We start from the raw sequence: 72,089 nt of genomic DNA, 5'->3' as shown, positions 1-72,089 counted from the left end.
GTTTAAGTTTATTATTCTTTAAAATCATAAAAACGAGTATAAACTACTTTAGATAGTTAAGGTGAACATTTGATTACTCACAATAGCGGGAGTTTGGAGTACTCCTATTCTTGGTCCTCGAGTACGATATCTTTACCCTTATCAGAAGGCTCACCACCTATACATAATACACGACATGTAATTCAATATATTTGTGCCAAACTGTTATAAAACTATTTCAAGCTTTATATGAATGCATGAAATTGAATGAGAATTGTTCGAATAATCACTTAAAGACGGTGTTCTACATGGGTTCAATTATGATCGGACTGAATTTGTATTCGACCTAACTCTAACTATACATTGTTGAATTAACCAAAACATCTGATTCAACTTCAAATATATTCATTACACTTCCAATATTCCAAATACACCAAAGTACCTCAATGAGCTTGATTGTGACTTAATTCATCATAACTGAAATTCATTCCAATTTCGAACTAACGTGCTAATCAGTGTTAACACAGTCCAATAAATCCATCTAAATCATTAGGAATCAAATCTATCATCAACATGTCATGTATAAAATTCGACCAAAGAGGGTTGTTGAAGGGCATGTGATTTTTTTGCTTGTTTTTCATGCCAAACATCATTAAACAACTAACAACACTAAGATATCATGAAATCTAGCAAAATCCATCATCAAAACCTCTCTCCCTATGTTCGGCCAGCAAGTATTCCCTCATGGAAACTTGTGTTTCATCCATAGAAAATGAAAAAGAAAGCATGGGAAAGGCAGATCTGAAGCTAAAATTGAAAAATCTTACCTTTGATTGCTTTGTTCTTTGAAATTCAACAAATTTCTCTTGAATTTTCCTCTCTAGGGTTTGTTTCTATTCTTTTCTCTTTGTTCTTTGTTTTGGCCGGCCATGAAGAGTGAAATGGGAGAGTTTATAAAGGAAATTATAAAAATATTAAAGCTTGACATGTGTCACCATGTGATTGGTCCATGTTTAAAACTTAACAATTAAGCATTTTCTCACCACCACATGTAATCTTTTAATTATCCAAAGTATAAAATAATAATAGGTGAAATTCATGGGCTTGACAAGTGTTATGGTGGTGTAAAATTTCAAAAATTCCAATTATGTCCTCGTGGACACATAAAATGACTGTTTTGCCCTTATGTTCGAAAAAATGTCGAAATTAAAATTTTTCATTTCTTAAATTCAAATCATGCTCCAATTAGTCAAATTTGGTCAAAAAAATTTCATCCAACATTCCCATTTTGCCCTCAAGTTTCAAAATGACCATTTTGCCCCTACGTTATGAAAATTCCTAATTTAACTCCAAATTAATCCTCGAACTCTGAATCACCATATTAAGACATTCTAAGGTTTAATAATTCTCAAATATATCCTAAAATCTCTATTCAAACTAGTTCGAGGTTTTATTCGACTTAATTGTACCACTAGATACGATACCGACTTTTAACGATTCTCCGAGGCATCTTAGTATGTGGACATGCTATTAAGTACATGAATGACATGGCAAATATATCATAGAGCTGAGCTTGACAAGTGTAATAGGGTTAGGTACCTGCGGGTATCCTATAATAGGGTACCCGTTGACATCCCTAGGTCAACTTTATCTCGAATAGTAGTAGTGGTAATAACAATATTTATTTAACTAAATTTGATTTTCGTAAGTTAGGTTCTTTTTTATGTTTTACACCAGGACTAGCAAAATCTTAAGTTTGGGGGTGTGATAACTCTATGATATAGAGTTATTTGAGCTTAATTTTGATAATAATTTGGCTTAGCTTTTGTAGTAATGCATATAAATTAGTAAATTTTATTTAATTATTTAAAATTAGTTATTTTAGGTGAGTCAATCTAATTTTGGTTAATTTTATGCTTAATTTGGTGTTAATATGATTAAGATAGGTTGTTATTAATTTATTTGTACTTTTGTAGGTGTTTGAAAGAAGAATTTTAGTAAAAGAAGGAGAGCAATTTTGAGGTGCAGACTACCAATACATATGTTTTGGTATTTTCGCCATAACTTTCTTTACAAAGCTTCAAATAAAATGATTCTTAAACCATTGGAAAGATAAAAGAAAGATATACAACTTTTATGTTTACCACTTTGCCCAGTTGAGCATGTAAGATGGTCAAAAATCTTGTCAAAGACCAAGGAAATCAAGTTGAAGAAAACCATAGTCGACTATAAAAGAGATATAGTCGACCCTGATAAGTCAAAGGTTAGAAAATATCAAGCCTAACTCGACAATATATTTATTATGCCATTCCTACATAAGAATGCATGTTTGCTTACTTGAGTACCTTAGAAATCGTTAAAGAACGGTATTGTACAAAATGGTACAATTAAGTTGAATTAAGCCTCCTCGAACTAGTCCACATAGAGATTTCAAGATGAAATTGAGAATTTTAAAACCCCAGAATGACTTAAAATGATGATTCGGAGTTCGATGACCGATTTGGAGTCAAATTGGAATTTTTATGACTTAGGGGCAAAATGGTCATTTTGCCACCCAAGGTTAAAATTGGAATGTTGGAAGAACTTTTTGATCAAGATTGACTATTTAGAACATAATTTGAGTTTGAGAAGTGAAAAATTTTAATTCTGACATTTTTTTGAGCATAGGGGTAAAATAGTCATTTTGCCACCCAAAGGTAAAATTGTAATTTTACATCACCCAACACTTGTCCAGCACATGGATTTTACCCAATATTATCATGGATAATTGAGGAAATTTCAGTGGTGGAGAGAGATTGCTTAATGGGTAAGAATGACACATGGACCAATGGAATGGTGACATGTGCCAAATTTTCATCCATTTATTATTGGGCTTAAAACTCAGCACAAAATCAGCCTATTTCTCTTCATATGGCTAGCCAAACCAAGAACAAAGGAAGAAAAGAAAGACCAAGAACCCTAGGGTGAAAATTCAAGAGAAAAATTGATGGATTTCAAGTAATCAAGCAATCAAAGATAAAATTTCTTGATTTTGACTTGTGATCTACCTTTCCCATACATTCTTTTGCATTTTCCATGGTTGAATCACATGATTTCATGATGGGTATCTTGCTGGCTGAACACTTAGAGAGAGATTTTGATGCTTGATTTGGTTAGATTTTAATGTATTTTAGTGTTTTTAGTTGATTGGTGATGTGTAGCATAAAAATCAAGCAAGAAAAATTTATTTTCTCCCATCACCCATCATTGGCCGAATTCTCCATGTGGAATATTGATGATGATTTTGATTTTGTTTCAAGTGATTTGGTTAGGAATTAGTGATTTATGGTGTGAGAATCAAGTAGGAAAAATCATAGTACTGATGCACCCAACATGGCCGAATTTTTCAAGAGAAAATGTGACGATGATTGTCACGACCTGGTACTCTCCTCGAGCCCGTGACAACCGCCGCGATGTTCCGATAGACATTCATTACCCAAAATACCAACCGAAACCCCGCAAGGATTTAATATCAGTTTTCGCACCTCCCCTGTGAGCAACAGTTGTTAAGTATCATGTTTTGAGAGATTATAAACTATTTCCAAATCAAAACAATAGAAAAATAATTTTTCATGTGGAATATTGATGATGATTTTGATTTTATTTCAAGTGATTTGGTTAGGAATTAGTGATTTATGGTGTGAGAATCAAGTAGAAAAAATCATAGTATTGATGCAACCACCATGGCCAAATTTTTCAAGAGAAAATGTGAGGATGATTGTCACGACCTAGTACTCTCCTTGAGCCCATGACAACCGCCGCGATGTTCCGATAGACATTCATTACCCAAAATACCAACCGAAACCCCACAAGGCTTTAATATCAGTTTTCGCACCTCCCTTGTGAGCAACAGTTGTTAAGTATCATGTTTTGAGAGATTATAAACTATTTCCAAATCAAAACAATAGAAAAATAATTTTTCGCTCACAGGGGCATTTTGATAATTTTTCCTCGAAGGTCTCGAAACCGGCTAAAAATGTAGTATGCGAGTGGAAAACACATATTTCATAATCAAAAATAAGTTTAGATATCTAAAACATTCATTTAAAGTGAAATTATAACTATGTGAATATAACATAAATATTCAATAAAATATTCTATTTTCTTATAAAATAATATTTATAGAGTTACTGGTAAATAATTTTTGTAGCGTAAAAGCTAAATAAATTCATACATACTGTAACACAGATAACCAAAGTATAAAATTTAATTTACAGTGACACATAGGCCCACGAACGACCAAAAGTATCAAAAGCGGTAAACTTACAGTTTTTGAGGATGCAAGTCCAACTGTAGCCCTCAACAAAGTAAGCTATCTACCGACTATCCTGAGCCTGAAAGGAGTGGAAAGGAGGGTGGTGAGATTATATAATCCCAGTGAGTAAACAAATACCATCTAAAATATCTAAAGCTGAGTAAATGGAGACAGATTAAAATAGATCATCATATTGTAATTCATCACCTTTCAACTTATTTCAACCAAATAAAATCAATTCATATAAATCAAGTAATCAACATGGCTTATGAATTTCTTAAAACTTTGGCTCGTGCCAAAATCATTCTCATACTCAATTATCAAGGATACCTTGACCGAGGGTTATCCCAACCGAGTCCGCCAAGGCTATTAAAAAGTTATGTACGCATAAATCATGTTTTTATTTTGAAAACATAGCCGTTCCTTGGCATTGGCTGAGTTCACCTTCACGTGGTGGTTTGGCGTGAAGTGAACTCTAAAGTGTTAACCTCGGGAGTTATCCATCCGCGCCTCTCATATTGAGGTAAGAATATAATAGGGTTACCGTGCCGTCTCTAATAGGCTAGTCCACGGAACCCGTCCACTGCAATGACTAATCAATAACCCACCAAATAAATAAAATTCAATAGTATGATATGGCAATTTTATCATTATCCAGCCTATCAAGGCAAACAAAAGTTTATACATTTTCAATACAAATACCAATTCAACCATTCATGCCAACATTATCATAAGCCAATCAATTCAAACCATGATTTATAACACAGCAATTAGTCTCCAATTACTCCATTTTCAAAACCATCTTTCAATTTCAAGACAATTTTATAAAATCATTTTATTTAAACACATTTTGTTTATAAAACATAAAGATTTACTATTTAAACTCGTTTTCCATAAAATCACAAAATCAGATAAAAACCACTTTAGATAATGAAGACGATAGTAAGGTCACTCACTATTTCAGGGTCGAATTCCGAGTACTCCGATTCTTGATCCTCGGGTACTATCTCTTTACTTTTGCCAAAATGCTCACCACCTAGACATAATGCACAATAAGCCATTTCTATATTTGTGCTAAATTGTTATAAAACCAATTCAGGCTTTATACTAATGCATGAAATGGGATGTGAAATACTCGGGTAACTATCTAAATACGGTGTTCAATATAAATTCAATTATGTACCTAAATAAAACGGTATTGGCCTAATTCGATCTATCACCCGATTAATTGGCTAATACGTCCAATTCAACTCTAAATAATTCCATTTTGCTCCCAATACTCCAAATCATCAAACACAAATTACATAACTTGAAATATGGCAAAATCATCCTAACATTTTCTCTTAGAAAATTTGGCCATGGTGGGTGCATCAACACTATAATTTTTCAAGCTTGATTCTCACACCATAAATCACTAACTCCTAACCAAATAACTTGAAATAAAATCAAAATCATCATCAATATTCCACATGGAGAATTCGGCCAATGATGGGTGATGGGAGAACATTAATTTTTCTTGCTTGATTTTCATGCTACACATCACTAACTATCTAAAAACACTAAAATACATTAAAATCTAACCAAATCAAGTATCAAAACCTCTCTCTAAGTGTTCAGCCAGCAAGATACCCATCATGAAATCATGTGATTCAACCATGGAAAATGCAAAAAAAATGTATGGGAAAGGTAGATCACAAGTAAAAATCAAGATATTTTACCTTTGATTGCTTGATTACTTGAAATCTATCAATTTTCTCTTGAATTTTCACCCTAGGGTTCTTGTTCTTTCTTTTCTTCCCTTGTTCTTGCTTTGGCCGACCATATGAAGAGAAATGGGCTGATTTTGTGCTGATTTTTAAGCCAAATAATATATGGATGAAAATTTGACACATGTCACCATTCCATTTATCCATGTGTCATACTAACCCATTAAGCAATCTCTCTCCACCACTTAAAATTCCTCAATTATCCATGATAATATTGGGTAAAATCCATGTGCTGGACAAGTGTGGGTGGTGTAAAATTACAATTTTGCCCCGAGGTGGTAAAATGACTATTTTACCCCTATGCTCAAAAAAATGCCGAAATTAAAAATTTTCACTTCTCAAACTCAAATTATACTCCAAATGATCAATCTTAGTCAAAAATGCATCCAACACTCACATCTTAACCTCAGGTAGCAAAATGACCATTTTGCCCTTAGGTCATGAAAATTTCAATTTGACTCCAAATTGGTCCTCGAACTCCGAATCACCATTTTAAGTCATTCTAGGGTTTTAAAATTCTCAATTTCATCTTAAAATCTCTATTTGGACTAGTTCGAGGCTTAATTCAACTTAATTGTACCGTTTGGTACAATACCGTCCTTTAACGATTTCCAAGGTACCCAAGTAAGCAAACATGCATTCTTATGTAGGAATGGCATAATAAACATATTGTAGAGCCGGGCTTGACAATGATTTTTCCATATTTCAAGTTATTTAATTTGTGTTTGATGATTTGGAGTTTTGGGAGAAAAATGAAATTATTTAGAGTTAAATTGAACGTATTGGCCAATTAATCGGGTGATAGATCGAATTAGGTCAATACTATTTTATTTAGGTACATAATTGAATTTATATTGAACACCGTATTTAGATAGTTACCCGAGTATTTCACATCCCATTTCATGCATTAGTATAGAGCCTGAATTGGTTTTATAACAATTAAGCACAAATGTAGTAAATGGCTTATTATGCATTATGTCTAGGTGGTGAGCATTCTGAAAAAAGTAAAGAGATAGTACCCGAGGATCAAGAATCGGAGTACTTAGAATTCAACTCCCGAAATAGTGAGTAACCTTACTATCATCTTAATTATCTAAAATAGTTTTTATTCATTTTTGTGATTTTATAGAAAAATGTGTTTAAATGGTAAATCTTTATGTTTTATAAACAAAATGTGTTTAAATGAAATGATTTTATAAAATTGTCTTGAAATTGAAAGATGGTTTTGAAAATGGAGTAATTGGAGACTAATTACTGTGTTATAAATCATGGTTTGAATTGAATGGCTTATGATAATATTGGCATGAATGGTTGATTTGATAAATGTGCTGAAAAGTATGAACTGTTGATTTGCCTTGAGAGGCTGCAAAATAAAATAATTGCCATGTCATGCTATTGAATTTTATTGAATTGGTGGGTTATAAATTGGTCGCTGTAGTGGACGGGTTCCATGGACCAACCTATTTGAGGAGCACGGTAACTCTATTATATTATTACCTCAGTATGAAAGGCGTAGATGGATAAGTCCTGAGGTTAACACTTTAGAGTTCACTTCACGCTAAACCACCACGTGAGGGTGAACTCAGCCAATGCTAAGGAACGGCTATATTTTCAAAATAAAAACATGATTTATGCGTACATAACTTTTTAACAATCTTGGTGGACTCGGTTGGGATAGCCCTCGGCCAAGGTATCCCTGATAATTGAGTATGAGAATGATTTTGGCACGAGCCAAAGTTTTAAGAAATTCATAGGCCATGTTGATTACTCAATTTATATGAATTTATTTTATTTGGTTGAAATGAGTTGAAAGGTGATGAATTACAGTATATTAAACTATTTTATCTATCTCCATTTACTCAGCTTTAGATATTTTAGATGGTATTTGTTTACTCACTGGGATTATATAATCTCACCACCGTCCTTTCCACCCATTTCAGGCTCAAGATAGTCGGTAAATAGCTCATTTCGTTGAGGGCTACAATTGGACTTGCATCCTCAAAAACTGTAGGTTTACCGCTTTTGATACTTTTGGTTGTTCGTGGGCCCACGTGTCACTGTAAATTAAATCCTATGCTTTGGTTATCTGTATTACAGTATGTATGAATTTATTTAGCTTTTACGCTATAAAAATTATTTACTGGTAACTCTATAATTATTGTTTTATAAGAAAATAGAATATTTTATTAAATATTTTTATTATATTCAAATAGGTATAATTTCACTTTAAATGAATGTTTTAGATATCTAAACTTATTTTTGATTATGAAATATGTGTTTTCCACTTACATACTACATTTTTAACTAGTTTCGAGATTTTAGAGGAAAAATGACCAAAATGTCCCTATGAGAAAAAAATTATTTTTCTATTGTTTTGATTTGGAAATAGTTTATAATCTCTCAAAACATGATACTTAACAACTGTTGCTCACAAGGGAGGTGCACAAAATGATATTAAAGCCTTACGGGGTTTCGGTTGGCATTTTGGGTAATGAATGTCTATCGGAACATCGCGACCGTTGTCACGGGCTCGAAGAGAGTACTGGGTCATGACAATTAGAGTGGTATCAGAGCTTTTGGTTTTAAAGATTAGAACTTTTGGGTTTAAAGTTGTTTTAAAGTTGTTTGAAAAACTATAGTGTCAGTGTGGCCCAAGTTAATTTAAGTTAAGTTAGGTTTGATAGAATAGAATACGTGCATCTGAATATAGAATTTGGAGTTGTTTAGACTCGTTCTGTTTCTTCTTATAGATCTTATGGGAGCATAAGTCATACACAAGGAGCTATATGAACTCCTGTTCCTAGTAATCCACTTCCTTGTTAATGTCATGCAAAGGTCGTAAGTAGGGTCGTTGTTCGAGTTTAAGATGTCACCCGTGACACGAGCTAGTGTTAGAGAGATCTTAAAACGAATGCTCCTAATGAAAGATTAATGAAATGATATATCCCTACGATTAAGGATGGAGAAATTTGGAGTTAGACTAATAGGCCATGATAATTTATTCATTTGGTGGAGTTATAATTGAACTCATAGTTGTCAAATTGGAAAAAGATTTGGGGACTATGGATTGTATTGGGGTTAATATAAAGGAGCATGTGTGATAATGGTAACAAGAGGCGCACTTTGAATGGTTGTAATTCACTTAGAGTGTATAAATTAAGCATTGAGGTAAGAGTAAACCCATACTTATGTGCATGAAGATAAGAACACTATGTTAATTGAGCTTGTTATGCCCATATAAAAGTGGTGTTGGGATTTTGAAATATTTTATATGTGAATATGTGTTGAAAAGGTACAGCAGCTTAGAGGGAACTGGTGTTGATTTCAATTAAGCGATTGTGAGATTTCAAGAATTGATTGGACCTATTATAGTTCTGGATATAAGCACGTGAATTAACTTGAGAGTGAGTATCAATGATTACTATAATTGATGTGTGGTCATGAAGTAAGAAGTTAGTAAACAAATCTGCTATAAGGATGAGCTTGAACTTTGCTATGCATAGCAAGGGGAGCCAAGGGATTAAAGGACTAGATGTGGAATTGGCAACTTGAGGTTAAATGACTTGAAAATGTAGAATCTAGTCTAAGTGCCATATGAAGTTCTATAATTGAGACTGATATACGAATTACTTGAAAGATCAATTTAAAAGTTTATTTGGTTCAAAGTGTGGCCTATGATACGAATGATCAGTCTTGAAGGTGATCTCCCCAGAGTAAGGAATTTAGAAAATGTTGATGTTTGGATATACTCTAAGAGAGAGAACATCTGCATCCTAAGTTTAGGACAACTTTGATCTTATGATCACAAAGGCAAGGTGTAATAACTACGTAAATTATTCACTTAATAAATGTGATTGGTTATTGATGAATAAAGTCAAGATCTTAACATTTAGTGGTATACAATTTGATAATTATGTATTTAAGAGTTATTTGGAGACAATTCCTTTATCAAATTTGCACTAAATGCTATGGTAAAGGCATATCAATGTTAATATGGAAATGTATCCAGGAATGATCTTAACATACTACTAAAGGAGAATTAAACATGTTGAAATTAATGTTCTAATAGTGTGCATATGATCGAAAGCTAGTTTGTAAGTTTTAGTTTTCATGATCATGAAATATATAAAGATTATCAATATATGGACATACACTTGGAGTTGTAATTTACAAGTTTGGAGTATTTAAGATATGATTAAATGGAATTAGCATTAGTTAAGGTACGTAAATCTTTTAATTAATTTCTGTGGAGTATGCATGATAGTAGAATGGAGGAACATAGTGCAGTGATACTATATGGTGAAGTTACTATACAATATGGAAAGAGTATTCTAAAGTGGGATTTATTGATTGTTGACAAGTGTTATCGGATGAAATGAACTTGAAAATATCGACTTTACCTATTATATGTGATAAGCACAAGAGGATATAAATGGTTATGGAAATTGTGACGTAAGGGAAACCAAACGGTTGAGAATGATTAGTGTAGTAACCTTAAATATAGATGAATAACATTGATTAAGTAAACTCCAACAGCCACCGTGCCTCGATGCTAAGAACACTTCATGTCTAGGACGCATGAATAAAGTGAGACAAATATGAAGTTGAACTTACGAGTTGACCTAAAGTCATTGAACTTGATTCTAAGTTTTGTTAACTGGAGTTTTAAGGTTTTGAAAGGTATCGATATGAATGAGTTAAAACTGAAATGGTTAAAGGCGTTCCCTTTTGGGGGGGAGCAAAAGGTCTGAGGTTTGAAACTTAGTGAGAAGGTCTTGCAGGGCCTGTCGTGCCGCCCTTAGGCGCGGGGTTCCGAGTAAGTCAAGTGATGGGGATCCAAACATAACAATACCTTGGAGTTGGCCCCGAAGGGGATGCCACATAAATGGCTAAGTTACGGGTTAAGTGATCACATGTTGTGAGACATAAGTTTAAGATAGATTCCCCAAGGAAATACTCAAGAGAAGTTTTGCCATGGATCTCGTGAAAACAAGCACTAAGTTATGTGGTTATAAAAAAGGAAGCTGTAAGCTGAGAGTGATATTAGTATTAATATTGAAAAGTACTTGAGGAGGACATAGTTTCAAGTCTTGTAATTTCAAGTACAATTTGTAAATTGGTTAAGGAAGAATGATGTTATATTCGTATAAAAGAGTGGAAAAAAGGATGATTGAAGTTGAGCTTGATAATGAAGTCAAATAATGAAACTTTCCTAATATATTATGTAAAATTGGAATTCAAAAATGCTTGAGGCATACATGATTCAAATGAGTTTGAGTCTTAAGTGACAAATCAATATCGAAATGCAATAAGGATACAATATATGTAAAAGGCATGAAAGACAATCGAGGAATAAGGATGACTCTTAGGAATTATGGTATTGCATAACATGCAATGATCAAGTCAAGGAAAATTTTTGAAGTATCAATGGGATTATAAAGCATACACGCATAATAGATTATAATTCAATGGAGATGACATTATGATGCAATGATATATAGTACAAGGAAACTTAAGCATATAATTGGAAATGATAAGAAGAGAGTATAAGATGTGGAACTATGCACAAGCATGATGAGAATTTGTATGAATTATGAAGATTATTCTATTGAATCTTGGTTATGGATGGGAATGAACAAAGAGAAATTAGTCTGAAGGTATTTGAAAATAGAGACCCGTATGCTTAATGAGGAATATGGACATTTGAATGTGCATGTATACGTATGTGTGGAGTTAGTGATGTACTCAACTAAAATGAAGAATAGTTTTAGTGGTTCGAGATTTGAACTCAATATATTTGATGAATTGTATAGATAATGTAACGATCGAGAATCTTATTAGAAGTCGATTTATGGTAACCTAAGGAATTTTGGGGAAGTAGTTAAAGGAATATAATTTATAGTCTGATTAAGCCATATGAGATGGATTAATAGGATTAAGAAGATTGCAATTTCCTAAATGCAAGGTAAACATGGAGTATGTGAAAATAATTGAAGCCATTAATCTTCCCTAACGTTGAGGATATATATAAGAATGAGTATGGCATGTTGATGATACTGTAAACTACACAATTGTGAGACCCTAACCTCTATAGGCTTGTAACTAAGCATAGATGTAATAATACGAGCCAAGGGTGTTTCGTCATTTTCTCTAATAAGCTCCCAAAAGAAAGTTTTATGATATTTTAAGGTCTAAATAGGCATAAGACTGCATAAATGACGTGTAATGATGAAAACACGAAGAAAACTAGAAATGACAGTAATTTTTAAGGTAAGGGCAAAATGGTTATTTTTCACCTTAGGTTAAAATTTTATGTTTTCATGAATCCGAGTATGTTTAGACCATTATGGACCTTGTCCCAGTGTCAAAAGAACAAAAAGATTTCATAAAAGTTTGGAGGAGAGTAAGTTAACTGGTGGAGGGGTAATTTGGTAATTTTAAGGGAATGGATAAGTTTGGCCTATAAATACTTTCTTCCAGCAGCTTCTTCTCCCATTTTCCAGCAGCTTGTCTTCTTCTTCTTATTCTCTCTCACGTTTCTTCAAAACCTCCATGGAAGCTTGATATGGAGCTTGCATGATTTTCTCTCTCTAGCTCTAGTTTTCATCCTTTTGAGCCTTTTTTACTAGAACCCTAGTATTCTTTCACTCTCTCACTTCAAAACCCTTGATAAATCTCATTTTTGTATTTTCTCTCACTAGCTGGACGTTCTAGAGAAAGAAAGAGAAAATTACACCATTTATTTGGAAGCTATTGGAAGAAAATTTGACTACAAAGGAGCCCTAGGGTAAGTGATGAACTAAGCTTGATTTTTAGCTGTAGAAAATGGCTAGTAATTGGGATTTATGAGCTGTTTTATTGTTGAGTATGTTCATTACTTTTAGTGATTGAGATAGTGAACATAGATAACCATTTAATGTGGCAATTGAAAGCTAGCTAAGAGATAGCTTTTAGGGTTCATAGTGTGTGAATTAACCTATTGCTTATGCTAATGTGATCCTAGGTTCTAATGAAGTCCCATCCTTCCAATTGGATTATTAGGGGAATTAGAGTCAACTAAAGGCTCAATAATAAATCGGTGAGTGGACTGCCTTCAAAGCTTGTTTGGGAGATATAATGTATTTTCCACCCATTTGAATGAATTATCAAGTTTTCATAAAAACAAGTTGTCACGACCCGAAACTCCCCATCGAGCCCATGACAACCGCCACGAGGCCTCGACAGACATTCTTCACCCCGAATGCCTATCGAAACCCCGTAAGGCTTAGCATCAACTTTCGCATCTCCCCGGTGAGCAACAATTATTAAATCTCGCATTTAAAAAAATCATAAGTCATTTTCAAATAAGAACAATAAAATATTATTTTCTGGCTCATAGGGGCATTTTCGTAATTTTTCGTCAAAAATCTCAAAACTTGCTAAAAATGTAATAGGTAAGCAGAAAATATATATTTAATGATTTAAAAACAAAATAGGTATCTAAAACGTTCATTTGAAAGCAAATTGTTAACAACTAGTACTATTCAAAAATAATCAATAAAATATTCTATTTTCTCATAAAATAAATTTTTATAGAAATATTCGTAAATAATTTTTCGCACATGAAAGTAAAGTAAAAATTGTATGAATAGAAATACAGACAACCAAAATATAAGTTTTCATCTGCAATGACACGTGGGCTCCAATTGACCAAGAAGATGTAAGACTGTGAACTCTTACTTTCTATAATGCAGTTCCGAGCTTAGTTCTCGTCCTACTCGACTATCTACAAACTGTCCTGAGCCTGAAAAATGTATAGGAAGAAGGGGTGAGATTTTATAATCTCAGTTAGTAAACAGATACCATCTAAAGTATCTAAAGCCGAGTAAATGGAGACAATTAAAATAAGTCATCATACTGTAATTTCATTACCTTTCAGTTCATTTCAATGAAATAAAATCAATCCATATAAATCGAGCAATCAACTTGGCTTATGAATTTCTTAAATCTTTGGCTCATGCCAAAACTCATACTCAGTGATACCTTGCGCAGGGCATCCAACCGAGTCCGCCAAGGCTGTTAAAATTTCATATACACTTAAAATATATTTTTAGTTTGAGAAAAATACAGCCATTCCTTGGCGTTGGCTGAGTTCCCCTTCACGTGGTGGTTTAGCGTGAAGTGAACCCTAAGCTTTACCCCAGGAGATACCCTACACGCCTCTCCGTTCGAGGTAATAATATAATGGAGTTTACCGTGCCCCTCTAATAGGCTGGTCCACGGAACCCCCTCTGCAGTAAATAATTAATATATAATCCACCAATCAATAAAATTCATTCTAGCATGACATGGCAATTTATCGCAACCTAGCCTCTCAAGGCTAAATACACAATATAAATAATTCTAACACAAAATTCAGTTTAGCCATTCATGCTCATTTATTGTCATAAGCCATTCAATTCAAAACCATAAATTTGCAACACAAACTAGCAGTCTCCAATTACTCTATTTTCAAAACCAATATTCGATTTTCCAGAAAATTTATAAAATCATTTTATAAAATTACAATTTCTCTTAAAACATAGCAATTTACCATTTAAGCCCATTTTTCATAAAATCACACAGTTGTATAAAACTACTCTAGAGAATTAAGACGATAATAAGTTTACTCACAGTATTAGGAGTAGAAATACTCTTATCTTCCGCCCTCGGGTGCAGTCTCTTACCCGAAACAATTGACTCACCACCTATCCATAATCTATGACACAAAATTCAATAAATTGTGTCAATTTATCATAAATTATTTCAGGCTCTTATCCATGCGTATGCACTAGATATGATTTGAAATGTCTAGACAATCGCTTAATTGCGGTGTCCGACCTAACTCGCCTATACACGGTGTAAATTCCTAAAATCCTCAATTCGACTCCAATTCCATCCATTTCATTTCAATTATCCAATTATATCCACAATACCTCAATGACTGTGAATTTGGTCCAATTTATCAGTCCGAACTATAAATTATGCTTTTACCCCTAGTGGGTAAAAATTTCAATTTATTGTACCGAAAATTCCCATTTAATTTCCAACCTCATAATTCATCATTTTTCCACCCAATTCTCTTAAAATAAAGTCAACCTCATCCTCACATACCATTGGCTAGATTCGGCCTAGAGAAATTCATGGAGAAGATAAATATTTTTCTTGTTGTTTTACTCATAAACATGCTAAACAAACTCTAAACACTAACATAGCTCAAAATCAAATTTATCTAATAACTTTCTCTCTCTAAACCCATATGACCAGAATTGAAATCATCCTCAAATCACATGATTCAACCATGGAAAATGATGAGAAATGCATGGGAAAGGTAAAGCACAAGACAAATTTAAGAAATGTTACCTTTTTCACTTGATTTTTGAATTTCCACCTATTTTCCCTTTAAATTTCTTGGCTAGGGTTTTATTTTCTCCTTTCTCTCTCTTGTTTCTTGCTTGGCCGAATGTTGAAGAAGAAGAATGGGTGGGCTGATTTTTTTATGCCTTTTTTATTGTTTAATGAAATAATATTATTTTATTCATATTTTAAATATTTTATTAATTCATTTGTTTTTTCTAGCCATCCATTTGTCCTAATTTTTCCACCATGCATTCCCTTTGACTTATCCAAGTCTTAAGTGAAATTTCCAGATTTTTCCAAAGTTTTGGTGGAGCAAATTCTTCAAAATTACACTTTTGCCCCCAAACTTTTCAAAAATTACATTTTTGCCCCAAAAATTGAAAATTTGCCATAATGCATAATTTGCACTCCTCATACTCATTTCACACTCTAAATAATTAAATTTGATCAAAATCCTTTCAAAAATTAAATTTTTGATTTCGGATGGTAAAATTATCATTTTACCCTTTTACTCCAAATTATATCGAAATTAAAATTTTTCACTTCTAAACCTCAAATCTTACTCCAATAAGTCAAATGGGGCCAAAAATCTTTTCTAAGAATTCTCATTTTGTCACCAGGTGGCAAATGACCATTTTGCCCCTAACCGGTCAATCTTCCAAATTGACTCCAAATTGGACCTCAAACTCCGAATTACCATATTAAACCATTATGGGACTTTAAAATTCTTAATTTCATCATGAATTCTCTATTTGATCTAGTTCGAGGTTTAACTCAACTTTGTTGTACCTCTAGGTACAATACCGACTTTTGTAAATTTTTCGAGACTCTCTTAGCATGTAAACATGCTATCCATCACATGTATGTCATGACAAATATTTTATAGAGTCGAGTTTGTCATCTTCTCCCCCACTTGGATCAACCATATGATCCTTCTTCTTGACTGATTTCGATATCAGGCTAAATATTAATATTTTAATATTATTTTATTAATAAAATATTATTTTATTCTAAAAATTTTATCTTGTCTCCTTGGTACCCGAAATACCTTATTATGCCTCACTTTCGGAATATTTTATCCTAAACTACTCCTTTCGTCTTTTATCACTTTTAAACATTTTAATTGACATCAATTTGCATTCGATCAACTTTATTATCACCATATCAAAGTATGGGGTATTTCACAAGTGCCTTGGGAACAAGCTTTTGTCAAATGGTTTTATGTTGTGATATGTTATTGCTATGGATTTATGCACTATTGCATTATGATGATATATATATATATATATATATATATATGTGTGTGTGTGTGTGTGTGTGTGTGTGTGTGTGTTGTGCGTGATGAATGATATTGTGTATAATGATTGTAACCGTGTGTGTGCATGATGTGGGGGAATGCACATGCCGATGATGATGGTGGCATGAGAGATGGATGATGATAGTGCCTGTGTGCACGATGTGGGGGGATGTACACGATGGCACTGATTGTGCACGATGTGGGGGGGATGCACATGATGGTGCTGGCTATGTGCACGATGTGGGGGGATGTACATGAGCCGGGTGTGATTATGATGATGTTGATGTTTATCTATGTAATTATGCATATCTAGACTTATGAAATGAAAACTTGTGAATGTGATATATGATTGACATATATGAGAAATTTGATACATTGCACTTTGGGAATTTTCATGTGCTGTATGTGGATTTTGTGGGTTTAGTAGGATGGCCTTTTTGTTGAGTGAAGGGAAACTTTTCTCTTGTTGCTCTGTTCTCGTTACAACGAAATTCATTCTCGCTGCAGCGTGAAACTCTCGGGTTTGAGGACCTTTCACCAGAATTGGTTCTCACTACAGCGAAAATGAGTCTCGCTGCAGCGAAAATGAATCTCGCTGCAGCGAGAAACTCTCGGGTCTGGAAGGGTAGACTGGTCGAAAACTCGCTGCAGCGAAATTCATCCTCGCTGCAGCGAGAAACTTTCTGCTTCTGGGTTACAATTTCACTGCAACAAGATTCATTCTCGCTGCAGCGAAAAACCTTATGTTTTTGTCTCCTATCTTGTCCAATTGTTGTCCTATTTTTAACTTCTTTGCTACCATATCTGAGCATGAACTTCCAACATTAAGGACTAAATTAGTTAAGTTTAAAATGAGGAGGTTTAGTGAGAAACCCTCAGTCAGTTGAGAAACCCACGTTCGACTAATAACTTAATTCCAACGTCGTTGCAGCGGGAAGGCATTCTCACTGCAGTTGCAGCGAGAATGCCTTCCCGCTGCAGCGAAGATTTGTTGTCGCATTTGTCTTGTTGGATTATCACTGGAGCCTTCATTTTTTTTCAAATTATTTGTTATGTTTGGGTTCCTCATTACCAATTGATTAATCATATAATGGTTGAAATGAGGGGTTTTTAATATGAATGAAGTTAAATTGCATTGTTTTAAAACAAGTGCATCATGATTCTAAATTTTCTCTTGTTGTTGTTTGTTCCCTTCCTTGTTCACTCACTGGGTTTATACTCACTGTTTTCAACTTCATGTTTTCAGATCACGAGGCAGCCGGTAATTAGGACGAGGTGTCCTTGTAGACTTGTATCCATCTTTTGGTAGGTGTCTTGGCATTCAGTAGCTGTACATTCATCCGAGTCCCTCCGCTAGAAGTCGAGTATTATTTTGTTGTGTATAGACAAACTTGATGTAAATTATTAAGATACATGTTGTAGGCAATGTACACTTAATTGGTATGCTAGTATGAGTTGGCATTGTTTAATATTACTTTGATTCTAAGTTATGAAATATGACTTAACAATTTATGATGGAATGATGAGCATGTCAGATTAATAGGCTTGCTTGGGCTTAATGAACTACGTCTATTGGGCCATTGCGCCGATCATGGCCCGAAAATTGGGTCATGACAACAATATTGTATGAGGATGGAATGAATGAATGAAAGTCGAGAAGTTTGATATGGAATGAAGTAATAAGATAGAGATTGGTATACATAAATAAGTATAAAATGCGATCGAAATTGGTATGATTGAGATGGAGTTATGGTTCAAGTTTAATGATAGTAATAAAAGCATACTTGGTGTCTCAATATAAGAGATCATAATTGTGAAGGTTACTGTTGATCTGATTTTAAAGGATAATAATAGACATAAGTGAAGTACTCGAGTTGAATTAGAGGTAAATGAGGTGAACAAATCGAAATTCCCTAGAAAGAGGAAGACATAAGATGTCGAGCATTAGATGAGAAAACAATACCCTCACTTTTTCTCTAAGTTCAGTAAATGAAAGTTTGAGGTCAAAATTTTATTTTAAGAGGGTTAGTGCTATCAAGCCCAGCTCAACAATATGTTTATTATGCCATTCCTACATAAGAATGCATGTTTGCTTACTTAGGTACCTTGGAAATCGTTAAAGGACGGTATTGTACCAAATGGTACAATTAAGTTGAATTAAGCCTTGAACTAGTCCAAATAGAGATTTTAAGATGAAATTGAGAATTTTAAAACCCTAGAATGACTTAAATGGTGATTCGAAGTTTGAGGACCGATTTGGAGTCAAATTAGAATTTTCATGACTTAGGGATAAAATGGTCATTTTGCCACCCGAGGTTAAAATTGGAATGTTGGAAGAAGTTTTTGATCAAGATTGACTATTTAGAACATAATTTGAGTTTGAGAAGTGAAAAATTTTAATTCCGACATTTTTTCGAGTATAGGGGTAAAATAGTCATTTTGCCACCCAAGGGTAAAATTGTAATTTTACATCACCCAACACTTGTCCAGCACATGGATTTTACCCAATATTATCATGGATAATTGAGGAAATTTAAGTGGTGGAGAGAGATTGCTTAATGAGTAAGAATGACACATGGACCAATGGAATGGTGACATGTGTCAAATTTTCATCCATTTTTTATTTGGCTTAATAATCAGCACAAAATCAGACCATTTCTCTTCATATGGCCGGCCAAAGCAAGAACAAAGGAAGAAAAGAAAGAAAAAGAACCCTAGGGTGAAAATTCAAGAGAAAAATTAGTGGATTTCAAGTAATCAAGCAATCAAAGGTAAAATTTCTTGATTTTGACTTGTGATCTACCTTTCCCATACATTCTTTTGCATTTTCCATGGTTGAATCACATGATTTCATGATGGGTATCTTGCTGGCTGAACACTTAGAGAGAGGTTTTGATGCTTGATTTGGTTAGATTTCAATGTATTTTAGTGTTTTTAGTTGGTTGGTGATGTGTAGCATGAAAATCAAGCAAGAAAAATTCATTTTCTCCCATCACCATCATTGGTCGAATTCTCCATGTGGAATATTAATGATGATTTTGATTTTATTTCAAGTGATTTGGTTAGAAATTAGTGATTTATGGTGTGAGAATCAAGTAGGAAAAATCATAGTATTGATGCACCCACCATGGCCAAATTTTTCAAGAGAAAATGTGAGGATGATTTTGTCATATTTCAAGTTATTTAATTTGTGTTTGATGATTTGGAGTATTGAGAGAAAAATAGAATTATTTGGAGTTGAATTGGACGTATTGGCTAATTAATCGGGTGATAGATCGAATTAGACCAATACCGTTTTATTTAGGTACATAGTTGGACTTGCATCCTCAAAAATTGTAAGTTTACCGCTTTTGATACTTTTGGTTGTTCGTGAGCCCACGTGTCACTGTAAATTAAATCTTATGTTTTGGTTATCTGTATTGCAATATGTATGAATTTATTTAGCTTTTACGCTACAAAAATTATTTTGCCGGTAACTCTATAAATATTATTTTATAAGAAAATAGAATATTTTATTGAATATTTTTATTATATTCAAATAGGTATAATTTCACTTTAAATGAATGTTTTAGATATCTAAACTTATTTTTGATTATGAAATATGTGTTTTCCACTTGCATACTACATTTTTAACTGGTTTAGAGATTTTAGAGGAAAAATGACCAAAATGCCTTTGTGAGAAAAAAATTATTTTTCTATTGTTTTGATTTGGAAATAATTTATAATATCTCAAAACATGATACTTAACAACTGTTGCTCATAGGGGAGGTGCGAAAACTGATATTAAAGCCTTGCGGGGTTTCAGTTGGCATTTTAGGTAATGAATGTCTATCGGAACATCGCGGCGGTTGTCACGGGATCGAGGAGAGTACCGGGTCATGATAGAAAAAGTCAACTTTAAGAAGCCATAGTCGACTATAAGAGATGCATAGTCTGATGGGTTTGGCTATGGATGGCATGCTCAAAATACGCAACGGAAAGAAAATAAAAAATTTAGAACTAAATAACCAAAACATGCCTCCACCCATGGATCATCTGGGTGGTATTTAACACATAAAAGAACAAAATTAATTATTATTTAGAAAGTTACCTTGCCAAGTAATTTTGTAATCACAATGGCACTTCCTGAAGCAATTCCGCAAACACCACAAGAAGCAAAAACACTAGCCAATCAAGTATTTAGCCTCCAATTGTAGTACACACAATTGCACATGAACCTTCAACAAAAAAGGGAGTTTTTTAACTATACTTTGTGTTAGCAAAGAGGACAACAATTGTCCTTTTCTTCTTTTTCACAATCTTAGCCAAATTACTTCAAAAGCAATTTTCTCTTTCACACAAAAGAAGTGGCGACAAAGAGAGAAAATGTTTTTTTTTTCTTTTTCTAACAAAAACTAGGTTTTCTTCAATTGTGAAAAACTCTCATATGGAAAATAGTTAAAAGGTGACTTATATAGTTAGGTTAAAAGAACTTCAATTTTGCAATTAAGCCTTCAATATTATAACACATTATAATATTAATATTAAGCTCATTACTTAATTAAGCTTTTTTAACTAAGTCCTTGAAAATTAAAATCAAAATTAATTTCCTTTATATTTTGTAATCAAGGCCTTATAATTATAATTATTTATAATTATGCCTAAAAGTTAATTAAACTCTTTTAATTAAGTTTATAGAAGTTAATTACTTAGCATGTGATTTAAGTCTAACTTCAATCATCATTTTCCTAATTTAATTCAAGTGCAATCATTGTGTGTGACCCATTAGGTTCTTAATATGTTGGCAATGGAATTAATTAATGGCTTAATTGATTAATATAAATTTCAATCAATAAATTTATAATCAATTTCATAGACCAAGACTGACATATAGCAATGCATCATGGCCACCTAATTGTTAAGAGAGCCAAAGGGTTTTTTGATAACTTTTCACTATACAGTCTATCAATGTAATTCATTCCCTCATCATATATCCTGGAAATGATAAGAGCTTGGTACAGTATCTACTCTTATTAACCTTCATATTTGTTTTTACAGTTATCATATTAGCTTTATAGAGACTTATGAAACCTTTTCATTATCTCCACGTCACCTTGGCCAAAGGCTTTAATAAACTAATGTTAACGAAGAACTGATAGGATATTTCCTCAAAAACACTTGAGGTGACGATTCCTATCTTGACCACTTATTTTCCTTTACATGCTTTATACTATACCCAAAAGCATCCTGTTTTGGCATCCTTGGTTAGGCACCTTTAGGGATGAAATTAAAACATAGTACTCCACATATAAGACAACCTGGTGTCTCAAGTTTAGATTGTATTTACACGACTAACATATGAGAAGTGTTGCATAGACACTGGAGTGCATTACCAAATGCACTTCTCATAGTGGGTCATGTTTAGTGAATTTTCTCTCTTAATCAAGCACCTATATTCTAGTTTCAAGTATCTCTATAGTTCAATCTATGAGATCGATTACTTACTTCCAAAGTAAGGAACATAGAATATACTAGTCTTTAAGTATAATTGATATCTAGTCTCAATGATACATTGACCAAGAACATTTTGAGATTATGCTTTAATGCATAAAGATCTCATAACTGCAACCAATTACAGTTCCTTTGCAAGACATATTAATCTCATGAACGTCATCCAATTAGACTTATAACTCACTATAATTGATGTTTTATTGATGAAAGAAAACCTATAGTCATTCAACATGAATTATTTTATTGCATGATTGGATTCAAGCATTAACCAATCCCAAGTGGTTGGAGAGCTCATCCTAACATAATCAACTATAGAAGGTCAAATTTGAAGAAAACATGCTTTCTAGAAGTGGATAAACTAGTGGACAATTTTACACGACTATGAAGCCCTATGTGAGGAAATTTGAAAAACATAATTGACCTTAGGAGCGTTGTAGTCGACCCTCAAGTTTTAGCAACAATTAGATTTGATTCAAACTTGTGTCTAACAGTTCCAAATCATGCTCTAGCTATAAATAGACGCATTTGAGCTATTTTGAGGTAAGAGAAGACCTGAGATAAAGTTTCAAACCCTATAGAGACTACTCACAAGCTCATCCTCACTCTTTAGCATATTTTTAGTTTTCCATCAAGCTTTCAAAGTTGAATCCTTACTTCATTCAAGCTTAAATTTCTTATCTCACTACAAACAAGCTTAAAATTTTGACACTCAACCTTTGTAGAGGTATTTTCTAGCTGAAATTTGTACTCTATTGTAAAGGTTCTAGCTTAACCTTGAAAGTTATCTTGTAAAGGTTATCACTTCCTACCAAAAAACAAAAATCCTTTGTGGATTGTGTGAGTTACTAATTGATCCCGTAAAAGGTAAGAATCCTTTTGTGGACTGTAAGAGTTGTCACTTGATCCCGTAAAAAAGAAAGAATCCCTTTGTGGATTGTGTAAGGATTATTACTTCCTATTAAAAAGCAAGATTCATTGATAGTAGATTGAAATTCCTTGGAAACTAAGAGAATGGATATAGGCATCGAAAAGCTGAACTACTATAAATCGTTTGTGTCTCTATTTAGTTCTCGCATTATTATTTTATTATTTATACTTGCCTTAGAAAATAGATTTATATTGATTTATTTTTTTTCTCTTAGAAAAAATATTTTTACTTGATTCATTATATTTATACTTTGATATTTATTGCTAGATATTGCTAGATATTTGTTAGAAAACATTTTTGGGTAAAAAGGTTTATTTTTAATAAATATATTTTTAAAGAAATTTATATATATGTATATATACACACACACACCAATTCACCTTTTTTGCCATATTGTTATTGAGACTTCTACACTTACGTACTATGTTTATAATATTGAAACTAGTAAAGATAAATAATATCAAGCCCAGCTCTACAATATGTTTATTATGTCATTCTTACATAAAAATGCATGTTTGCTTACTTGGGTACCTTGGAAATCGTTAAAGGACGGTATTGTACCAAATGGTACAATTAGGTTGAATTAAGCCTTGAACTAGTCCAAACAGAGATTTTAAGATGAAATTGAGAATTTTAAAACCCTAAAATGACTTAAAATGGTGATTCGAAGTTCGAGGACCGATTTGGAGTCAAATTAAAATTTTCATGACGTAGGGGTAAAATGGTCATTTTGCTACTCGAGGTTAAGATGTGAGTGTTGAATGAAATTTTTGACTAAGATTGATCATTTGGAGTATAATTTGAGTTTGAGAAGTGAAGAATTTTAATTCCGGCATTTTTCGAGCATAATGGGCAAAATAGTCATTTTGCCACCTCAAGGGTAAAATTGTAATTTTACACACCCAACACTTGTCCAGCACATGAATTTCACCTATTATTGTCATGGATAATTGAAGAATTTTATATGGTGGAGAGAGATTACTTAATGGGTAAGTATGACACATGGACCAATGGAATGGTGACACATGGCAAATTTTTGCCCATTTAATATTTTCCTTTATAAAGCCAATTTGAACTCTTCCACATTCATTCTTATGGCCGGCCAAAGCAAGAACAAAGAAAGAAAAGAAAGAACAAAAACCCTAGAGTGAAAATTCAAGAGAAAATTGGTGGATTTCCATGTAATCAAGCAATCAAAGGTAAAATTTCTTGATTTTGACTTGTGATCTACCTTTCCCATACATTCTTTTGCATTTTTCATGGTTGAAGCACATGATTTCATGATGGGTCTCGTGCTGGCCGAACACTTAGAGAGAGATTTTGATGGTTGTTTTGGTTAGATTTTAAGATATTCTAGTGTTTTTAGTTGATTGGTGATGTGTAGCATGAAAATCAAGTAAGAAAAATTCATGTTCTTCCATAACCCATCATTGGCCGAATCTTTCATGTAGAGTGTGGATGGTGGATTTGATTTTATTTCAAGTGAATTGGTTAGGAAATGATGAATTACGGTGAGAAAATCAAGTAGGAAAAATCATAGTATTGATGCACCCACCATGGTCGAAATTTCCAAGAGAAAATGTGAAGATGATTTTGCCATATTTCAAGTTATTTAACTTGTGTTTGATGGTTTGGAGAATTGAAAGAAAAATGGAGTTAATTGGAGTTAAATTGGACATATTGGCCAATTAATTGAGTGATAGATCAAATTAGGCCAATACCATTTTATTTAGGTACATAATTGAATTTATATTGAACACCGTATTTAGATAGTTACCCGAGTATTTCACATCCCATTTCATGCATTAGTATAAAGCCTAAATTGGTTTTACAACGGTTTAGCACAAATGTAGTAAATGGCTTATTGTGCATTATGTCTAGGTGGTGAGCATTCTAGCAAAAGTAAAGAGATAGTACCAGAGGATCAAGAATCGGAGTACTCGAAATTCGATTCCCATTACAGTGAGTAACCTTACTATCATCTTAATTATCTAAAGTGGTTTTTATCCGATTTTGTGATTTTATTGAAAATGAGTTAAATGGTAAATCTTTGTGTTTTGTAATTAAAATGTGATTTAATGAAATGATTTTATAACATTGTCTTGAAATTAAATGATGGTTTGAAAATAGAGTAATTGGAGGCTGTTTTCATGTGTTGTAAATTCATGGTTTGAATCGGATGGCTTATGACAATATTTGCATGAATGGCTGAATTGGTATTTGTGTTGAAATATATGAACTGTGTATTTAGCCTTGAGAGGCTAGATTGTGATATAATTGCCATGTCATGTGGTTGAGATTTTATTGAGTTGGTGGGTTTAGCTTGCTGCAGTGGGCGGGTTCTGTGGACCAACCTATTAGCGGGGCACGGTAACCCCGTTATATTCTTACCTCGGTCGGAGAGGCGTGTAAGGTAACTCTCGAGGTACAACTTTAGAGTTCACTTCACGCCAAACCACCACGTGAGGGTGAACTCAGCCAACGCCAAGGAACGACTATGTTTTCAAAATAAAAACATGATTTATGCGTACATGATTTTTTTTTACAGCCTTGACAAACTCGGTTGGGATAGCCCCAAGCCAAGGTATCCCTAACAACTGAATATGATAATGATTTTGACACGAGCCAAAGTTTTAAGAAATTCATAAGCCATGTTGATTACTCGATTTATATGAAATGATTTTATTTGGTTGAAATGAGTTGAAAGGTGATGAATTATAGTATGATAATCTATTTTAATCTATCTCCATTTATTCGGCTTTAGATATTTTAGATGATATTTGTTTGCTCATTGGGATTATATAATCTCACCACCCTCCTTTCCACCTATTTCAGGCTCAGGATAGTCGGTAAATAGCTCATTTTGTTGAGGGCTACAGTTGGACTTGCATCCTAAAAAAAACTGTAGGATTACCGCTTTTGATACTTTTGGTCGTTCGTGGGCCCACATGTCACTGTAAATTAAATCTTATGCTTTGGTTATCTGTCTTACAATATGTATGAATTTATTTAGCTTTTACGTTACAAAAATTATTTACCGGTAACTCTATAAATATTGTTTTATAAAAAAATAGAATATTTTTATTATATTCAAATAGTTATAATTTCACTTTAAATGAATGTTTTAGATATCTAAACTTATTTTTTATTATGAAATATGTGTTTTCTACCCACATACTACATTTTTAGCTGGTTTCAAAATTTTTGAAAAAAAAATGACCAAAATACCCTTGTGTAGTTGAAACTTCTCTTTAATTGTTTTTGAATTGAAATTGGTTCATATCACTTCAAAACATGATTTTAGTAACTAATACTCACAAGGGAAGCGAGAAAACTGATGTTAAGCCTTGCGAGATTTCGATTGGTATACCGGATAATGAATGTCTGTCGGGACATCGCGACGGTTGTCATGGGCTCGATGAGAGTTCCGGATCGTGACACATAATATTATTCCGCAATAAAAAAAAGTCAAATCTCTCTCTTTTTCTTCTTTAAAATCTGTAAAAAAAAGTCAAATCCTTCTCTTCTCTTCTTTAAAATCTTTAAGGGAAATCCGATGCTCTTTGCTTCTTTAAAATTTGTAAGAAAAATCTAATAATGTTGAATTTTATTTACTAACAATAATAAATTCTCTCATCACATTTTTCACAGTTTGTGAAAATTTAAAATTATCTAAAAAATGATTTTTAAAGGAGGAATAGGAATTTGTAGATAGGGAAAGGACATTATGAATATAAGGAATGTAGGGTTAAAGGAATGTTGAGAGAATGAAGCTTTTTTTTTTTGTTAGGAAATATGGCTTCAATTAAGAAGATGGTAATCAGTTAAGAAATGATAGTCATTAGTTTGAAGTAATTATTTTTTTTTTAATTTTTTGTTTCAAATCCCTAACTACTAATTTTTTAACATTTGAATAGATAAAAAGAAAAAATTTTAATTCCTAATCAATAATTTTTGATACTATGGCATCCAAACGTGGTATTGGTATCATCAAAATGATACGTTAACATGTCACGTGGAAGATGATGTGAAACTTATTTGATTTAAAATAAAAATTTAAAAATTTATTTGAATGTAATAAAATGATAGTGGCTAAATTAATTTTCTTATTGTAGCTTAGGGTTTTATTTGCATATTTAGCTAATAAAAAATAGAAAGAAGAATAAAACAAAGGGAGAATGGAAAGATTAAAAAAAAAAAAAGGAAAAAAATGGTAGGTAGTGAATAAAAGTAGAGGATGAAAACGATAAAAAGCGGATTTTAACGAAAAGAAAGATTAAAACGGTGGTTTTATTGAGTTCTCATGTGTCCTTCTCCTACCCATACCTCTCGTCCCAACCCGCTCCCTCTCTCTCTCCTCTCCCTACCATTTACGGCAAGCTTTTCTATTCTTTTCTTGTCTTTCCCATAAGCGTGGAGGAGAAAACTTCATTACTAGTATTATCATTCGTTAAAGAAAGAAAGAGCAGAGATTTAGCCGCACTCCTTTGCTTCATCTTCCTTCTTCAGTAGTATGATTTAATTTGGCTACAGATTTGGGGCTTGATTTTAAGTAAGACTTACAAGTTTAAAAAGCAATGATAAGTGGTAGAATTCAGAGCTGTACTTCATCTTCAGCATCGTCTTCCTCCACAATTCCTCACCCTCCATGCCTCACCTCTGCCGCTCGCCATTACAAGTTCCCTCTCCGGTATGTCTTGCTGTACTTAGCGAATTTATTATTGGGTTTTGTTTGTTTTATTCTGTAAACTTGTTGACACTCTGCTACATACTCTCCGCTCTGCTGTCCTAGGCTGTCGCCTCGGGCTCTGTCTATCTCTCAAAGGGTGTCAAGAAATTGCGTAGTGCCTAGATATTCGTCGGGATGGGCTGAGGCACAATTATCGTTTTCTAAATCGGATAGCAAACATTTGTTGCCTGTGGCCGTGGGAGCTCTGGTGACTTCAAACACTCAAGCTATCCCCACTGGGCCTCTGGTTGCGGAGGAAAAGATTGGAGTGTTGTTGTTGAACCTCGGAGGTCCGGAGACTCTTGAAGATGTGCAGCCCTTCTTGTTTAACCTTTTTGCCGACCCGGTGGGTAACATTCTTTTGCTCTTTCAATTTTTCCTTTGTTATGACCCATCCGCAAATTCCAGACTTACTTACTGCTGGGGAGCGTATACTCCCTTTCATACGTAGCTCTATGACTAGCAATTCATACGATTGAGCTTATCACATGCAAACAAATGCATGTAACAAATACTTATTCCATTCCGTTTTATTATGTCAATTGTCTGATTGGACAGGATATTATACGGCTACCAAGGTTGTTTCGTTTTCTGCAAAAGCCCTTGGCGCAGTTTATATCTGTTCTTAGAGCGCCTAAAAGCAAGGAAGGCTATGCTTCAATTGGCGGCGGTTCTCCTCTTCGACGAATAACTGATGCTCAGGCATGATTGATTTTGTTATCATTCGAGTCTCTAATGGACACATTTACCATCGTCAGTTTATTATCATGCTGATTAAGTAGTGTGGAAGAGAAAAAGTAAAATTGTGGTTGAACTATTTTGAAGTAATTTTCATGCACAAAAATGTGCTACAAACAGTCTTTTTTTGCCAATTTTTTATGCTGTTATCTGAAGTTGCTTTTTACGATACTGTTTTATTCCCCCCCCCCTCTCATATAATTTCTGTTAGAGGCGTGTATCCGTGCTCTTGCAACCTTAAGGCAAAAGTTAATAAAAACATGAATTTTAATTAATTTTCAAACTGGTAATGCCATTTATTTACTTAGAGGGTAATGCTTATAGATTCGATATTTGTAACTGTTCATTGTGACAACCAATCATTTTTTTTTAAATTTGTAGAATATATTCTTTTTATGTGTAATTAAAAAAAATCAATGACTCCAAATGGTGGAAATTGATTGACTGTTATATTATAACATTTACGAGTTTAAACTCTTTCCAGCAATTTAGTTAAGATTTCAAAGAGCACATAAATACTTGACATTGTGTTGGCTGATGTTTTGGATGACTCGTAGGCTATCAAAACTGAAATGTGTAGTTTAAGCAATATTGACCTCATATATGTTAGTATTTCTATTGTCAGTCTGTCTATAATTTTTATTGTCCTATCACTACCCATTTCAGGCTGAAGAATTGAGAAAGTCACTTTGGGTGAAGAATGTCCCTGCAAAAGTGTATGTTGGTATGCGATACTGGCATCCATTCACTGAAGAAGCCATTGAGCAGGTATTTGGTTAGTTTTAGTCTTATTTTTGTATAAATGTGTGAGATTCTAATGCAGCTGCCTTTTCTTATTTCGTTATTCCCGTCATTGCTTTTCATAACAATGCTTTGTGGTTTATTATGCATGAGCATGTCAATGATAAGTGAAAGTTTGCACTTTGTAGAACTTCATTTTGATCGTAATTTAATTGAAAGCTGATCTATCAGTTATTTGAGTAGTAAAAATAGACAATGGCTGGGATCTTTGGAAATTTGAGCGCTCTTCCTAGATCCTCTATATGGGGTGTTGGTACTCCTGGTGTACGAAATTAATGATAGTTCATTTTTGACTAACACATTTCAGAAAACTAGTATTCAATGTTCTTCTGTCTATTGCCGCATGCTCATGTTTTAATATTATGTGTCTTTGAAAATGAGTGCATTTATTTAGATCCAGTAATGAGTGCAAGAGACAAAAAGTAAAATGGAAATATTTCGACCTTTTGGACAGGGAAAAGTAATTATTGGATGTTTTATAAAAGTAATAGATATGGACTGTTATTTTAGGATGGAGGGAGTAATCTGCATGTCCTTGTGTGCATGTGCATGCTTGTACTGTGAGCACTGAAGGATGGTGTATATTCATGCCACTTGAGGCAGTTAACTTTTGCCAATGATTCGAAATCATTTGAACTTGTTGGACGTAGATATTACTGTACCTTTTAGAAGGTTCTGTCATAAAATTTTATTCAAACTTGATTGGATTTAAAATTTCTTTAATACTTTTCATGATGCATAAATAAGTGAAGTTACAAATTATTGTTTGTTGTAATGTTTCAACTATAAGTTGTTAATTCAGTTTGCACATGTTAAATTTTATAGCTTTCCTTTTGAATTTATGGAATGACTATTTTGTACGATTGAATTCAACTGACTTCAAGTTGGGTTACTGCTTGTTTTCTTTTATTCTTAAAAATAAGTCCCCATTTTGACAGAAATTTTGCTTCTTGTGGTTTTTATTGAGGTATTACCTGTGATAACCTGCAAGTTTTTTTTGGTATTTCTGCTGTGTATCGGGGATGCATATGAATGAATCAATCTACTACAAAATGATCTTTCTTTTTTCTCTACCTTCTCTTATATGAACGTGGGTTCTGGTGATATATACTTATTTTTATTTTCCTCCTAACAAACTTGTAGATAAAAAAAGATGGAATAACAAAGCTTGTTGTACTTCCACTTTATCCACAATTCTCAATATCAACTAGTGGTTCAAGTCTTCGACTCTTAGAAAGTATATTCCGGTGAGGAATAAGGACACTTGTCTTGCACTCTTTGATTTAATCTTGAAGTATAATGTTAAATCAAATTTCTTTCTCTGACAATCTAATTGATTGGTTCATCAGTGACGATGAGTATCTAGTGAACATGCGGCATACAGTCATACCTTCCTGGTATCAACGTGAAGGATATATAAAATCTATGGCAAATTTAATTGAAAAGGAGCTGCAGAAGTTTGACCTTCCAGAAAAGGTACATCTTTTAAAACCTTGTACTCTTGTTGACTGAACTTTGGCAACTTTCATGGCTGGTCATGGTCTGAATTAACATGTGATGTAGTCTTGTTATTTATTGTTTGATTTACACATCAGAAAAAAGGGTGTTACATCTACCTTTCTTATGAAGCTGATGCAGTATTTTCAAGTGGCTTTCTAATCTCTTGTCATGTTTTGCATCAGTTTATTGTACACCTGAAAGCTACCTGATGATTGTCTTGAATGGAGCAGGTTTTACTTTCTCCTGAAGTTAAAAAAAATTAGCCTTTTGAATTTGAGCAATGACTATTTTGAGCAATCAAATGAAAACAGCTAGTTTAAATCTTATGTTTAAAGATGGTTTGAAACTATTGCCTTTTGCATCATTGGATTTTAGTGTTGTGGTTTTATTACTCATATGCAATATAAGTAGAAGTAAAGTCTCTGGGGAACTCAGTCTGTATTTTATTCACAGAAGCAAGATCATTCTTTTGCCTCATTAGTGCGCACTACATAGATTCTTCATGGTCTTTCTTGGCTATCAGTAGGCACAGTTTTCTATTCTATTTGTTTCTTTTGGAGATTGCCAGAATTTAATTGAAATCCATGAGATAACTATGTAGGTTCCGCTACTTGGCAGTTGGGCACAGTTTGAATATCTATCTGTTTTGGGAGAGATCTTTAGCTATAGTTTTCATATTATATGAATCAGTCTAAGAGTATATTTTATTTAGCCAAAATTATGTATTGCAGAAATGGTACAAATGATGTTGGAAATTTTAGTTCAAGCAGTTGTATATGCTATTTCTGCTTGATAATATGGTCAAGTCGCAAAATATTGGTTGCTAATTAATTGCTAGAAGCACATATATAATTGAGTTTTGGAGTGTTTGATTTTCTTGCTTGACATAAAATTTCTGTGCAACAAAGTGAGGCAGATATTGGTGCCTAGGTGCTCAGGCTAAGCCTTTGGATGATGGGGTTAAGTTACTTGTTTGTGTTTATTTAAAGACTATAGTTAGCAAACAAAGTGGGGCATATATTGTTGTCCGTGTGCTCAGCCTAAGTGAATTGATCATAGGGTTTAAATTTTTTGTTAGTGTTAAGAAAATGGTCATAGTGTAGAATACAAACAGTTAGTTTTTTTTATTAAACACTTTTATATCTTTTGCTTAATACTAGCAGATTTTAGCTTAGGTAATCTATCAAAATAATTGTTTGAAAACATTCTACTAAATTCCTTAGTGTGGCTGAATGGACATGCATTCTTTTGCAACATTTGCTTGTTTGAAAATCTTCTAGCCTGGGTAGACTTTTCTAGTTCTGGGATCTCAAGGGGTTTTCATTTTGAATCTGGTGCTACAAGTTAAATGAAAATTTTTGGCAATGTGACTTTCAGTGTGGTAAGTTCTGTCTTTGGAGTCATCACTGATAGGAATTTGCATTTTCTTTTTATAAGTAATGGGACTCATCCGATGACAGCTTATACTACGATGGCTGGGTCTTTTCGTAGTAAGTGGATGGTATCAATCCAACACCTATCTTGTGGTGTCCCACTTAAAACATCCCTAGCTTTAACTGACGGGAGTCAGCCTAGTTGAGTTCTTCTAAACCCAACATCAAGTGCATTTTTGTTTGTCATCACTCACAACTGCATTCCATCTGTGACTTTCTATAATCTCACTGAATGTTTCCACTGCAGTATTAGCTATACTCTTGGTGCTAAAGTTACTACCACCACATATACAATTGCTATAACTGTAGCTTGCCACTGAGCTTTTCTCATTATGAACATAATTAAATCCATATTCAAAAGATAGGTTTGTCTCTGCCTGAAACTCTTCAAATTCTTGTGACACTTGCTCTTTAGCTAGGGCCCACATGGTGTCTGTCAGCTCTGTAGTAATGGCTTAATATACACTTCAATTAATTCTAAATGATCCTCAAGTGAGAAGGGTCTAGCCAATCCTTCAACCTCTTGCCTATTTTCTGGTGGAGCAATATGTGAAGCAATATTGTGAACAGGTTCACCTCTTAACAAAACAAATTCTTTACGCACCATTCAAGTGTGTCCAGCTATATTTGCACCATGTTGCACTCCATGCCAACTACCAGGAAGATCCAAACGTGTCATGTCCTGTTAGCCTAATCTTTAAAAGAGAACAGGTTTTTTTTAGTTAGTCTATCTAATGTAGGTATGTCTGAGGGACACTCCAGCTGTCCAGCGTGTACTTTATTTCCAATCTTCATCAATCTTCATCTGTTTATACCACCTCTACTTACTTTATGCTCATCCTTCTCTTAGTATTTTTCCACTAATCAAATTCTATTGCTTGCTAGTCTTATCCGGTTTTGGCCTGTATTAATGTTTTGTTACCATAGTCATCTATCAACCATCTACACTAAGCCTTTATTCAGCATTTTGAAGCAAATACCATAATCTCTCCCAAACTCATTATCTCTGTGCCTGAGCTGCTGTTTATTAGTTATCAGCACATTGTCACAAATTTGTACCTTAAGATTGCAAGCACTGCTTTGATGCATAAAAAAGTTTCAATTAAAGTTCGCCTAAGTTTGATTTTGGTCTTGATTGACAAGTCGAAATGATAAACTCACTTAAAGGTTGAACATGTATTGTCACCTATCATCTGAATTTGCTTTGCAGCTAGAGGCTTTGACGACTGAGGTTGCATTTGGTTTCCTGTCTTTTTGGCCCCTAATTTTTTGAATTTCTGTTGTGCCTACTTTTTAGAATATTTCAGAACCACACTTTAAATTGCAAGTTATGTTTGAATTCACTCTGTATGTATTAAGGTGTCTAGTCCTTTTCCTTTTTTCTTTTTTTTTTTTTCCTTTTGTCTACTTATTTACACTTAAAAACCATTTTTCACTACATAAGAAGTCAATATGATATGTTTCCCCTGATATAGTTCTGTGTTAAGTCTCTTGATCTCTCAAAGATCACTTGGAAATTTCCTTGGGCGATGTGTGGTCCAGAGGGCCATGGCTATTGTTTACTTTTTTTGTAAGATGAAAATCTGTTTTTTAAAAAATTTTGCTTCCTTCATATTCTTGTTATTTTAGGAGCTTTTGTCTCTGGTAATTTGAACGGTTATTGTCTTAGAATGTTTGTCAACATACTTAAATGAGACTAGGTATTACAGGTGGTGATATTTTTTAGTGCACACGGGGTGCCACTTGCATATGTAGAAGAGGCTGGTGATCCTTACAAGGCAGAGATGGAAGAATGTGTGGATTTAATAATAGAGGAATTAGAGAAGAGAAAGATCACTAATGCCTACACTCTTGCTTATCAGGTACTTCCATTTGGAATATTACTCCTGTGATCTCTCTCATCATTTTCTCATCTTAATTTTATTGCTACAAATGCTGATAAGTGGTATGTCTGGAATATGTGGATGGATAGTCAAAACTTGTATTAAGTTGGGAGCGTTGCAACGTAGATACTTAGTGAAGATTCTATTTTTCTCATCAGAACATATGTGTGCTAGTGGATAATGCTAAATATCCTTTTTCCACTGTTGCACTATTATTTTGGTTTGATGAGGACTAGTGCTAAGTACATATAAGCTTCTACTGTACTAATATTTACATTTTTCCATGTATACTTGGCTATCAATTGTCTGTGTTTTGGTTACTAAGGTAGATCTGCAAACATGACTGCTTGTTAATCTTGGTAAGATGTCTCTAACCATCTTTCGAAAGCACTTTAACCAAAAGGTAGTTAAATAGAAGTCAGCGATTGTGAAGATGATGGAAGAGCAGACTTCATAAGTAAAAAGCTCATGATAAGAGGATCAAGGGATTGACTGGCATTTTGTTTGCAACAATCAGATCTGTCAAGGTGAAAGATGTTGGAGATGTAGACTTAGTGTTGATTAATAATTAACTATGTTCTCTAGGGATTCAAAAACAATTCCTTGCTCCTTGTACGTCTGAAAAACCTTGATAGGCACTAAATTGGACGTAACAATTGAAAATTGAGTCTTATTGGAAAAATAAAATACAAGATCAAGCTGAATTTTCTGGAATAGGCATGTATTAGCCAAGTCCAAAATTGATTGGCACAACTCATAACGATACTTAAATCATGGAAGAAGTTTATTATCCATAATCTCCTAGATGCTTGAGAGCTAGTACAATGTGAACTTTTAGTGTCAGAAGTAAAAGGAAACCTTTGGACATAGTAAAGTTGTTTTCTCCAAGATTTAGACATGGATATTTGATTTTTAAGGTAACAAGCACGGATGTTTATTCAGAATATAGACATGCATGCTTGTCTATGTAACAATTCTAGTCATATTTATGCTAGTAAGTTTATGTGTCTCTTGTGGAGCCCTATGTTGCATGAACTCAAGACTTTTTTTTATTACATGTCTATGTTTTATTATTTTTTTTTATTCTTCAAGCTGTAGCACTCATGTTCACACGAAACATTAATATAAGTATATATATGTGGCTGACTAGCCACAAATTTCAGAGACACCAGTACTCACCAATTCAATTTGTGTTGCTTGCTAATTTATCAAGGCAAATTACTTTAAGATTTTTATCAATTTTAGCAAGGTGTCATGCAAGTGCGCACGATGGTCAACAAGTAATACAGTAGTGAGTGAGTTATTGTCTCCACGGGGAGTTGGTTTACTAGTTGTTGCTAATTACTAAAATTAAACAAGCTAATTTTATCCAAGCACCAAATTTTGAGAAATGATTAAAAAGTAATCTAATTAACTAATCCTAATCTAAGAAGTGCAAATAACAAATTGAGGTGGAAGCAATGGTTTAATAGTCTAGGATGGTATCCTTTAATATTTCACTTGGAATTGAGTTTGCTTAATTACTTAATCTTAATGGAAATTGATGCTAGTCTAGAATCTTTAAGCATGTGTAATTTTCCGTTGAGATATTACACAATTGCCTAACTTAATTGAATCACTATATGTCTATAGGAAACAACTAAATTAAGTTCTTTAAACCAAGGTTATAAGAATTGACTATATGTGGCAACTAGGCATATGTCTACCCTAATTGCACATCAAAACACTTAAAATCATTTCTAAGTGTAGTGAACACACATTACCCAAATCAAGATCTAATTTAGACTAACTGTCTCAAGTATCATCTAAACACTTAAACACATTTAAATAGTGATCAAGCAAATAAATGGGCAATAAATTCAGCTTTGAGTAAACATCAATATTTCCATAGAAAATAAGTAATAAACCAACACAATATCCAAGCTACATATTAAAATCTACCATAACCCTAGATCAAGAGTTCTAGCTCAACATATTTAAAATACAAACACAAATCTCAGCAAAATGAAGCATTTCTACAAAAAGAGTTAGAAAGAGAAAATCAAATCTAGAGTGAGAAATTCTTTGGAGTAGCTTTTTGATCCTTCAATCTCTTGATTTCCTCTTCTTTTTCCTTCTTGGTTCTAGCCTCCTTTTGTCCAAATTAGTGTTTGAATCCACTTTGGTTTTTCAGCCCTAAAAAGATTGTATTTATACCTTCTTTGTTGGCCATTTGATGTAAAATCGGATGGCTAAAAATGTTCAGAGTTACGGGTCAGCGCCTAGGTGCCCAAGGTTCTGTTTTGTGGCTATTTTGAACGTGCTGGACAGTGCAATTGGCACCTAAGTGCTGAGAGCTGGGCGCCTAGGCACCCAAGCTTCTGTCAACAGACGGCAGTCAGTCAACTTCCTCCGTATTTTTGATCACAATCCCTTCCGAACTGGGTGAAGTGCTAAATATCAAAGTTATAGCTCTTCTTCTTAGCTTTCTGTAGGTCCAAGAATCATGTCAATTGGAGTTCTGTAACTCGAGTTATGCTCAAAACATTACAGCATGTTTAGAGGTCTTTCTTAAGCTACTTGCATCATCCTTTGCCATTTGAGTTCTAAGTCCTTGCACATCCTTCAATATCAGAAAATCAATTAATTAGAGGCTGAAATGAGGGATTTTAACAAGAAATTCATTGAAATTGTATAAATGATAAATGCTATGACATAAATTAAATTACTACTACTAAGCATAAAATTACCTATGGATTACTTAAACCTAGAGGACTTAGCTTAATTTTAGGTTCAGAGATGCATAAGATAACTCTATATAATAGACTTATCAATTTGTCAGAATACGATCATTGGAGATGGCATGTAGAAGGCAAGAGTTACTATTTTGGCTTAAACAAATATGTCGGCTTATTCACCAACAATCTCTCCATATTTTAGATTTGTTTGAGTTTCTGGAGAATATTTGAAAGGGAATAGATGAAGGGAAGAAGAAAATATAAAGCATTGCGGAAAAAAAAAAAAAGCATGGGATTGTGAAAAAGGTAAAAACTGAGAGAAAAGGGGAGGAGAGAAAATGGAGATGGAGTTTGTAAAAAAGGTTAAAAAAAATGAATTCTTCGGTCTACTTAGGGCATTTATAGTTTGGTGGTTTGGAGTTTTTAGCTTTGTATAGGGTTTGGGTACTTGGGCCAAAATTAAATATGACTATTCTTGAAAATTGCAACATTTATTAAAAAATTAATTAAAAGTTGAAGAAGTAAAAAGTTAATACACTCAATTCAGGAAAGAAAATATATAGCTTCCTTCATATATATAAAAATTTAGTTTCTTGATATGTTGCAAAACAAGTAACATAATTATTTGGAAAATTAATTAAGACCTTAGGCTTTAGTTAGGCTGAAATTTTTGGTTGGCTGGGCTATATTATTGTTTTTCAACAAATTTCATTAAAGTATAGATAGAAGGTAAAATATATTAAAGTAATTGCTCTTGCATGGTCGATATATTAAATCTATCTACCGTGTTTATTGATGAAGATTTAGAAATGCAATTTTAATATTTGTTCCCTTAGGTATAGTGTTTATGCTATTAATCTCATACGACATATCCATGCACCAGTAGTTTACTAATAGATCCTTTTTAACCAAATCTGCAAGTTCAAAGATGTGGTGGACAATAGGTGAATCATATACTCAAACACAGGCAAGTGTGGTTAACATAGATTTGGCCACTTCAAATGAATGTTAATTTTCTTTTTGATTATACCTACTCTAACAAATTAGCAATACCATTGAACTCTTTTATTAGCAATTGTCAAGTATCCAATTACATGCTACCTTAGCTTTGAATATGGGAGATGGCTCTTACAAGGTGGTGTTACCCCACATCAGTTTAGTCTGAGGTTTGCTGCAGCTTTATCTTTAGGTTCAGCCTCTTTGCCTAATGCCAATTGATTTTAACGTTGGATGCTTACATGTTATTAGATCCCAACATGTATGTTCATTTGTTGTTTGTGTTTGTCTTGTTTTCATAGCGCATCGGATAAGCCCATTTGTCTTAATTGTTGACTAAGCCCACTTAAGAGGGAAAGTGTTTATCGGTCCTACTTATGAAGCAAAGTCTACTTATTTTAGGGTTTGTTATGTTTTTGTATTTAAGCTGAGTGTGTCCATTTATTGTCAAGTGGTTTTGGGTTAGATATTAAAGAATTTTCATCTTCTTCCATCTAATAGACTTGCCTTTAGTGAGGAAGTTCTTCTAACACTTAATTGAATACTTTTAAATTTTAATTCATTTCAATTGATTGTTGTAGAAGTTGGAATTGTGGGATTAGTTCAAGTCATTTTGAGTTTGGGTCATTTCAAATTTTTTACTTTTCAAGTCATTTGGGTTACAGTCAGGCTTGGGTTGTTGACTTGTGAAGTTAATTCAAGCTGGCTTGTGTCACATTTGTACTGTCTAGCATTGTTACTCCTCTTTAGAAGGGTTAAGATTTAAGATTCAAACCTTTGCTCCCCCTTTAGACTTCCTCATATATACCAAAAAAATATAGAATGTTTTTTTTTGAGTTAGGATTGGGATTTAGGTTGTTTTGAATATGAGTCACTTCGGGTATAGGTAGTTACCCTTTTTTTTTTCCGTGGATTCATGTTGGGCCTGGTTGAATTTCAATTAAAGCAGGTCAGGTTGGGTTTTGCCACCTCTTGTTGGACAAAATTTTAAGTATCTTATTGTTCCATAGATTTGAGTAAGGTTAGGTTGGGTAAGGTTTTTCCACCTCTAACTGGATGCATGTTTTATATATTTTTTTGACTATCATTTTTTCCCACATGATGTTTGTTAAAATATCTAGCAAAAGTTTCTCTATAAAGGCACCTTCTTTTGTTAATGGTTGGTTAATATTCTTGCAGAGCAGAGTTGGGCCTGTGGAATGGTTGAAGCCCTATACTGATGAGACAATAGTTGAGCTAGGGCGAAAAGGAGTTAAAAGTCTTCTGGCTGTACCAATTAGGTAATTATAATTGTTGAGATGGTAATAGTGGTGACATCGAATAGCTTCTGGTTAACTTCTATTAGCATTGTGTCTGTTACATTTTTCTACTCTTTGTTTGGCTATTAAAACCGCAATTTCTTTTCAAAATTTTGATATTTGATTCACAGTTTTGTAGGTGAGCATATTGAAACTCTAGAAGAGATTAATGCTGAGTATAAAGAGTTGGCTTAGAATCTGGTATAGAAAATTGGGATCATGTGATACTGTAATGACATTGAAATCGCTTCTATTTAACTTCTTCTAGCTATTTGTGTGTTGGATTTAATCGCTTCCTTCTTTTGGATACTACAGCTATGATTTCTTTTCGTAACTTTGATATTTGATTTGCAGCTTTGTCAGTGAGCATATAGAAACTCTTGAAGAGATTGATGTTGAGTATAAAGAGTTGGCTTTTGAATCTGGTATAGAAAATTGGGGTCGTGTTCCTGCACTAGGATGCGAACCGATGTTCATTTCAGACTTGGCAGATGCTGTAATTGAGAGTCTTCCATATGTTGGAGCTATGGCAGTTTCAAATCTCGAAGCTAGACAGGTACCCTTACTACTTTCCAGAAAAATTGCTTAAATTGAAGAGTTCCTTACCTAAAACTTAGAAATATGGCTTAGGTTTATATAATATTTAATGCTCAATACATGTAAGTAAGTGGTATATCTATGATTTAGTGAAGGAAAGCAGATTTGTTGTTGCATCAGCTTTTTGTGCATTATGGAGATGGTTGTCTTAGGATGGGTTAATAGAAAAGTAGGAGGAAAAGCTTCCACAACCAAATCCTACAGCTTGTCATTTGCATCGCACATAACATGCAGGGCCTTTATATGAATGACGTTTTTGCTCTGTAATAATTTCTAGGCATAGAAGTAATGAATTAGATTTAGGGGCAATAGAATATACATATAAGGGTGAAAATTGGTATGCAAATTTAACACAACCAAATATATGTCTGTGTATGGACCAAATCCAACAGCCTGTCATTTGCATCTTACATGGCATGCTTCGTCTTTAAATGTTTAATTGTTACACTCTAGAGCGACGGGTTTTAGCTCTATAGAAATTTCTAGTCATAAAATGTAAAGAATATGAACTAATAATGTTGCAGTAAAGGATATAAGAAGTGATATGCGACACACACACACACACACGTGAATCTACAATGCACACTCTACGGTGGCATTTGGTACTTTACAATGCAATGTGATTATAGGTAATGTGATTTCAAGCAATGTGATTACAAGCAATGTGATTGCAGGGAAAATAATATTACAGTATTTGGTATACAAACAAAAAATGATTAAAATGCAGGGAAGATAACATTGCAGCGTTTAGTTTACTAATACTTTGCTGAAAATGTAATGTTAATTTTCAAAATTACCTCTATTTATTAAAATACAAGTTTAACATACTTGTATTTTTTATTGTTAATTTTTATATAATATCATCTCTTAAATATATTTTTAATGTCATTTTATTTTTATTTTTATTATAATATTATATATATTATTTTTATTTTTTAATATAATTTTTTATATTGTATATTTTATTTTAATTTCTTTTATACTATGTAAATTTTAATTTCTTATATTTTATTTTAATTTTTAATTCTTATATTATATATTTTATTTTAATATTTTTTATTTTAATTATAATATTATAAAATGTTTTTAACAAAGTAATAAAGTTGAAAGGTAAAAATATCTTTAATAACATTGCAAAGTGTAATGTAATGTGATTGCATTGGTTTTAGACTGTAATCACATTACATTCTTTGGTTGTAATGTAATTGTATTGAAATCTTACATTACAGTGTTCTGTTGCAAAACAAACACTACAATGTAATTTAATTAAACACATTGTAGGGAATATACTCTTACTTCTTTCATATCAAACGTGACTTACATGTGTGGTTAACAATTAAAAAGTTTTTTAATTTTATTTAAAAAACTTTATTTGTAAGAATAACTTATTGGTAAAAGTTTACAATTATTTTAAGCAAGCACAAAATAGAAAGTAGGAAAAATGAGAGAAATGTCAGAAGGTAACAATTCACTTAATGTAGAAGTAAAAAAGAAAAAAAATTGGAGAAGTTGTGGGAAATGGTTAATTGAATAAGACTCTCAATTTAAATATTTAGATAAATTATACTGTGTTGGAGTAACACTTCCTTACCTATTGGCATTATAAATTAGTATAGATACACACATACACACCGCTCTAGGTGTGTATGAAAGCATGGTGGTGGTCATAAGATTGATTTTTCCTAAATCCTTTGAATGCATCATACGCAACTACCTTCTTTCATACCATGATTCTGTGATTCATTTCAACTTTGATCACTTTTCTATTATTGCATAAAAGTTTCAATTTTAGATCAAACATTTTGTCCAATCTGTACTTAAAGTAAGCATAGCCTCTAAAAAGGACACAAGCTCAAATCATCCCTCTCAGTCAACAACTAGATAACGCTTTAATTCTACCGTTAATGATCTAGCATGCGAAATTATAAGTCTTACAAGGATCCTAAACATTAGCTATTCTACAAAATCTAAACACTTAGACTTTGTTTGGTAAATAGGAAAATAACTTTTCTACCACATTTGGTCAAGCAAAAGAGATCTGGTCAACTAAAAAATTGCTTTAATAAACTGAAAATTAAGGCCAATGCCTTAAAGCATAGCTAATAGGATCAAAAGTCTCCTTCAAACTTAACCATAGAAGAAAAGAAAAAAAAAACAAAAAGCAAAAGACATGAGGTAGAAAGTTCGAAAAACCCTTCTTTTTGCAATTGATTGTGAAAATGGCCCTAAAAGGAACTTCAGACTAGTAGAAATTTCTGTTTCCTAAAATTACATGGCACCTTTTAACTGTTGAAGTGATGAGTTGAGTTTGAAATAAGTTTGGTTTGGAACCAGAACCTCTGATTCCATTTATTCTGCTGGTTCTAGTTAAACATGGAATGTGGAATGTGCCAAGAAAAGACATTTGTTATATAGGTCAAAGAAGAGTATGAGAGTTTTTTTCATGGTCCTTTTTTGATAGATAAATGAATAAACATTTGTTACTGTGGTCATACTGAAAAATTTCATTCGGTTGTTCACTTGCATAATACTAGCTTAGTTTATCAAACATTATTTTGTTTTGACTGGAGATCTTTCTATTTTCTGCAGTCATTAGTTCCGCTTGGCAGTGTGGAAGAGTTATTGGCAGCATATGATTCACAACGTAGGGAGCTCCCGCCACCTGTGACTGTTTGGGAATGGGGTTGGACGAAAAGTGCTGAAACTTGGAATGGTAGAGCGGCCATGCTTGCAGTGCTTGTTCTACTGCTCCTAGAGGTCACCACCGGAGAGGGATTTCTGCATCAGTGGGGTGTATTGCCCTTGTTCCGCTAAATGAGCTCTCTTACTGTGATACAGAAATATTAATGAAGATAAGTGTAAATTTCAAAAAACATATATCCGATATACATTTTATTAGAATATCTCTATAGATAAGTTACAGTGGATGCAGACATATATATTAATGCCTTAGTCACACACTGATTCAGGCAATAGTTTAGACGCATGGTATGCAAATCTTTTGTGGGTGAAAAGCAAATTCGTAGTAGTGGACTTGCAATCTCTATATATGCTCAAGGAAATTGGTTTTTCCCTTTCTTTGTTATTTGGGCCTAAATGGTGTTTATTTACAAAGTAACGTTGCTGTCTTTTGGGACCAATGGCTTGGAAAATTGTAATGACAATATGTTAAGCCCAAGTCTTATAGCTTGGGCTAAGCTATGCTAAAAGGGACGAGAAATCAACTTGAATGAGGGAGGGTGTTGGGTTTGGTTTTTTTGACTCCGTTTCGGTTAGATGATGTCAGCAGAATTGTACAAAATGGGTTCAGGTTTGGTTTTGTCCGTTAGATACCAAAAAGTTCGAATCGATTTCGCATTAAAAGTTCCAAAAAAGCACAAAGTTGAAATTGTTTACTGAATAAGTTCAAATCCTTTGTAATATAAATAAAATATCGAATTAAATCCAGATGAATGTTAAAAGCTTTAAGCCCATTCTAGAACAAATCCAAATTAAACCAAATTTATTCGTTGTCGTAACAATCATAATAATAATAATAATTATTATTATTATAATAATAGATCTTCAAGGTAGTTAGTATTAAACTTTTAAACTTTTTTTTTTTTTTTATATTTATTAACATGATTTCTTATGATGCTTGGAGCAGTTTTTATTCTTATAAAAATGTTTGGCACTAATTATTTTGTAGAAATACTTGAAGCAGTTCTAAACTTTAGGTTTTTCTTAAAAGAAATGCTTAGTTGGTTAGCTCTCTCCTTGCAAAGCAACTTAGTAAAATGTTCTCATGCCTGGGAAGTTATACATCCCAATTTACCTTTAGGTGGTGTTGGAGCATCTGATGGGAGATGGGCAATGGCATTTAGTTGGGACAATTGACATCATCGCTGGTGGCAGTTTATGGTTGAAGGGCTTCCGCCCCTGACAGGTGATGTTGCAAGCTTTTCAAAGTATAGAATTGTTGTAGGTGTTTCTCCAAATTTAGAATTGCTGCATGTTGGGAAAAGTCATGCAAATATTTCGCAAAACACAACTGAAAATTAAAAATTTTCTTCAAATAAGATCACTTTTTATTGTTTAATATAGATTTAATACTAGTTATTTGGTAGAAATTTGTTTTGATGTCTAAATCTAGAATCCCACAATAATTTGTGCTTCAAAGGACATCCCACCAAACTTCTAATTTTACAAACCGCGCGATCTCCAATGGTGATGCATGTAAGATGCAATCTAGAAAAACACCATAGGTAATTTTGGGAGTTTGCTTGCTGCCAAGATGTTTGCCAGCTAGGTATAAGAGGTGTTGGTTTCTCACTTTTTCACCGCAGAGAGGATGAAAGGCTAAGGAGGAGGGAGGAAGATCAACCTGGGACACAAGAAAGAGGGAGGTGAAATGATTTCTGGGTTCTCAATCTTTTGTGACCACAAGAAAGGGGGAGGTTAAATGATTTGAGGCTTCTCTCCTGTTTCTTACCTCTTAAGTGTTGTTACACGCACACACACTTTTAGGCCAACATAACATAGTTTATATAAAGGCAATTAGGTTTAATATAACTTTTATAGTAATTATAAAAATTACTTGAATTTAATTGAACACATTTAATCAAGTCCTTGAAGTTTATAATTTCTTTCAATTAAGTCCAACTTAACACCCAACTTTTACTGTCACAGCCCAAACCTAGGGGTCTGTGACTTGTGAACGAGCTTAACAGGCAAGCCCACTAGACCCAAGCAAGTGTCAGAGTTTGAAATCAAATAACACATAGCCAAGCGATTTTGTAACCAAATATTCATAAACAATATTTAAATTTAACAAAATACATTATCCCTGGCACGTAGTTCATACAAATATCCATAAGACCATACATTGACCATTCAAGGTGGGCTCGTCTATAACAACCCTTTGTACACAATATTACATGGCAGTAAACATCCGAAATACACTATTTCCTAAACTTTAAAATTTCAATTTACGGAAGCTAGTACAAACTGGACTCAGCGGAGTGAACCATTTGGGTGGAGAATCTATCGGATGCCAAAATTTGTTCATCTAGATGATGATGTTAAGCCACGTCTATATATCACTTATTTGCACATGGCATACAAATGGGTGAGTACTTTAATACTCAATAAATGGTGTTAACAATTAAAATCATACATATATAAATCATATAATGAATATTGTACTACTGGTGCATACACATAGTCTAACAAACATCTCCAATTACAGGGGCATATCATCATCCCTACAGTCTCCAATATTATCGCACAATTCCTTTAACTTATCATCAAAATTATTCACGTCATTCGGATCATTCTCTACGAGACTCTAGCTATTAGAGTATCATATTGATTTCAATTCTAATATATCTAAGCCTCACCAAGGTTATCTCACATTGTATGCATACCAAATCAAATTATCGAGTGGTCTTCCCTTGGATATAGTCAAATCACGCTCGGTGGCCAATCGGAGGAGAATCAAATCACACACGTGCCGAAGCAACGGACAGAGAATCGAATCATGCACAACATCGAGCAGCTAATGGAGAATCAAATATTGACCGAAGTAATCTCTCGACGTCGGCATCACCCGGAGTATTCTCAAATGGGTGGCATCAAAGCACTACAGGCGGAAATCACAAGTGGGATTAATGCCACCGTCCTTAGTTATTACCATCCCTACAGGCACAAAAAGTCACAGAGGGATGGAACTCTACTTATCCACAAGATAAATCAACGTTTGGAATTCATCCCTCGAATAGAACACAAATCCACAATGAGGCCATCATACCTTTATCATTCAACATATCCACAATATATCACAAACTGTATTCATCGAGCTTTAATCATCTATAAGCTCGTTGAAGATTCTAAGTACTTGTATGTCACTAATGCATCACTGACTCAAATCCCCTTAACATATCATTCACCTAAGGAAATCTACTTTTAGGGTTTATCATAGTTTCTAGACTTCCTAGTCTAGGTTCATACACAAGACCATTCACGTGGCCAACACTAAGGCATACCATCTCAACACATAACGTTCACACAAACATACTGTTGTTCAATTTTCTACTCACACAAGTGTACGTATTGCAAAGATGATATAGAGATGAGTAGAGTGTTGATCTCATAGAGAATTGAATTAATCCTTATAGTTAACTACTAAAATTAACACACCTTAATTTTATCTAAACAATTAAAATTAAAAAGAAAAATTTAAATTAATAAACTAATAACAAAAACTAAAACTTAATCTAAGATCTATGCAAATTTACTTTATTAAATGTGAATGATTACCAGACCTAAGATTCTAATATCCCTCAATACTTCATCTGATTATTGTCTCTCTTTCTCTTAACTCAGTTTAATAGATTAAGTTGCTAACCTAAAGGCTTAAATTATTTACAAGTCTTTGTCTAGTTTCTTATAAAAATACCTCTCCCAATTAATTTACTATATGCCTATACAAATTATATTGAAGAAAGATTCATTAAGTTTGTGCTCTAATCCTAGCTACGTATGGCTTATAGGTGTATGTCTACCCTATATGCAAATCAAGCCACTTAATCAACTAAGTGCATTTAATCATACGCTATTCTATTCAAGGTTTACCTAAATCTCCTTTGTCAAGGTTTAACCTATGTTTTCAATTCAATCTAATTGGTGATCAGTCAATTAGAAGCATTAAGAACAAAATAAAATAAACACTTAAATCTATCAAACATAAGTAGAAGACAAATAAATAATTCAAACTATATATTGAGTTCAATCATAATTTTAGATTAAAAATTTAGTTCCCCATCAAGTCATACATTATCATCGAATAAAATCTAAACATTAAAAGCAAAACCAAGAAATAAGAGAATAAAAGAAAATATTGAAAAACTCAAGAATTGTATTCTTGATCTCTAAATCTCCTTGAATCTTTCAAGTTCTTCTTAGCTTCAATGACTCTGTGGCTTGACTCTCAACTGTTAATCTGGTGTTTCTTCCCATTCTTCCTTCAAGTCCTCCGAAAGGTTGTTTTTATAGGCTTTGAAGTTAGGCCAAGTTGGGTGGAGAAAGAAGTCAATTCCAATCAGACTATGTGAGTTGCAGCCTTGCCCAATTAATTAACAGAAATCGTAATTGCTCTAGGACTATTACAGTACATCAATTTCGATAAGATTTTTGACCATCTTACAAGCTGAACTGGGTGAAGTGGTAAACAAGAAAGTTTTAGCTTTTTCTCTTATCTTTCCAATGGCTTAAGAATAGTTTCATTTGGAGCTCTATAGAGAAAGTTATGGTTAAAATACCAAAACATATGCATTAGAAGTCTACACTTCGAAATTGCTCTCCTTCTTTTACTAAAATTCTTTTTTCAAACACCTACAAAAGTACAAATAAATTAATAACAACCTATCTTAACCACATTAACACCAAATTAAGTATAAAATTAACTAAAATTAGATTGACTCACCTAAAATAACTAATTTAAAATAATTTAATAAAACCTACTAATTTCTATGCATTACTACAAAAACTAAGCCAAATTATTATCAAAATTAAACTTAAATAACTCTATATCATAGAGTTATCACATACATATATAAGTATACATATTTGTACGTAAATTCATTTGCTTTCTAGCCTAGGTATGTTCATTTAGGTCTACATACATAACTCACATGTCAAAAATCTCCAAGCCTAAACCTTAAAGCCTCAATCTAATGGCATAATCAGAAATGCTATCGGTCTTAAATATATCACAAATCTCTAGGAAATTCACAATATGTGCATTAGGATCATCATTTAGCAAACTCCTAAACTGAACTAAAGTCTGAATCATCTGAATGATTGTTGGCTTAATCTCAAAGTTATTGGCTTGGATGGTAGGTTTACGAATGCTAGAATGAAGGCCTTGAACAAGAGGTATAGCATATTCTCGCAAGGACTTGTTTTCTTCTTGTTAAGTTGAAGCTTGTGAATTTTCTTTTTAAAATATTCAAAGAGTATTTTCGATTTCTAGATCAAAAGGAATAATTCCCAAACTTCTCATTCTTCGCATACAATGATTGACAGTATCTGAAAACAAAGAAAAAGAAAGTTTGAATTAAGAGTAAGATTGTTTGGTATTAATATTAATGAAAAAAATTTAGCACAATTCCCCGACAACAGTGCCAAAAACTTATTGTCGGATTTACCATGCAAGTGTACATATCGTTAACAAGTAATATAGTAAAAAATAAAGTTCGTTCCCATGGAGAATTACCCAAAATTTTTTGTTAAGTACTAAAATTAACACAACTTAATCTTATCCAAACAACTGAATTTAAACCTATTGAAAATTAAAGAACTAAAATTAAAACTAAAATTGAAAGCAAAAGTAACAATTTAACTAGAATTAATCAACCAAAAGTCTAAAACCACAATATCCCTCAATGTTTCATTTGGATCGCTTTAACTCTCTCTTTACTTAATAGATAGGCTTGAGTTGTTAACCTAGAGAATATATTTATGAGTCTCTTCCGATATTCTTATAAAAATATATTCCTTAAAAAACTTACTATATTTTTATGCAAATTGAAATAAAAAAAGACTCATTAAGCTTAGACTCTAATTTTGGCTACATATGACAAGTGTATACCTACGCTCATGCGAATCAAAGTAATCCTTGCATGTAATTGATATTGAATATATGCTATTTGATCCAAAGGCTTACTCTAAACTTTCTCTACCAATTCTGTTTAGGTTTCCAAATTAATTTAATTAGTGATTAAGCAATCAAACGCATTAAAAGTAAGATTGAAGCTAAATTCAAATAACATGTAACGTGTGGATGAGAACCACGGCTTTTACTGCTTGTTTGGAAACTTGGATGGCTTTATTGATTGCTCGAACATGTGACAGGGATGTTTAATTAAAGTTGCCATTGTCTGGTTTATCCTTTTACTCCATGTCTGAATGTGGATTATATTGTTCAGACAGCAGGCACGGTTTTTTTCCAGTTTGTTTAGTGGCTGTTTGGTTTGGTTTATGCTTTGAGTAGTCTAGATTAGATCGGATATCTCTAAATCCGGGGATTAGGTTTATTGTTTCCTTTTGTATTTTTCATTGTACAAATAAAGCTCATAGTAATTTAGCTACAGCGATGTAATAAAATTACGTAATTCTAAAAAGAAACATTAATTACGAATAAAAGTAATAGACCTGACTTTCACTATTTAAGTATTGGATAAGGCCTTTGCTTGGTATTAAGAACACAACATATAGTCTTTCATATTGAAAACGTCTAACTTTCTATTTTTTGGTATTAAGTAATAGTTTTGCACTATGCTTAACCCTTTTTTTTTTTTTTTTGTTATCAATGTCATAAAAAGTTCATGGGTTAAACATATATTGTAAAAGCAATATTTTTAATTGATATATATGATGATGTAAACGTCGGATTGATAATAAAATTTACATGTATGGAAAACATGAATATAATGTTAACTACATATGTAGAAAGTTAGAGTACAACGTAATAATTATCAATGAATAAAATTTTTAAATAAGGATACTTACTAATACTCCTCACTCATTTCTTTAAATCATTTTATTATAATTATCTATTTTATAATATTTGATCTCTCTCAGTCTGTCCCTCCCTCCCTCTCTCTCTCTGAATGTAATAAGTTTAAACTTAAAATCAGGAATAACGTACCCGTTAATTTTGAAATACCTTTACATAAATTCGATTATAAAATCTTATAGCATACCCTTCTCGAGCTCAATGCACAACACCCAGTTAAAGATGAGATTTAAATCCCAATCTATTTATAAAGTTAAAAATGACGTAAAACAGCCTCTTCAAACAGCTCGCCTGCAATCATATCATTGCAAGAAACCAAACTCGGTTATATTTCCACATTTCGCATAAGCATTAAGCATTGCGGTGCATACAACTAACTCAAAATCTAACCTACACTTCAAAATTGTTATTTTAAATATTTTTATTATAACTATTAATAAAATTTATACAAGTTTAAATAAAAATTCTAATTTTATCGAAAACAACATACGAAACTTCATACATTAGAATTCAAGGCAGTCAAAATGCACCTTCAAATATAGAATAATGATTTATTATTTTTTTAATACAAAACTGTGTTTTTTTATTGATGGGCTCTTTTTAAAAGAGCATATTAATTGTATCTAACTCCATTGGTTGTAAGTGATATGGATGAAATTCAGCATACTACAATAATAAGTTAATCAAGTTTATGGTTCAATGATTTGAACTCTTTGGAATTTGATCCTCCTCTTTTGGAATTATGAATAGTCCTTTATTCAATGCTAGTTACTCATCAAAGTATCAAGTAAATTTCCATTTGTGGTAAAAGAAAAAGTAAATTTCCATCTTGATGTCCTCTATTATAGGTGCTTAGATTACAAAATATAAAGCCAAAACAAGTAAACGTCATCCCAAACCTTCTTCATTTTTTTTTTATGTTTCATTTTCTTTTCTTATTTTAACTTATTGATATACGATATTTTGTTCGTCTTAGATCATTTATCATGTAATTAAGAAGAAACTAGTTAAAAACTACTTTCTGTCATCTAATTAACTCAACATTGCTTGCATTCTTCGTTTCTTCGTTGATATAAAATAAACTCTTCATGGTACATTTTTACAACCTTTGGAAAATTACGTAGCCTACATCTGAGAGAGCAAAATATTCCAAACCATTACATTATGATATAGACACACAATGTAATGTAATACGCAATGGATGAGAGTCCAGATGGATGCACTGTGGCAACTGCAGCAGGGGATGAGACTCTACAGCTCCAAAATTTGTTTGCAACTCCTGAAGTGGCTACACTGAAACTGAAGCTTGAGCCAGTCGTTAATGTATCTCGTATTCATTGAGCATTTGAAAAATAATACAAGAGGTTTCCACCTCTCCATTAATTAAGGTTTAGATAACGATATTTTGTGTAAAGAAGCAGCATATAAGATTTATCAGCTTGTGTGAAAATTTTGTCTTTAAGGTGAGTGATTTTCAATTTGGATGTGGAAAGCAATTTTTTCCAGTAAAAATTAAAAGTAATGGATATCCTAAGGTTATTACCCATACCTTTACTCGAACACATTTATAAGGTACTCTAATCCTATTTAAATGTATTCGATAGCAACCAATACCCAGTTACATACTATCCATTGCCATCCCTACTTGACATGAATATCGAATAATAAGATAATCAAAATCCTTTATGTTATGAAAATTTATAATCATGACAAAGACGATAGCTGTGGTTATAATCATTTCTTTTCTTTTATTAATCATGCCGATATCAATCACAAATTAAATGTATAATTGGATAAAAAAAAAATCTAATAATAATAGAAAAATAAATCTTAAATATTCCACGTATATTTTTTTCCCATTAGGTTGTAGGGTGATAAAAGAATGTAAGCGACTAAAGACATAAGAAACAAGTGCATCCAAAAGTGAAATTTATTTATTCGTCACAAGAGAACAAATTTGATGAAACATTGAGCAACTAGATAATAGATAAGACATTTATCTGGATTTCATGTCTTTTAGCTAAAGCCTTCTAAATTCATTTTTTGGAAGGCCCTCCTAAGGCGACCATGATTTAGTTAAGACACTGGCAAAAGTCAATGCAGTCCTGTAATAGTTATTGCTCCAACTCCCCTTTTGTAGTAGTTTTTGCATCTTAATGCCCTGAAATCCATTCAATGTGAGAAGGAGAGAAATCAAACTCTACTCCCAGTCTTAGACCATGGCTGATCTCGTCCCATAAAAAGTTGACCCTTTGTAGTGCCATTAAAAATGGTTGGGAGAAAATTTCAAACTCTGGATCCAAGTTGAAAGGAGAGTTTGAGATATTGGGGTTGGGCAAAAAGTGACGTAGTGGGAACCGAGTTAATAAGATTGAATAGTTTGGCGACTCGTCAACAGCCAACCACATTTCACAACCTTCTATGACGTCACATTTTCTTCTTCGTCTTTCAATCGTGGGCTATAAATGGAGATGGTGAATGCCCTGGTTTAAGGCATCCCTCTCCGAATAATTTTGTCAAAGCTTGGCTTACTTTGATACAAATCATGAGTTCCAAGACTTTCATCCTCCTTGCTCTCTTAGCTGCTGTTGTTCTTCTCATCTCTTCAGAGGTGGCAGCTAGAGACCTTGCTGAAACTACCACAAAAATCAATAATGGTCAGCTGGCTTCTTAATTTATGTCCTGCTCTTATTTTTTACTGACTATTCTTTGCATTAATTGAAATATGTAAATAACCAAGTTAATAATCTAACCTATTGAACATGACTTTGTAGCTGAGTGTTAGAAGATAACCCCTGCATGGACACGTGCAAGCCTTTTGTACAGCATGATCTACGTACTTCTAGTTGTCAATATTTTGATGTTAATGTGTTGTTTTCATCCTGAAAGAACACCTGTAAGTGGTTTGTTACAGGTGTCATCTACACTATCATTTTGTAATGTATATATGATCACTGTGTGATCATCATGTGCTAAGAAGATGAATACTCTGCTTCTGTCCAACAGCCTACAAGTTCTCTCTTTACTTCTTTCTTTCTCAATTCATACGTTTTATGATGACATTAACATGGTATCAGAGCTCCTCTCGATTCCTGTAGGACCTTAGATAACCTTCTTCAATACTCCTGTGTTCTTAGTGGTTCTCCTTTAACCTCGTCTCAAGAATTAATTCCTTGTTATAATGACAACTCCAAACATAACTCATCAGTCTCCACCAGTCTTCGATGGCTCCAATTATGGAGTTTGGGCCGTGAAAATGAAGACTTACTTGAAAGGTTATAACCTGTGGAATGCAATAGAACAAGATGCTGAACCACAAGCACCAAGGGAGAATGCTCCTGCTGCTCAAGTTAAGCAATATGAAGAGGAAGTTGCAAAGAAGTTTAGAGCTCTTTCATTCATTCAGTCTGCTGTCTTTGAGGATATTTTCAGTAGAATCATAGAGTGTGAAACTGCCAAGGCAGCTTGGACAAAGCTATAGGAAGAATATGTTGGCACCTCTAGAACAAGGCATATGCAGGCACAGAACTTGAGAAGGCACTTTGACATGATGCGAATGAAAGAGAGTCAGTCTGTAAAATAATATATAGACCAGATTCTTAAGCTTACTAACCAGATAAAGTTGTTTGGTGAAGAGCTTAAAGAAGTTCGAGTAGCTGAGAAGATTCTTAACAGTGTACCAGGAAAGTTTGAACCTATAATAGCTTCCTTGCTACAATCAAAAGACCTCTCTGACATTTCAATTACAGAAATTGTCAGTGCCTTGCAAGTTGCAAAACTAAGGATATCAGCAAGAGATGAAGCTCCTGGGGAGAAAGCCTTTCTTGCTAAAGGCAAAGGTAAAGCAAAAGCTGAGTCTTTTACCAAGAAAAATTACAAAGACAAAGACAAGAAGACTGCTCATTCTGGTCAATCTTCAAACAAGAAAAACAAGTTCAAGCCATGTTCCTTTTGTAAGAAAAGGAATCATACTAATGACTACTGTTGTTTTAGGCCAGATGCAAAGTGCAAGATATGTAGTCAATCAGGACACACTGATAAAGTGTGCAGAAACAGAACAATTAAAGATAAACCTGCACAGACAATTGAAAGCTCAGAATTAGCTGAATAAGTTTTGTTTATGGCTCAGTCAGATTCTGAAAGTGATCGTGGTAATTGTGAATGGCTTCTTGATAGTGGCAGCTCACGGCATATTGCACTCTCTGAAGCTGTGTTTGTTGATCTTGATAAGAACCATCGATCAAGAGTCAGAATAAGGAATGGTGGTTACCTATAAACATATGGTATAGGGAAGGTTTGAATTCCAAGCTCAACTGGACACAGGTACATATCTGATGTTTTGTTTATACCTTCTTTTGCACAAAACATTCTGAGTGTTGGACAATTGTTAGAAAATGGTTATGTTCTATTGTTCAAAGATAAAGCTTGCAGAATTTATAACCCCTCAGGTGCATATTTGATGACTATACCAATAAGAAATATATGTTTTCCTATTAAACCTGCGCATATATGCTTGCAAGTTAAAGAACAATCTGTTTAATTGATTGATTTGTGGCACAGAAGACTTGGTCACTGCAAGTACAGGACCTTGGAACAAGTCAACAACTCAAGTATGCTTAATAAGCTTCCAAAATTATCTAATAATGCTTCAATATGCAGTGTATGTCAGCTTGGTAAGATTTCAAGGAAACCTTTTCCTTTGAGCAGTACCAGCAGATCCAAGTCAAAGCTTGAACTTATCCACTCTGATATTGGTGGACCTCTAAGTGAGGAATCACTAAATGGCAGTAAGTTTTATCTTCTGTTTATTGATGATATGACTAGATGGAGTTGGATTTTCTTTATGAAATTCAAGTCAAAAGTCTTTACTTTGTTCAAAAACTTCAAAACCAGAGTTGAACTTGAAACTGGTCACAAAATCAAAAACTTGAGGATTGATAATGGTGGTGAATATACCTCCAATGAATTCACTCAGTTTCTTAATCAGTAAGAGATAACTCATCAACTTACTGCTCCATACACTCCTCAACAGAATGGAGTTAGTGAAAGGAAAAACAGGATAGTCATGGACATGAGCAGATGTCTGTTATATCAGAAAAGGATGCCTCAAAGTTTTGGGCAGAAGCAGCAAATACTACTGTATATTTGCAAAATTTGTTACCAACCCATGCCTTGAATAATCAAATCCCTTTTGAAGCATGGTATGGTTTCATGCCCTCAGTTGTCCATTTGAAAGTCTTTGGCTGTGTATGTAATGTGCACATACTAGATATCTTGAGAAACAAATTGAGTGAAAAAGTTGAATCAGGAGTATTTATTGGCTATAGTACTCAAGCTAAGGCATATAGAATTTATTTGCCCAGCAAAAATAAAGTTGTTGTGAGTCGAGATGTAGTGTTTGATGAAGCTTCCAGCTAGAACTGGAATGAACCTCAGCCACAACTATCATCTCCAAGCCAGCATGATCAAACTTCCGCTTTTGATGCTCAACTTGAAATTCAAGAAGATGAGAGTATAGATGATCTGCCAGTTAGGGGAACCAGATCTCTTGAAGACATATATCAAAATAGCTTGGTGACTATTGAAGAACCTAGCTGCTATACTGAAGCTTGTAAAGATCCTATTTGGTTTAAAGCTATACAGGAAGAACTTCAAATGATCTAGAAAAATGGCACCTGGTCTTTAGTTGATAGACCTGCAGATAGAAATATTATTGGTGTCAAATGGATATTCAAGAAGAAGTTAAATCCTGATGGTTCCCTTAACAGATGCAAAGCTCGGTTAGTAGCCAAGGGCTACAGTCAGCTACTTGGTGTTGATTATGGAGAAACGTTTGCTCCAGTAGCTAGGTATGACACAATAAAATTATTATTAGCTCTAGCTGCTGCACTTAAGTGGAATGTCTATCATTTAGACATAAAATTTGCATTTCTCAATGGCATCTTAGAAGAGGAAATTTATATTGACCAACCTGAAGGGTTTGAACTCTTGTCAGGAGAGAACAAGGTATATAAGCTCCACAAAGCCTTATATGGATTGAAGCAAGCACCAAGGTGATGGTACAATAGAATCAATGACCACTTGATTCATCGAGGCTTTGTTAAAAGTCAAAATGAAGCCACATTGTACACTCTTGAATCAAGTAATAAATTGCTATTGATAGTGTCATTGTATGTGGATGATTTGTTAGTTATTGGAAATTGTGAACAAGCGTTGTAGAATTTTAAATCCTAGATGCAAACAGAATTTGAAATGTCAGAATTGGGATGTATGAGATATTTTCTTGGACTTGAAGTTCATCATTTGAGAACTGGTATTTGGTTGTCTCAACAAAATTATATCTCCAAGGTTCTCAAGAAATTTTAGATGTCAAATTGTAAGTCTGTGTCAACTCCTTCTGTTGCAAATAAAAAGCTTTGTGTAGACTCTGGTAACCAACTTGAAGACCCTTATGCATATAGAAGATTAATTGGGTGTCTGCTTTATATCTGTGCTTCAAGACCAGATATACAATTCTCAATGGCATTTCTTTTTTGATTTATGCAAGCACCAACTGATCAGCATATGATTGCTGCTAAGAGAATTCTGAGATACTTGAAGAAAACAGAATTATATGGGATTCATTATACCAAGATAGCAGACTTTGCATTATGTGGATATATTGATTCTGATTTTGCAGGAAGTAGTGAAGATGTAAAGAGCACATCAGGTTATTTGTTTACACTTGGTAATGGTCCTTTCTCTTGGAATTCACATAAACAATGTGTAGGAGCTTAATCTTCAGCAGAATCTAAATATGTTGTTGCTGCTGAAGCTGCAAATCAAGCTCTTTGGCTAAGGAAGTTACTTGTGGACATCAAATTTGAGCAAAAGTTTCCTACAGATTTGTTTATTGACAATAAGTCTGCCATTGCTATTGCTAAAAATCCTATCTGGCATGGCAAGACTAAGCACATAAATGTGAAATATCATGCCATCAGAAATGCAGTAGAAAAGAATGAGATAAATGTTCAATATTGCCCTTCAGAGTTACAACTAGCTTATATTCTAACTAAGCCTCTTCAAAAGTTAAAATTTGAAGCTCTCAGAACTAAACTAAATCTCTCCATTGCAAGTGTTAAGGGGGAGTGTTAGAAGATAACCCCTGCATGGACACGTGTAAGCCTTTTGTATAGCATGATCTACATACTTCTAGCTGTCAATATTTTGATGTTAATGTGTTGTTTTCATCCTGAAAGAACACCTGTAAGCGGTTTGTTACAGGTGTCATCTACACTATCATTTTGTCATGTATATATGATCACTGTGTGATCATCATGTGCTAAGAAGATGAATACTCTACTTCTGCCCAGCAGCCTACAAGTTCTCTCTTTACTTCTTTTTTTCTTAATTCATACGTTTTTATCATCACATTAACACTGAGGAGGCTCTTGAAACAACTGAGGTTGGGACAAACGATGCCAAGTATGGTGGATATGGAGGCCATGGAGGTTATGAAGGGTACGATGGATACAGTGGCCCCAGTGGCTATGGAGGATATGGAAGTGCGGTGGCTATGGCGGATATGGTGGACGTGGAGGGTCTGGAGGATGTTGCGCTTTCGGTTGCTGTCGTTTTGATTATTATGGAAGAGGTTGCCACAAGTGCTGCTCTTATACTGGCGAGGCAATCGATGTTGAAACTCATGAGGATCCTCACAACTAATGTAGCATTTGCACGTGTCTAAATAAATGGCACACCGAAACCGTGCTTTGTTGTTTCCAATATTAAAATGCTTCCTTAGATATGGAGAGGAATTATAAATGAATATAAGTGTGCTTAATTATCTCTATTTCTATTGGTTCGTTGGCATGCTCTTTACCATCTCATGGGATTAAATTGCGCCATCTCTTTTGTTAATATAGAATGCTTATGTTCTCACTTTTGGTGGAGGGTACCTCGTCACCATGTCAAGAAATGTATTTTACATTTTGAAGATATATATTTGAATTTGCAATTAGAGTATTTTATTTAATAATAAATACATTAAAGAGTTCTTATTCTTTGAAATAAATAAATTTATTAAAGAAGATTGTTATGAATATATGTGTGAATGTCGATTGCACTCTCCAATCTTTAAATCTCTTCATATTCAATATTCCTATTTATGTAATTACATCCTCATCTTATTGCGTTTAAATAAGCTAATTTAGTCCAATCCTCTTATTGTGTTCAAAGAAGCTCCTTAACTCTTATTTTGAGTCACATAAACCTCTTTCACTAATCGTTGACTAACGAAAGTTAGTCAACGGTGCAGTTAGTAATTTTTATGCTATGGCAGATAATGTGGCATCAACATTGTTGACTAAGATTTAGGCTTTTTTCTTTTTACCCATGCAAATGTATAAAAATTATTGGTTAAGGATTTAAAACAAAGAATTAAAAACAAAAACAAAAACTCTAATTGCTAGAAACTGATTACCATAGTTTCTTAACTGATTACCATCTTCTTAACTGAAACGATACTTCCTACAAAATAAACCTAATCCAACTTTTCGAGTTGAATTGAAACCATTATTGCTTGACTGAAAAGTTGGTGTAGAGAAATTTGAGAATGCTTAGATATAATTTTGAGAAGAGGAAGAGTCAATGCAGGACACATAATACTGAAACTAGCAAAGACACACAATATTGTTCCGTAATAAAAAAAAGGGTAAAATACCCTTACCCTTTTAAGTTTTTATCAAAATTACATGGAGGTCCATTAATTTTCGAAATGGACACTTCTCCCCAAGAGTGCAAACATCATTAACAATAATTGTGAAAAGAATAAAATACACTTTCATTCTTTATTAATTTAAAAATTTATTATTATATTTTTTAAATATATATATATATATCAAAAGAAAGGAGCACTGATCGATGCTTCCTAGCTCCCCAAGAAAGGGGAGCATCGGCTGAGATTAATGCTCCCCAAAGGAAGGGAGCACTAAATTTGGTGCTCCCTTGGGAGCCTTGATCGAGCTCCCTAAGGGAGCTCCAATGCTCCTCAGATGGGAAGCTTTTTTTTTAATTAATAAAAAAATAATAAAATGTTATAATAGTAATTATAAAAATTAATTAAGGGTAAAATTATCTTTTTATCCTTGCCACATCAGCAAGTTGACGAAAATACTAATAGTTGACTAACGGCTATGTTGGCTCCATAAGTTTTTTATGATAATAAAACATTCCCACTCATTTATGTCTAACTATACTACTTGAGTGTGCATGATGAAAATATATGTCAATAATAAATTAATCACTGAAAAACAAATATCAAAACTCACAGGAATAAGGAGTTACAAATGAGCCACAAAGCAAAAGCCTCTTAATAGGATAATCAAGGGAGTTAGTTAGCTAAAATTCAAAAGTAAAGTTGACCGATTCAAGGACAGTAAGCTCTTAGTTGGTTGAGGCCTTCCTTAATTGACTAAGAGAGAAAAGTAGATTGTGAGACAGAGAAGACTTAGTCAACCAAGAAGTATGTTTAGTCAACTTAGAGTACACTGCTAGAAATCTCAGTCACAAGACAGAGAAAACTTAATAGACTAAGAAGCATGGTTAGTCAACTAAGAGCTTACTGCCAAGGAATTCAATTTTAAGACAGAGAAGACTTAATCGACTAAGAAGCATGGTTAGTCAACTAAGAGCACACTATCTGAAAATTTAAATTTGAATGCTAAAAGACAAACTAACAGCTAGAATTGACTCCAAACCATTTCCAATGATTTGAAGCTATCAACATTCATCAGAGTTAGTTTTTCAAGTATAAAACACACCCCCAATGGCTAAGAAGGAGATTAGATGCTTCCAAGATCAAAAAGAGCTCAAAATAGCAAAAACGCTTTCCATCCTTCTTGCACTTCACTCCAATTTTTGTAATGAAGTTAAGCACTTCATCTTGTACCATTCAAATCAGGTTAGCGATCATAAGTACTCTCTATATCTTTTCTCATTCATTACTTAGAGTGTGTGAGCCATTCTAAGGGGATTAATCAAGCTTGGGTTAGCTTGATTGATTGTATAGGTTCTAACTCAGCTTAGAAAAAGTTAGATTTTGGGTTTTGGTTGATCCCATGAAAAACCATTGTTAAAAATTTTGACAAGCCTATGAAAAGCCATTGTAAAAGCTTGGTGGAAGCTTGAAAATTCCACCATTTATAGTGATTTGGTTTGGAAAATCCTTGATTGGAAGATCAAGGTAGTGGATGTAGGTCAAAAAGACCGAACCACTATAAATCTTTATGCATTGTCTACCCTCTTTTATTTTTTAGTTCATTCCTCTTTAAATCATTATTTCATCTTGAATTTACGTTCTCATCATTGACTTTTAGCTTGCCCTCAATTAGAAGTCAAGATTAGTGACATTCACAAAGTGCTATTCACCCCCCCTCTAGCACACTTCTTTGGGACGAATAGGCTAGACCTACGTGTCTAACGAAATATATTGTTTTGGGGCAAAGTGTCCATTTCTAAAACTAATGGACCTCTGTGTAATTTTGTTCAAAATTTTGATAGGTAAAGGTATTTTACCCCAAAAAAAGTAAATCTTTCTCTTCTTTTTATTAGAATTTGTAAGGAAAATTTGATGGTAGTGAATTTTATTTACTAACAATAATAGATTCTCTCTCCACATCTTTCACAGTTTTTAAAAATTCAAGACCACTTAAAGAACAATTTTTAGAAGAGGAATAGGAATTGTAGACAGGGAGAGGACATTCTGACTATAAGGTATGTTAGGTTTAAAGAATGTTGAAGAAAACGAATATTTGTTTGTGAATATTTATTTGTTTAGGCTATTTGAGTATATGATTGTCTTATGCAATTAGATTTAGATTTTTTGCTATTTTTTGTAATTGTGTGACAGTAATGTGTTTGTTAAATTACCTTTTCTAATGCTAGTGGTCTTTTTTGCCAACTGTAGAAGTTGGGTGCTGTAATTTGCATGTGGTGTTGTAATTTGCATATGGTCCATTTGTTTATTCTTAAATTTTAGTCTATACCAAATAAGCCATTGAGCTTTTATCCCATATAAGACCTCGTAAATGCTACTTATAGGAATTTATACCCTAATATATAAAATGGGTCTTATGTTTTTCTTTTAAGAGCATAAAATGGGTTTTATGTTGAACTTGTTTAAAGGAAGATTGACAATCATTTTTATCTAAACAAATAGAACTGAATCTATTTGTTATTAGGCTAATTTAAATTTAGTTAGGTCTTCAATCAGCATGGCTAAATGAGGTTGGCTAGGATTTGTAAATAAAATGATATAAGTCTATTTTTCTTTTTGCCTAGGCTATATATGATGGTGGATTCCAGAATGTTGCTATTGCCTAACAGCTAATATACTATCAATAATAAAAATAGAGTTTGTATTGTAATATTCTTATTCTCTACATGTGCAGGTTCTATTTGAGTTCTGAACAAAACATTTAAGAGGCATTTTATAATGTATTTTTTCCTCTCTTAGGCACCTTGCTTTTATCTATAGCATGTGTTTCCCGATTGTATCATTGTTACATATTTCCATATTTTATTTGAGTTCTAAAAGCTAAGAAGCTTTTGAATGTATTTCTCTTATATATTTCTTCTTGAAAACAAAAATTTAAGGCCTTTTATTTCCATAAGGTCAAAGAAATATAAACTTTGAAATTGGGAATAACTTATTAGCATAGGTATCTCTGCATTGCACTCAACAACAACTTGACAAACCATGACACTAAGTTGTAAAATACTTCAAGCACAACTATCATTAGCATATGAGTAAATTCCTCCAACATGTTTCTCCTCGTGTTGACTATGATCACTAAAATAAGCGTGGCTTCTTGATACTCCTTAATACAAGCAAAGTTCTTCAAAATTTTTTACCTTTATTTTTTTAGTGTCGATAAGTTTAGAGTGCAACTGGTTCACTTACTAGACTACTAGAAGCAGGGGTTTTAACTTTGGCTTTCAAAAAAAAAAAAATATACACAACAGCTAGTGATAAAATTAATGTTTCATTTTACTCATCTCAATGATGAACGAGTCTTGACTTTCAAGAATGTTAAATGTATCACAAGAACAAGTAAAATTTGGTTTTACTTGAAAGATTGCCTTCCCTGTTTGTAGGATCTAGATGTTGTCCTTGAGGTGTTGATGATTAGGTCAGTTTGTTGTAGACATCAGATATGTCATTTTGGTTTCCAACTATTTTTTAGATGTTTGCTTTAATTGTAAGTCATTTTGGCCTTCAAGAAATCTGTTATGGGTTGTTGTTGTATGCATCAATTAATATTTTATTTTGAGAATGTGTCCTTGGTGTTTGTGCTTCATATGTAATGAATTGTAATTTCAATTAAGCCAAAGTACAAGGCTATAAAAACACCATAGTAGATTTTTTTTCTTAAAAGACATTCAATGTGTGGAATATATAGCTTCTGAAAATTGAAGAATTAAGTCCTTTAAATAAATTAATGACACTTGGAAAAATGTAATTATGCAAATTAAGTTTTGTATTATATGTTTAATTTTCCAACTATGTGGATTATAAATGTAAAAAATGTGGCTAGCCAAACCTTTTTTTGCCTTAAACAGTTTCTCTTTTTTATTTTAACTCATATGAAGACTCATCTATTTTTATTTTATTACTTTTGTTCATTCAACACCTGCACCGTGCGTGAATTGTTGAATGCATGCATAGAGGTTTTCCAAATACATTTTCAATCTCAAAGAGTAACTCATTGACACCATAATCTTAGATTATTAGTGCCTTAATTATATGATACACCAAGTTTTCTTTCCCTTATGTCTTTTAAATTTAACCATCTTTTTTTCCCTTTCTTCATTGGTTTTCCTTTCTTATTATAATTATATTTTTCTTATATTTTGACTGAAAATTTTGTTTTATTATATGCAATATGGAAGATGAACCTAAGGTGATATATGTTATCAGAATTTTCCATGGTGATAATTTCATATACGATTTGGAAACTTCATATGTCGATGGCAGGCGAAATATTTTTCAAGTAGACCTTGATAGGTTATCTTTTTTTAATATAGAAAATTTTGTGAAAGAACTAAGCTATGTGGATCTGCCTTTCATTTACCTTAGAGTTCCTGGATTTGATTTCCCCTGTAGTTTGACGTTAATAATATGATGATCCAAGTATTCTAGAATTGGAATTGTTTTCTTTTTTACTATAATATAAATACACGTAAGTTGGACTAATTGTTCCTAATTTTATATGTGAAACACAAGCACATGTTGTCACAATATGTTAATGCCCACTTGTGTTATCACATTATCGTTATTCCAAATAATTTTGTTCTATGACGAGCCTTGATTTAAATTACTTGTGCAAAAATTGACTTGTAACTGATTTGTTTGAAATTAGCTAAGCGAAGAACAAAATGCAATATATGATGGTGGATCTGTTACCACACAAAGTACTGCCCAAAATAGTCCATAGTCAAATGTCCAAAAGGTGAATTATATGTAATCATACTTTATTATTTGGAAAGATGTGTCTGATTGTATTTTGAAGCAGAAAATTATATATGGTCAACTTATTTATGAACTTTGTTCGGCTACTTTTTCATTGAATTTTGTAGAAAACATAGAATGTCCAATCAACTAGTAGTAGCTCATCAAGGACAGGGAAAAAAAAGGTACCAATTGATAATACTATTCCAAATAAACCACATACCGGAGAAAAGAGGAAAAATATTTAAAGGGTATTGGTATTTATACCAATCCATACATTGGTGAACAAGTGTGGAATGTAAGTAAATGTTACAATCGTTAATTTTTATAAGTATTTTGTTTACATAAAGTTAAATACATATGTTCTTGTGCAGCTTGGAAGGCCTAGTTAACAAACCCTCTCAACAAAGCAAAAAATTGGAGTAACTGATCTATCCATGTATGATCATGTTTACAAAGGTCATGGATTAAGGTGGAAAGGAAATAAAGTAATGTCATCTGTAGATACTAGATTTTGGTTAATACTGTTACTCTAAAGAATTATGTTACAACATAATGTTGTACAGAGAACAACCAGAATAAATGAAATGTTACTTCACGCAGAATAACTAAAACAAGTGAAGCGTTACCTCATGCAGAACAAGTGAAGCGCTACTTCACGCAGAATAAGTGAAGTACTACTTAAAGCAGAACAATTAGGAAAAGTAAAGTATTACTCCATATGGAACAACCAATACAAGTAGAACAACCACTTTGAATAGAATAACCGCTTCACTTGGATGATAGTGAAAGTAGCTCAAAATAAATGGCAGGGTTCATGGGTTACTTTCATCTTGGGATGTTCTAGAGAGTTTGGCCTGGTGGCTCAGATATGGAGGTAGTTAAGAGGTCTTCCTCTTAACCCTTTCCTGAAGTACAAGTGTTTCACCCTCTTACCTTGTTCTCGTATACTTATTCATGTACAGCTTATTCTCTTGTACCTATTCTCGTACAGCTTCTTCTCTTGTACCTATTCTTGTACACCTCTTCTCTATTACCTTTACTTGAGAACAAGTCTTACTACATCCAATTATAGTAACGGTTACTTACATTAATATTCTTCATAATAATGTCATTCATTAGGCGCATTAAAGCCTATTCTTATGTAACTGCCACTTTTAGCACTATATATAGAGCCTCACAATTCATTTAAGGGGACTCTTCTCTCCCTCTCCAAGCTAACACATACTCAACTTGAGAGCTTCTCTCTCTAAATTCTCTCTCTAATTATCTTATACTCTCTAAGTCTCTTTAAGTTTCTTCTTATTGTCTTCCACCTGCCACAGCACTTAGTACTTCAGGAACTGCTTCAATCTTCCTCTCTGCCGCCTCTAGCACATCCTTTTACTTGTTTGCAACGCTTCCTCTCCCTATCACAAGAACCCCCTTTACATTTTGGCGACTCCACTGGGGAGGAGTGATTGCATTAAGTAAGACTTTTACTGCTAAAATTTCTTGTTTCCAAAAAAGATGGAGAGTTCCACTAGCAACCAGGATGCACCTGTTCCTTCCTACATTCAGGATCTGATAGAATGATTCAAACTTCCCAAGAGAAGATGCAAATTTTGGAGGACAATAATAAGCGAATGATGGACACTATATCTCAATTTGCATCCTCTACTGTCACCACTTTTCAAGCTCAATCTATGCATCCTAATGAGAGTGCACCTGCTGGAGTCACTCATCTAGTTACAAACATTGAGAAGAATGGAGGAAATGGAGAAGGTGAAGCTGATGTAGTAGTTGCTGCAAACCTTAACCCTACTAACACCACTACTGCAGTTATTCCAATAACTACTTCTACTGCAGTAATCCCATCTATTCCTACTCAAGGATTTGTGACACTGAAAGAGCTCCAAAAGTTGTTAGATCAGAAGAACAAGAGCTTGAATTTTTCTGAGTTTGATCTCAAGTTGCCTTACCCTGCCAGTGTAGCTGCAAAACCATACCCTAAAGACTATACTAGCCCTAAGTTCAAACAATTTAATGGGAAGACTAGTGATGCACGGGAACATGTCATGAAATTTGTGGAGACTCTTGGAGTAGCTGGATTGGATGATGACCTGAAGTTGAAAGAATTCACCAAGTCTCTCATTGAGAAGGCTTATACATGGTATGTTAACCTCACTCCTGGTTCTGTTCAATCTTGGAATCAGATGTGTAGGATGTTTGGGGAAAAGTTCTTCTCTACTCAAGACAAAGTTACTCTTGTTGATCTTGGAAGAGAGTTTCAAAAGTCTAGGGAGGATTTAATGGAGTATATCCAACGTTTTAGAGAGAGAGTGCTGGACATACAAGAATCTCATGATCAGAAAGAGCTAGTAAGAGTGTGTATTCAGGGGATGTTTGATGAATACAGGTTACACTTGGAGAATCTACCTCTTCCAACCCTTGCTACACTAGTGGAAGCTACACGAAGGACCAATAATACGGTTCTTAGACAAAAAGGACTCACTCGCTTTGGTAGAAAGAATAACCCAACGGTGAATGCCATCCAAGGAGGAGGTAGAGAAAGAAGGGGTCCAGTTCGAGCAAATTTATGTCCTAGAAGAGATGTCCCTAGGAGAAGGCCAGATGAGGAGAATGACTCTTCTCCACCGTTTTGAGTACCTTTAGATAGAGTGAGAGCTCTTCTCCAAGAATGGGTTAGGGATGGACAGATAAACTTACCTTACACTCCACGACCATCAATAGCCGAGGAAAAGGCTAATCCAAGGTACTGTGATTATCATCGGCCAGTCGATCATCCACTTGCTGAATGCAAAAACCTTCGAAGAATGTTCCACCGATGGGTGCAAGCAGGAGAAGTGTTGATTGGAAATAACAGAGTCCAAAATAACCCTCTTCCCATTCATCCAAATCCTCACGGACAAGTAAGTGCAATAATTCATGCTCACCATGATGACCCTTCCTCTTCAAACACCCAATTCAATGATACAAATGAAGCTACTAGGGTTACTTCTTCGATTGCTAATTCACTCATGAAGACACCTAGCTTTCGGCATTTCTTTGACCAACTTGGGTTTTCAGAAGAAGCAAGAAAAGAAGTAGCTATATCCCTAGTTCAGACAGCTGGAGAACAGTATGGAGAATGTAACTTAGTAGGATGACTTATGGGCATGATGGTTGGTTCATATAAGAACGCTATTGTGTTTACAGAAGCAGACATGTGTACACCTCATCCTTATCATAATAAAACCCTATATGTGGAAAGTACTATCAATGGATATCCTATTAGGAGAACATTCATTGATGATGGTTCCTCTGTGAATCTCATACCTCTATCCACTTTGAAAGCTGTAAACATGGATTTGAAGAGTTTACGTCGTTCTATGGCCATCACTTCTTTTGATAACAAGGAGATTATGACTTTGGGGCAAGTGACAGTGAATTTTAAGATGGGGCCGATTCAAGATTAGATATGTTTCCATGTTATTGATGCAAATGTGGCTTATCATGCTTTAATTAGAAGAAAGTTCTTGCATATGCACAATATCATCCCTTCCTCATGTCATCAATGTATTAAGGGATATTGGAAGGGGAAGGAGGTTTTCATTCCAGCCACTAAAGCTTCGTTTGAACGGCATGAGGTGAGTTATACAGAGGCTTCTTTCTTTGAAGATCTAGCAACAGATGGAGAAACAGCTATTGTTAGACCTATCGGTGTTCCATTTCCACGATGGGAGAAGTATGTTGGGAATAAGGCAGAAAGTAGTGGCAAGAAAAAGGAACAAGGTGGAAAGAGAAGATGGGAAAACACTTCCACATACAGAGAAGTAAATGAAGAAAAGACGTCTAATGGGGTAACTTCCTATGCACGTGAAGATGGAAAAATTATGTATTGCTTATGATGGGACGCGGGGTCTGGGAAAACATCTTCTCCTGATCCTAAACTTTGAAAGCCACCGGATACATCACCATCATGTTTTCAAGTAGAAGCAGAAAAGGAAAAAGTACAAGAACTATTACCCACGAAAGAACAACTTTCAGATGAACCTAAGCCTCAAGGGGATGAGTTGGAAGAAAGAAATATGGCAGAAGAAGGAGAGACAAGTAAGCCACTTTGCATAAGCAAGAGTCTTTCTGGTGAACAAAAGGTTGTGCTAATTGAGTTGTTAAGAAAATTCCAAGATGTGCTTGCTTGGACTTATGAGTAGATGCCTAGACTGGATAAGAATCTCATTACTCACGAGTTACACATTTCTCCACAAAGCAAGCCAGTGAAACAACATGCTCGTGTATTTCATCATGAGATAGAGGGTCAGATAAAGGAGGAGATTAACAAGCTTCTCAAGGTTAGATTCATCAAACCCATACATTATCCTACATGGCTAGCAAATGTAGTTCCGGTGAAAAAGAAAAATGGAACAATTCAGGTGTGTGTAGATTTCAGAGATTTGAACAAGGCATGCCCAAAAGATGATTTTCCTCTTCCTAATATTGATACCTTAGTGGATGCTACAGCTGGTCATGAAATGCTTTCCTTCATGGATGGGTTTAGTGGATACAATCAAATAATGATGGCACGAGAAGATGCAAAGAAAATAGCTTTTAGAACTCTATTTGGAAATTTTTACTACACAGTAATGCCATTTGGATTAAAGAATACAGGTGCAACTTATCAACGTGCCATGACAACTATCTTCCATGACATGATGCATGATTGTATGGAAGATTATGTGGATGATATAGTAGTGAAATCCAAGAAGGCTTTTAATCACTTTGAAGATCTGAAAAAAGTATTTGAACGGTGTAGAAAGTATAATCTTCGCATGAATCCTTTAAAGTATGCATTTGGAGTAATAGTTGGAAGATTCTTGGGTTTTATGGTTCACAGAAAAGGTATAGATGTTGATCCTGCAAAAATAAAAGCTATTCAATCCATGCCATCTCCGGTGAATCAAAAACAACTCAAAAGCTTGTTGGGAAAAGTTTCTTATATTAAGAGATTCATTCCAACTTTAAGAGAAATCATTGTGCCTTTTCAAGCCTTGCTTAAGAAAGGTGTTCCATTCATATGGGGTGAACCACAACAACAAGCATTTGAGAATATTAAAAAGATTCTTACTTCTCCTGCAACGATGATCATGCCTATCAAAGGAAAGCCTGATGTTGTATTTGACTTCTACTCCATACTCAATTGGTGCTTGACTTGTTTAGGAAATGGATGGAGAAGAAAAACTTGTGACTACATTAGTAGATGCTTACACGGAAGTGAGTTGAATTATCCACCTATGGAAAAGCACTGTCTTGCTTTAGTTTATGCAACTCAAAAGCTTCGGCACTATTTCTTGGCACACAAGGTCATAATCATGACAAAGTCAGATCCCATCAAGTTTTTACTTTCTAAGCCAGTTCTATCTGGAAGAGTAGCAAAGTGGCTTCTTTTATTGGGAGAATTTGATGTATTAGTTGTTCAGCCAAAAGCTATAAAGTCTCAAGCACTTTCAGATTTGTTAGCATATTTTCCATCTCAGTTTGAAGAGATTATTCCTGATGCCATTCCAGCTGAATTTCATGAAGAAGTGTGCGCAGTAAATATAGAAGAAGGGGAGTGGAGTTTATACTTTGATGGTTCTTCAAACAGTTTTGGAGGAGGTGCCGGAATAGTTCTTATTAGTTCTTATTATTACTCACAAATTGGCCGCAGCTCTTATGCTTGCTTATTTGAAAGGATTAAATAATCTCTTTCATGTCAAGTTAGAGTTAATCTCCTTGATGAAAAGTTGAGAATTACCTTTTGGCCGCATACAATGATACAACAAGTGAATAAGTACGCAACAAGCGAAGCATTATTATTATTGCAAAAGAAAAAGAAATGTGATATATCAATAGCAAAGTACTGACTCAAATGAGTTTCAAAAAGAGTCAAAGAAAAGTAAAAGACTAGCTAATTACATATTCCATAGAGAAGAGTTATTATTGGCAAATACATCTAATTGTTCTCGTACTTCAGCTTCACGTTTTTTTAATGAAGTTATCTTCGCTGCAATGTCTTCTAATTCATCTTCCAAGAAAGACTTGTTGAGAAAAATCTTGGCTTTTGATCTACAATCATTGAGGCACTCAAGCTTGAATCCAAAGTTACAAGCATCATCGAAATCTTGTAACATCTGTTGCAATTCCTCTAGTGAAGGACTTATCAATGGAGCATGAGAAATGACTAAAGCTCTACCCAATACGTCCATCATTAAGCAAATGACGTCTATGTTCTTTACAAAGGAGGTACTCCAAAACTCTCCCTCTATGTTCAAAATCTGTTCTAAGTATGTTGCATATTCCAGTGAAACTTGAAAACCATGGAAGTCAATTTTTTTACCACTTTGTTCAGTATATGCTATTTGAGTGCCAAAAGCACTACTTGTATCTGTATGTTCTGGCACTAGGGAGGAATAAGCACGAGGAGTCATTGGAATAGCTCTAACATCATCAGTATTAATTCTAACATCCTGAATAACCTTAATATTTAGAGTAACCTCAGGAACAACTTCACCAACAAGAATAGTCTCAGTGTCAGAAACAACCTCATCTCGAATAGCTTGGGGAGTAAGAACGATCTTAATTTAAAAAAAAAAGGGGGAATGGAACAACATCAATTAGAGTAACATAGCAATATGTTTATTCCTGGTTCATGGTAGAACTCTGAACATGATTTGGAAATAAAACATCCAAATCAATGAAATCATCAAAAGGGGTTGGCCCACCCTCAATTTCAGCTTTATCAACATCAATGGATTCATCATCAAATTCATCACTACTTTCAGAGTCACATGATTCCTCTTCAGTCTCTACTTCAGAGGTTTCTTCCTTTTCAACTGAATTGAGTTCTACTCTTATAGTTGATTCTCCCTAAAAAAAAATGATGAAAATAAGGAAATAATATATATATATATATAGAAAAAAAAATGAACTTACTTTTCGATAGGCATGCTTATCTTTTGTTTGACGAATAGGAGCAGGAACTACAGTATCTTCTTCTTCAGTCATGCATTTCTTCTTTCTAAGAGGAATCAAGCGCAAGGATACATCATTGTTACTTACATGAGGAGTGTAGAGACGAGCTGTGGGATTAGTTAAGGGCACAATAAAAAATCTCCATTCTCCAAGACATTCTCCTCAATAAGCAAACCATCCAGAAGTATGGATACCAACTCTATCAAAAGCTGGGATAGTACAACTCTTAAGTTTATCTGAATGGAGTGAAAGTCCTGTCATGAGAAATGAAGAAATGCAAGAAGAAAAGCTAATAGGCGAAGAGGAGTCAAGTGGAGCTGGTTGATCAAATCCAAATCGACGTGCCACTCTAAAAGGAGAATACACTTCAACAGAACGAAAGTTTCTATCTCCACCAGAACTAGAACTCTCAATCATAGAAGGCAAATGGGAACTATGAACCCATATACAAAAGTTAATACCTCGTGAGCTCATTCTTCCAGACTGTAGAGGATGAAGGTCATAATAAATTGCAGGATCACCAAATCCATTTATAGGCTGCACATAAGGTCTGTGATTGAATTCTTTTGTAACATCCATCACTTCAAGAACATTACCCCTTTGTAGTCGATCATGCCATGCCTAAGCTCTATAGTTTTTTCTAGATAAAGGTTTATTCACAGAAAAAGATGCAAAAGGATATGCATTAGGCATGGGAGCGCAAGTACCAAACCTTTCCCACAAGCACATCTGAATGAAGGAAACATCCACATAAGTCAAAACCTTGTAACGCCCAACTGACTCAATAATTTTGAGTTGGTATAAGTCTAATCTCTTATATAGGGATCCTAAATACAGTGGAGCAAGAGGAAAGTGTATTCCCTTAACAATTTTTATTGCTAAAGGAACAACTGCTGAGGAGATACCATCATCTAGACACCCTGGGAGTACGTGTCGTGCCAATCAAAAAATTATTAAAGCTACTAGCTCATACTTATGGTCTGGGTACTCAAGAGAATCAATCTCAATTCCTTTAGCATTAAACTTTTAATAAAAAATCCCTATCCAATTGGAAAATCATGCAACCTTCGAAGTTTTACTCAGACTCTTAAGTAGATCAAAGAAAAAGTCTCGAGTACATACCTCTTCTTCAGAAAGCCTAATAGAGTAAAAATCATCCTTTCCTATACAAGGAAGTTCCAAGAGAACACATACATCTTCCAGAGTGAAGGTAAATTCCCCTCATGCAATAATCATAGTATGAGAAAACATGCTTCACCTCGCAAGAATAGCACGCCACACATCTATCCTTTTTTCTTTACGAATATTGAGCTTGGAAGTGATACGTATAGCATCAAGTATCCCAGCAGAAGAGAGAAGTTTAACATAAGAAGGATTCTTCAACACCTTAGTTACCCATTCATCCCAACCATGAACAAATTGAGAATTGGAGCCTAACTTAGTAGCAGAAAGGGGAAACTCACCACGTTCAAACCTAAATTTCAGAATAGATGGTCTTGGAATACCACTTCTTCTATGAGGAGGTGCTTCTGAGCATAAACGATTCCAATCATATCCAACAGACTCAGAGGGATGTTCGTCAACCTGTCTGGCACGAACTTCTTCCTAAAAACGATCTTCTCCTCTTTCTCTAATAATTTCATCTTCTCAATTTTCAAGAACAGGAGGAACTTCACCACTCTTTCCTACTCTAATTTTCTTGGGAGGAATTAATTTGGAATCACTATTCTTCCTTTTATGTGTAGTGGTTTTCTTCCTTGTTGTAACTCTTCCAGGCTCACCATAATTGATCTTCGGAGGGACACGCGTCCTAGGCATAGAGGATGATGGAAAAAGCTGCCTACAAACATGATCATGAAAAAAGAGATAAGTATACATACGTAATAATTTTTTTATTTTTACTTATTTATTATGCATAAAAAAATCATAACCACAAAGTAAAACAATAAAACTTATCAAAATTATAGATTTTGATATTATTATTATTTTTATATGCAATATAAATAAATATATGTAATAAATAAGTAAAACTTAAAAAAAAATTTTACAGCTTTAAATAATAATAATAATAATAACGAATAAATAAAGCTAAATATATATATATATACATAATATATAATATACATAATATTTTTTATTAACTTTTTCTAAGGCTACACAACAAAATAAAAAAAAATTAATTCTCTTTTACACTTTTGCTTGTGCCGTGAGTTTCAAAGAAAACTCT

The 72,089-nt window shown here is 33.7% G+C and overlaps 1 protein-coding gene across 2 annotated transcripts; it reads left to right on the top strand.

The window, feature by feature from the left end:
- Positions 1–27,425: 27,425 nt before the first annotated feature.
- Positions 27,426–42,909, top strand: LOC18612914 (ferrochelatase 2). Of its 2 annotated transcripts, XM_018113845.2 has the most exons (10): positions 27,428–27,822; positions 27,925–28,207; positions 28,420–28,563; positions 29,266–29,367; positions 30,544–30,647; positions 30,750–30,876; positions 34,043–34,195; positions 39,109–39,209; positions 39,582–39,783; positions 42,414–42,909. In XM_018113845.2, exons 1-10 carry the CDS (start codon positions 27,710–27,712, stop codon positions 42,636–42,638), a joined length of 1,554 nt encoding a protein of 517 aa, XP_017969334.2. In that variant the 5' UTR covers positions 27,428–27,709; the 3' UTR covers positions 42,639–42,909. The 2 variants fall into 2 exon arrangements, with proteins under 2 accessions (XP_007049964.3, XP_017969334.2); XM_007049902.3 differs by lacking the exon at positions 34,043–34,195 and having other exon boundaries at positions 27,426–27,822.
- Positions 42,910–72,089: the final 29,180 nt, after the last annotated feature.

Source organism: Theobroma cacao, chromosome 1 (assembly GCF_053813885.1).
Source record: "Theobroma cacao isolate CCN51 chromosome 1, ASM5381388v1, whole genome shotgun sequence".
Taxonomy (NCBI): Eukaryota; Viridiplantae; Streptophyta; class Magnoliopsida; order Malvales; family Malvaceae; genus Theobroma; species Theobroma cacao.
This window is presented reverse-complemented; position numbering and strand designations above follow the sequence as displayed.

What these genes read in the sequence shown, in the direction of transcription:
- LOC18612914 (XM_018113845.2), top strand. Translation starts at nt 27,710, where the DNA reads ATGATAAGTGGTAGAATTCAGAGCTGTACTTCATCTTCAGCATCGTCT. An exon ending in GACGAATAACTGATGCTCAG is followed by an intron (nt 28,564 to 29,265) that starts GCATGATTGATT and finishes TACCCATTTCAG; the next exon opens with GCTGAAGAATTGAGAAAGTC. An exon ending in CAAATCTCGAAGCTAGACAG is followed by an intron (nt 39,784 to 42,413) that starts GTACCCTTACTA and finishes TATTTTCTGCAG; the next exon opens with TCATTAGTTCCGCTTGGCAG.